Source organism: Ictalurus punctatus, chromosome 19, assembly GCF_001660625.3.
Source record: "Ictalurus punctatus breed USDA103 chromosome 19, Coco_2.0, whole genome shotgun sequence".
In the NCBI taxonomy this organism is placed as follows: domain Eukaryota; kingdom Metazoa; phylum Chordata; class Actinopteri; order Siluriformes; family Ictaluridae; genus Ictalurus; species Ictalurus punctatus.
The window spans coordinates 2164747-2235925 of NC_030434.2; the positions used below are offsets into that span (position 1 = coordinate 2164747).

Genomic DNA, 71179 nt, shown 5'->3' on the forward strand with positions numbered 1-71179 from the left:
ATACAGGAAGTCAGTCCAGGCCTCCGGAACTCCATCGGAGGCCTAGAAATCCGGTCTAGGGTAGGTTGGCTTGCGCCGGCCCCTTACACCTGCACAGCCTTGATGGCTACAGATGTAGGATTGGTCTAGAGTTGGATGTGGGCTGGTATATAGGTTCGAAATCGGTCCCCTCCCTTTTCCCATTAAGTATATCTGAAACCCTTGCGATTGAACCCTGTTCCGTTATTAGTTGAAAAAAACGTGAAAGAAAACCCAGTTTTCTGCAATAAACCCAAATACTGTTATTTAAGAATGGCAATACTGTCACCTGAAATATACACTTTCGAACCCCTCTTATAGTGAAAGCTACCTTTTCCCATGAGGAAGAAATCCCTTTCTTTTGTCATATGCAAATGCTTGCCTAACCTTTCCCTACTCATCCCCATGTCCCTTCCCCTCCATTCCCTTCAAAACCCCTGCCTAGACTGCATTTGGCGTGAGGGTCCCTCCTTCTCTGCACCAAAGCCTGAAACCAGGGTGGCCAACAGGGACCATAAGCCCGACGTACCCCATCCCCGTCCTGGGAACCCCCGACTAGCTCCTCCACACCTCCCTGTACAGTCGCCAAGCTTCCTGTCTCTCCCCTATCCATCTTATTCTGCCTAGGAAGCTGCAGAAAATGGAGCCCAGCACCAGCCTTGGCTTCTGTGCTCACAAACACTTTCCCCTCTGAGACAACTAACCACGCAATCTTGCATTGCCCTGGGTCCAAGGCTTCCAATCCCTCCCCAAACCTTACCAGGTTATCATTCAAGGGGACGTTGGGGAAGTTTCTCCACCACTCCTTCACTAGTCCTCAAAATACTTGTATGCAGGGACATTTCCAAAATTCATGCTCCACCGTCTCTTCGTGTCCTAACACTCCCAAAGCAATACAGGCATTCACTTACAGGGAGGTGGCCCAAGGTACATAACAGCTCTCTGCACCAGCTCTGTCCTCCCTCCCCAGATAAAATGAAAGACTGATCTTTCTAACCTGCCCCCCCAACAAGTGGGCATGGAAAAACATTGGCTATATGGATCAGCCTGTACAAGATGTCCATTTTTATTACAAGAGTTCAGCCGTTGATTGACAGCCTTCTGGTTTCCCATAGGGCAAGGCGCTGCTGTACCTTCAGCACACTGGCCTGATTCCTGGTGCCGCTGGCTGAATGGAAGAAATTAATGCCTAAGATCTTTATTCCATCCGGGCATACTGGGTAGCCACAACAAGCACTTGATGTACCCTGACAGGATCTGCATGACATAACCCTGGACTTCTCAGAGTTCACCAAAGCGCTTGAGGCCTGGCCCTGTGGAACTCCTCATTTGTTATAAAGAGAGTCAGGTCATCCGCGTAAACCGAGACTAAGGCTCTGCATCCCCCCCCCAGGGACATGGAACCCTGCCGGTCTTTGGTCTGCTTGCAGGCTAGCCACTAGCGGCTCAATTGCCAACATGTATAGCAGCGGGGAGAGCGGACACCCTTGTCTCACCCCACCCGCCTGCCTCACCGGCCTCAACAGAAAGATGTTGATGCAAACCCACCTCCTCATACAACAGCTTCACCACCCTTATAAACCTTGGCCCAAAACTCAACCTCTTGATCACAGCAAAAAGGAAAGCATGGCTAACCCGGTCAAATGCCTTTTCCTGGTCTAGGCTCAGCAAGGCCAAGGGCCGGCTTTGCTCCTTTGCCTTAGTTAAGACATCTCGTATTAGGCATAAATTTAGGGCACACGTCCGACCCTGCACACCGCATGTCTGGTCCGGGTGGATAATGAGACTCATCACTTTTCCCACCCTCAAAGTGATGGCCTTTGCCAGAATATTTTCTTTGCCAGACGATCAACCGACCTTGCATGCCAAAGCCAAACTTCTTCCCTCTCTTACATTAAACTGTAAAACAAATACAGCTTTGCCACAGCGAAGCCCACAAAAATACCAACTGAATTCGTCAACGTTCCTCTCCACGGAAACCTTTAGTAAAAGGCGAAAAATTTATGCGTGAACGAAAAGAAACCAGAGCTATAAGTGAAGTCAGCCCAGGCCTCCGAAACTCCATTGGAGGCCTACAAAGCCGGTCTAGGGTAGGTTGGCTTGCGCCGGCCCCTTACACCTGCATAGCCTTGATAGCTACAGATGTAGGAGTGGTCTAGAGCTAGATGTGGGCTATAGTTTGTATTAAAAGTTCCCTCCCTTTTTCATTAAGTACATCTGAAACCTTTCCGACTGACACCTGTTCCATTTTGTATAATTATTATTATTATTATTTTAAGTACCATGACTTTGTTTTTTTCCCCTACTTTTTTTCTCCTTCTTCTAACCCTATTTTGTATTTTAAAAAAAACTATTAGGCCCCCTCCCTTTTTCCATTAAGTACATCTGAAACCTTTTACGATTGACCCCTGTTCCATTTTGTACAATTGCTCAACTTGAACATTTATTTATTTATTTATTTATTTATTTATTTATTTCCTGTGGACCCTAGTGAGCTCAGAGCTAGACCCACTACAGTTCCCTTACCAATCAGGCATTGGGGTTGATGATGCCATTATTTATATGATGCACAGATCACTTCTACATCCAGAGAATACCAGGAGCATTGTGAGGATCAGGGTTTTTTCTCCAGTGCTTTCAATACAATTCAGCCATCACTACTTAGGGGGAAGCTTTTGAGAGCTGGAGTTAACTGCCATCTGGCTGCATGGATCATCAACTATCTCACAGTATTTATGGCTCCAGGACTGTATGTCTGATGTGGTGGTTAGCAGCACGGGAGCACCTCAGGGTACAGTGCTCGCTCCCTTTCTCGTCACCCTATACAGAGCGGACTTCAGGCATAACACTAGCAGTTGCCACATGCAGATGTTCTATGATGATAGTCAATGTTGGACAAGTATCAGAGGAAAACGATCAGGAATCCTGGTAGGTCATCGCTGACTTTGTCAACTGGTGTGAATTAAAGCACCTCTGCCTCAATGCCAGCAAGACAAAGGAGATGGTAGTTGACCTCCGCAGGAGGCCACCCCAGTCTATGCCAGTGAGAATCCAGGGTGTAGATGTATACATTTCTGGCAATTTCCCCAATGTAGGATCAATAAAGTTTATTGTATCTTATCTTATGAACATTAAAATTAGCCAATGTGAGAGAGACCTTTAGTTGGGTTCTTTTGTGACCTTGCAGACTACTACAATTCTTTCTCTTGGAGTGATCTTTGTTGGCCCCCACTCCTAGAGAGGAACAATGGCCTTGACTTTCCTCTATTTGTACATAATCTGTTTGTCTGTGGATTGGTGTAGTCCGAAATCTTTAGAGATGGTTTTGCAACTTTTCCAGCCTGATGAGCAGCAACAACCTTTTTCTGAGATCCTCAGAAATATCCTTTGTTCATGCACTTCCACAAACATCGCTCCCACACGTTAGATTCCTATAGATCCCTTTTCTTTACATAAAACAGGGTGCTCACTCACACCTGATTGTCATTCCATTGATTGAAAACATGTGACTCTAATTTCACCTTCAAATTAACTGCTAACCCAAGAGGTTCACATAGTTTTGCCAGTCACATATGTAATATTGGATCATTTTCCTCAATAAATAAATGATCAAGTATAATATTTTTGTCTCATTTGTTCTCTTTGTCTACTTTTAGGACTTGTGTGAAAATCTGATGTTTTAGTTCATATTTATGCAGATATATAGAAAATTCTTTCAAGCACCACTGTAGTTATGGATGTGTATGCACACATATGTACATAAATATTCATACGCATATACACTGATAGATGTGTAACAAATAAATATACATTCAGCACAAGTTAATTGTCTTTTAACTCCATTTCTGACTCATTTTGCTCTATTGTTCCCAATGTTGCTTTCCTAAATTCCTCATCCCACCCTACCAACAGGTATGGAGAGATGAGTCTTTTACCCCTGAATGTTCCCCAGACCATCAGCATTTACAGTCATGTGAAAAAATAAGTACACCCCATGGAAATTGCTGGCAATATTTTGACATATTTGGACAAGCAAACATTTGATTATCTTTGAAACAGTGCCTATTAATGAAGTTGATATACTTGAACAAAACCACAATGAAAAATAGCCTTTTCAATCATTTATTCAACAGAAATATAAATAGTTATGATATTCTTCTGTGGAAAAAGTAAGTACACCCTTGGCCTCAGAAATTAGTATTGTCCCCTTTAGCAGAAATAACTTCTTGCAGGAATTTTGTATAATTGGCCACCAGTCTCTCACACATCAGCTTGATGGAATATTTTACCACTATTCCATGCAATATTCTTTCAGTTGAAGAATGTTTGAAGGTTTTCTTGCATGCAGCATAGCAACCCCAAACCATCATCCATCAAACCATGTCATCGCTCTCACACTCCCTCATACTGGTCACTGGAAGTTCAACATGGCACCTCATGGCAAAGAACTCTCTGAGGATTTGAAAAAAAGTATTGTTGCTCTACATAAAGATGGCCTAAGCTATACGAAGATTGCCAAGACCCTGACAATGAGCTGCAGCATGGTGGCCAAGACAATACAGTGGTTTAACATGACAGGTTCCACTCAGAACAGGCCTCGCCATGGTCGACCAAAGAAGTTGAGTGCACGTGCTCAGCGTCATATCCAGAGCTTGTCTTTGGGAAATAGATGTATGAGTGCTGCCAGCATTGCTGCAGAGGTTGAAGGGGTGGGGGCTCAGCCTGTCAGTGCTCAGACCATACGCCGCACACTGCATCAAATTGGTCTGCATGGCTGTCGTACCAGAAGGAAACCTCTTCTAAAGATGATGCACAAGGAAGCCCGAAACAGTTTGCTGAAGACAAGAAGACTAAGGACATGCATTACTGGAACCATGTCCTATGGTCTTCTGAGACCAAGATAAACTTATTTAGTTCAGATGGTGTCAAGCGTGTGTGGTGGCAACCAGGTGAGGAGTACAAAGACAAGTGTGTCTTGCCTACAGTCAAGCATGGTGGTGGGAGTGTTATGGTCTGAGGCTGCATGAGTGCTGCCGGCACTGGGGAGCTACAGTTCATTGAGGGAACCATGAATGCCAATATGTACTGTGACATACTGATGCAGAACATGACCAGTATGCAGTATTCCAGCATGATAAAGACCCCAAACACACCTCCAAGACGACCACTTTGTGAAGCTCTGGTGAACTCCATGCCCCAGAGGGTGAAGGCAGTGTTGGAAAATAATGGTGGCCACACAAAATATTGACACTTTGGGCCCAATTTGGGCATTTTCACTGTCCATTCTCTGGGGAGGATAGTGATCAGTGAATGTCCACTGGGCATTTTTGAGCTACTGCTGCTTACGCTGCAGTTTCCACCTCTCCTGGAAAAGGACTGTCTGACCTGTCTACAGGAGATTGCATATCTGCTGTCATTAACAGTGAAACAGTCTCTATTCCCACTGACATACCCCCTGACTCCCAAATAGGATTGTGGAAGGTAATTCAGGTTGAAGGAATTTATTTTCCTCTGCCAAGACCATCTGCCTGACATGCTTAGCATTTGCTGCACTGTCAGGCTCTTGAACTGCAGGCATGCAGATTTCTGAGGCTATCACTCTGAGGTTATTATGGGACTGTGTAAGCATGGCAGTCTGGTTACATCCTTGTCCTTTGAAGCAGCCTCATTTAAGTTCTCATGCTTGGCACAATCTTCCAAGTGGAGGCCCACCTTGGAGATCCTGAACTGTGAAGCAGGCTTACCTGTAGGCCCTTCTTCTGTTCCTGATATTGTTGCTGTGTGAATAGAAGGTTTATCTGCTGCCTCTGGTGTGTCTGAGATACCTGGCACCTGTACTTCATCAGTGGGAGGTCTGTTTTCCTTTGCTGATATAACTGAAGGGTGGTGTTTTGATGTAGGAGCCCCCCAATGTCTTTTCCATCCTTGAATTAATTGGCAAATGACTTCTGTCTCTAAAGAGGTGCCCTCTGCTTCCTCACAAACTGGAGGCCATGGGGACAGAGCACACTCCTGTCTGGTGGTTTGATGAACCACAGAGTCGGCACTGAGGGGCTTTGCAGTCTCCCTTAATGTGCCAATTTGCACCACACCTTCTTCAATATGCCCAGGAAATTTCAAAAGGACTCGGGTGGGTCCTTTTGGCAAAACTCCTTGGTGGGTAGATCAAGTCATCAGTGGGGCATTTCTTAATTTATTAACAAATCTTCTTTTACCATTCCACATACCAAAAGAATTAAGACATTTCTTGCACAGATTTTTAATTTCCAAACAGTAACTTGCCAAAACAGTACAATGTCTCTTTCTTCAACTCCTGACGGAATCATCATTTTGCAAAACAAGATGATGGACCTCACTGGACTGGCCGGCCCTGAAAGGAATATAGTCTCCATCACTTGAACAATAGTCTTAATCAAAATGATAAGAAGCAATAACCTGGCGTGTTAACACATGTTTGAGGACCTTGTGCAGGGAGTTGTAAAAGGATTAGCTACAGAGAGTTGAGCAACCAGACTCTACTCCAAAAAACTCCTCCTGAAGCCTGACATGCAAAAACAAAGACATGTTTGGTGGTGTGTTCAAAGTAAAACCCATTCCACTGTTATTGTTAAAGCATAACACATACAGCTTTGCAACAGCAAAGCCAACAAAAAAGTTGAACTTAGCAATATAACTCACCACAGAAAAGGTAACCTTAGTAAAAGGTTTATTATTATTTTTTTTTTATTTTATTTTTATTTATTTATTTATTTTTTTAAAAGTGCATAAATTAAGAGAAATCTGTGCTATATATGAAGTTGGACCAGGCCTCCAAAACTATAATAGCTTTGATAGCTAGTGCAAACAGGAGTGTTTGGCCAATTACCAATTGAGGAGATGGGAGGCTGGCCTGGGAAAACTCAAAAAGGGGCTTTTTACTTTTTAAGGTCTGATGGTTTTTGTCTTAATTCTCATAGTGTAATTTCACACTGAGGGTGGGAAAAGTTCTCGAGTATTTCTATCAAACTATACTGTGTCGTCCAGTTCGATTTGACATTTCAATTATTTGATGCCTCTCCCCCACAGTTACATAGGCTGAGAAAGAGTACAGAGTAGTTACATTTAGCAGTATGTCATCGTAACAAGCTGCATGCTTTATTACTGATTTTAATCTGTCTATGAATGACAACAAACTCATTTCTGAACACAGCTCTGTTCTTGTAACCTAATGCACAGATCCAATATCCAATACAAACCACCGACCCCCCCCCCCCCCCCCACTGTTTACATTCACTTAAGACATAACTGACAGTGTTTGCATGAAAACTCAGCCAGACCTGCATGATGTGTGTGTATTTATTTGACCGTCCAAGCATAAGAAACCGCTAAAGAGAACTCAATTCGGTACTCGCAGGATGAGGCGGCTTTCTGTGCACGAGTTTCAAGTGCGTGCAAACAGAAAGCCCCCGGGTCAGGCAGAGAGACGTTCCTTAATTTCTTGCCTTCTTAATTTTATGCTGTAATTTTTTTTTATCTTTATTTTCATGTTGCACATGACATGGACTCGACTGTACTCAGAAAAATTTCACAGTCCAAAATGTCCGAGTCGGTGTCCAGCTCAAGTACAAATTACCCCGAATGCATGACTTGAGTCTGAGTCCTGGATTGAGTACCCCAACTCTGGTATTTACTATGTTTACTGACTAAGCTTTAGTGTAGTATCTGCTGTTATCTGTTTAATACATTATACTTTGATCATATGATAATCTCAATGAAGTACTTCTTCTTTCATTCTATTGATTAGTCATTCAATAATGTTAGTTGTTCACTATGCTTATTTGTTTTTGACCAAGATTTAGTTCTTTATCTGCTCTTAATTGTTTACTACATTGTACTTTTTTCATATGATGATGACGTCTGTAAGAGCAGCAGCAGGCAGCTGTCAAGGAGAACTCAGTTGCCCAGAATTCTCCAGGCTGATTAACCTAAATTGCTTGCACCTGCCAGGCAAAATACTTAAGGCCAGATTTTGGTACAGCCCTTAGTCGCACTTTTGAAAAGGAGTGGCCAGTATGATATGTGAGGGTGATTGCGAAGGTGATTATTTGAATTAACTATTTCCTGGTAGCTTGAACCAATCTGGTAATTTTCTTCAGATTTCCATCATCAACTCTGTGCTTTTTGTCAAGCCAATTAGAGCTCCCCAGAAGATGAGCAGTTTCTAAAATATACAGACCTGCCCATCTGGCACAAACGACCAAGCCACAATACCTAGTGACTGATCAGAGAAGCTCTTGACTTGTATCTGCAGGATTTTATAGATTGTGCAACTGCTACATAATTGGCTGATCTAGATCATTGTATAAATTAACCCCCCCCCCCCCCCCCCCCATTTTTCAAAATGCACAAACGGACCCAAACGCTTCCTTAAACACGTGTCTTACATTTATGAAAACATTGCTTGCACATTTATTTATAATCAAGCTTTTTATTCTGCAACCGAGTCCATACAGAGCAGTCCTGAAAAAAATAGTACATAGATAAGGGTAGATACTACACATGTATCTTAAATACCTATGGAATATAAACACCTTTAGAAGCCTGTTTCTGACAAGGAGGCAAAAAATAAAGAGGTAATTGTGACTTGCTATGTTTATTTTCAGAGAATTGCGAGTTAAAGGTTAGCATTTACATGCTTTGTTTGTAGCAATGCTAACGCTCTTGGAGTGTGGGAGCACGGAGAGTAAATGGTAGTTAATAAAAATAATAGGTCTCATTCAGTCCATTAGACACTCTGATGTAAACACTTAGCTACACGGTGTCTTTGCAATTTGTGTACAAATGTGCATTTATAAGTTAACTAGTACAGAAACTGTGCTAAGCGCTAGCTAGCTACAACAGCTAAGCTAGCTGACTCCACTGAATGTTGGATAGCACAAATTAGCCCTTCGCTAATCGGGATCCCGTTATTGGTGCCTATACCTAAAGACACATGTAGTAGTATAAAATAGTTTTAGTTGTATTTCATTTATTGTGGCTTGTTGTTACTACAGGGCCAGTTGTATTATCATAGCTAGTTGTATACATTCAGAATGGTAGGGTATATGATGTATTTAATAGTTTTATTTTTCTTGCAGAACAACATTCACAAACAAATATATACAGAGGATTTAGAAAATGTACCCATTGTTACAATCGTTATACTGCAAAAATAAATAAACTGAAATAAAAGAAAAATACAAAAATGAAACTAATACATTGTATTTAATAGAGTGCTGCTGGCAGGACACATTTTTGAAGGCGAACCCGAAAGTTAGCATCACCCTGGTTCCGGGGGGGTGTTTTGCATTGGCTTTTGGTTTAATAAAGAAAATATGCTCTGTGACCAGCAAAAGTTTACTTATTTATTGTTCAAGATAATCTTCACAAATTAACACAATTTACTTGATGTTTGAAGCCTAAATACAATCAGCAATAGTAAAAGGCTAAATGTAGGCTATAAACAAACTACATCATGGTCGCATGACTTCAGAGCCACCACCACTAAGCCTCTGACAACTCATTCCATCTTTATTTAAATACCACTAAATTGGAAAATAGTATAAATTGATCACTGATGCCTTGTGGTGTTTGTTTTTGACACGAGACTATACTGTGTGTGTGTGTATCAGTGGTGACCTCTATAACCGGTGTTGTGAATAAAATCAACCTTTTTAGCCTAAGTCAAAAACTTCAGAGACAGAGAGTTTAGTAGATGTCAAAAAGTAAATAAACTTGATTGAAAACAAACAAAGTGTGACTGTCTGCAGAGAGTCCGAATTGTACATACACAAGCATGTCTTTTACATACCTCCCTGATGCAATAAAATTACTCCTAGGTGTGACATCCAACTTTTCTTTCTAGAATAGACCAATCACCATTGCCTTAACTAATTATTCACATCCATATGATACCTTATCTTTGTGGCACATGTCCTTTTAAAAGTTTTACCAGACCTGGGTTTTTTACTATGTCACGTACTTCACCCTATAGCCTCATCTTGGTACTTTTCCCTTGAACTCTTCTCTTCTTTTGTCACTGATTTGCAAGCTTAGGGGGCTTAGTTCAGAAACCCAGTTCTGGAATGTGTCTAATTTATTGCCACAGAGTGAAGCTGCGTTTAGACAAACACAAGTTCTTAATTTACTACCATAGAGTGAATTTGCTTTAGACAAACACAAAGCACAAAGTTAGTTATACATTTTGATTACACTTCATAGATATTTTCTATACCGGGTATGCTGTGACGCAACCCACCCCATTTTTCACATGACATAACTAAACACAGTAGATAAATGGTATGGCACCAGTTTAGGACACACTCAAAATCAGAAACGCCAAATAAGAAACACCATGGCAGGCGTCAATTTAAAAGTATTTTCCTACGTTATTTGTACATAATTCATTCTCCAATCCTTCTTTGTGAACTCATCTATAACCTTTTCAAAGAAGCTGTCCGATTTCTTCAGTTGGTGCAGCATCCGCTTTTCAATGGACATCAGAGCAAGGCAACTCAAGCGCTGTCGTCCAGTAGCATTGCGTTGGAAAGTCTTGATCCTTTTCAAAGCAGAACATGTTCTCTCTATTGATGCAGTAGTGGATGGCACTGTTCAAAACAGCTCACATAGTTTGTACAGTTTGGCCGTGCCACTACACAGGCCAGTGGAGCGCATGAACAATGTCAACTTGGAGACGTTTATCTTTGCAAGTTCAGGAGATGAATATAATACTTTCAGCTTGCGGCGCAAAAGGACATCATAGAAAAAACATGCATATGTTTCTTTCAAAGAGATGAATGCAGTGTCTGGAAAGGTCTTATCATACTCCACAAATTTAGAAAAGTCCAATTTTTCAAGGGAGGAAATCCTCTTCATATGTAAATCAATGGTGTCTAAAATTAAAAAGATGTTGATATTGTTCCTTTTTGTCAGCACCTTTGTTCCTCTTTGTAGAGTCAAGATGCTCCTTGTTGGTTTTGCAAGTGCTCAGCTGTTTTCTTCATTTCCCCCTGTATGAGGGGGGAAAAAACATCAGAAAAGCTCCAAAAGAATAATAAATTTGGGATCTTGAAAATCCCCAGCTGACCGAATGTATTTTTCATCCCAGTCCAATGTGTCGTTGTTGCACTATGTTGTCAAAGAGCTCTATCAAGGATTCGTGTTTCTCTTTGGCAGTGTTGAAAAAACGAGATGTATAGTTCTATCGTGTAGGTGCAGCTTTGGGAAATCGCCTCTTCATGATGTTATCCAAGGCCTGAGTGCACTTTGGAGGCTAGGTCGTTCAAATTGGGGGGGGGCACCTTGCACCTTTCAGAGTGCTGCAAGCTTGTGAAAGCACAAAATTGAGAACATGACCACAGCAATGCACAAAACTTGCACAGGGGCGTTGTTCCTGAACTTTTGCCTGCAAGCCATTTAGTTCACCGGATGTGACTTCTGCGCCATCATATGTTTGGCAGACAAGCTCGGAACTTCATCCCATCCCTGCTATGGCAGCAAAAATATGTTCTGCTAAGGCAACGGCTGATTGGTCAGTGCTCACATCAGAAACCCCACAAATCTTTCTTGTGTAAAGTATTGCCACAAAGGTGGTATCTTTGACTTCAGTTTTTATTTTGTTTACCAAAACATTTCCCACTGCTTCTAATTTTTTTCTACTTTTTCTGTTGAAAATTTCATGTGAAGAGCCTCACTGGAAATATATTTACTGAAAAAGTGATGCATCCATTACTTTTTTTTTCCCCCACTGTATATTCTAAGTGATCTATTAAATTTTTTTCAGTGTAATAATTTAATTCTTTCTATATTAAAAAGCATTGTTTTTCTTTGTCTCTTCCCTGGAAATATGCAAATGATAATCCACTGATTGATAGTCTATTGCCTTTATTTTGCACCTGGCATATATATATATGCATATAAGTATTCTTAACCTCTTATTGAAATAGCTAAGTGCCCCATTATTGCATCGTTGTTTTAACATATTGACCAACATATTGACGTGCTTTAGCCAGTTCGCAAAATGTGTGAACGGCTTTTGCAAAGACGTAAATACTGGCTCTCTTCTTCTCAGTGATAAGCAGGTGTCAGAAAAGGAAAGTTGTGCAGTGCCATATTGTGTACCTGGCTTCAGATGTTCCTTTGTGCCGACAGCCATCAGCCTGTACGACACTTAGCTACCCCCTCCCTTGACCTTACTTTTGACTACACTACAAATACACTGCTACACTGTTTTCATATGGGTACATTTGTAGTGCTACCATACAAGATCCATTAATTGAGTTCCAGAAGAAGCAAAGTGCGCAGAGTAGAGGTGTAAGTGCAGTTTTTTTTTTTTTTAATGAGTTGGTTGTGTGTTCACGGAAGAGGTGGGTCTTTAGCTGTTTTTTGAAGATTTTGACAGATTCTGTGGTCCGGATTGAGGTTGGAAGTTCATTCCACCACTGAGGAACAGTTAGTTTGAAGGTTCTTGAAAGGGACCTTGAGCCATGCTGAGTAGGAGCTACTTCTGAACGTCGGTTGCTAATCGATTGCAGATTGCGTGAGGAAACGTAAGCTGTCAGGAGAGAGTTGAGGTAGGAGGGTGCTGTTCCAGACAAGGTCTTGTAGGTGAGAATCAAGACCTTGAATTTGATGTGGCTGGCTACAGGAAGCCAGTGGAGGGAGATGAAGACGGGTGTGACTTGGGTTCTCTTGGGTTGGTTGAAGATGAGGCATGCTGTAGCATTCTGAATCATCTGAAGGGGTTTGGTGGAGCTGGCTGGGAGGCCCGAGAGTAGTGAGTTGCAGTAGTCCAGTTTTGAGATAACAAGAGCCTGGACTAGTCTGTGTAGCCTGTTCGGTGAGGTAGGATCTGATTTTCTTGATGTTGTACAGGATGAACATACAGGACTGTGCAGTTGTTGAGATGCAGTCTGTAAAGGTCAAGCCGTCATCAAGAATCACCCCAAGGTTCCTGGCCTTCCTGGTTGGCTTGAGTGTGGTTGAGGTGAGCTGTACAATGAGGTTGTGGTTGATTGAGGGACAGGCTGGGATGATGGGAAGCTCAGATTTTGCCAGGTTAAGCTTAAGGTGGTGTTCCCTCATCCAGACCGAGATGTCCGGCAGGCAAGCAGAGATGCGTGCAGAGACTGGATTGTCAGGCTGGAAGGACAAATAGATCTGGGTGTCATCAGAATAGCAATGATATGAGAAGCCATGAGACTCGATCACCTGCCCTAGAGAGGTAGTGTAGATGGAAAAGAGGAGAGGACCCAGAACCGACCCCTGTGGAACACCAGTTGTGAGTTGCTGAGTTGCTGAGTTTCAGAAATACCTCCCCTCCATGATACCTTGAAGGATCTGTCAGAGAGATAAGATTCCACCCAGCGCAGAACCGTTCCAGTGATGCCCAGGCTAGAGAGAGTTGACAGGAGGATCTGGTGGTTCACAGTGTCGAAAGCAGCAGAGAGGTCAAGTAGGATGAGGACAGATGATCTAGAGGTTGCTCTTGCTAGTCGTAAGGCTTCGTGGACCGAAAGAAGAGCAGTCTCCATGGAGTGATTGCTCTTGAAGTCAGACTGCTTGGCATCCAGGAGGTTGTTCTGTTTGAGAAAATTGGAGAGTTTATTAAAAACGGCTCTTTCAAGAGTTTTGGAAAGAAAAGGGAGGAGAGAAACAGGTCTGTAGTTGTCAACTACAGCAGGATTAAGTGATGGTTTTTTAAGCAGTGGGGAAATCCGGGCCTGCTTAAATGAGGTAGGGTATGTGCCAGTAGAGAGGGATGTGTTCAAGATGTGTGGGAGAGATGGACTGAAGAAGGTGAGAAGGGATAGGGTCAAGAATACAGGTTGTGGGACGGCTAGAGAGGAGGAGTTTAGAGACCTCAGTCTCTGAGAGGGGAGAGAAGGAAGTCAGTTGGGAGTTACATGAAGGAGGCGCCAGTCTATGCATGTCTGGGGTTGAGAACTGGTTCCTGATTGATGTAACCTTGTTGGAAAAGAAAATGTCAAAGTCATCTGCAGTGAGAGAGGTAGGGGGACAGAGAAAAGAGCAAAAGGTTTTGAAGAGAGTGCGGGTGTTGGGAGAACTGTCTATCTTCTCTTGGTAGTATGTGGCTTTAGCAATGGAGATGCTATTGGAAAAAGAGGAGAGAAGTGTTTGGTAATTGGTTAGGTCAGTTGGGTTGCTAGATTTACGCCATTTCCTTTCAGATGCTCTTAGTTTGGCCCGGGTGTTACGCAGAGCTTCTGAGAGCCAAGGGCTAGAGAGTGATGTGCGTGCAGGTCTGGAGGTTAGGGGACAAATGCTGTCAAGAGAAGATGTTAGGGTGGAACATAGCATGTCAGTTGCAGTGTTTAAGTCAAGTGAGGAGAGGTGGCTATCAGAGGGAAGTAAGGTTGTGACAACGGAGGAGAAATGTGAGGGGGAAAGGGAGCTAAGATTGTGACGAAAAGAGATGGAGAGTGGAGACAGTGAAGGGGGTGAGGGGAGAGAAATGGAGAACTGGATAAAGAAATGGTCAGAGGTGTGGAGAGGAGTAATGAGAAGACTGTGTGTGGTGCAATTACATGTGAGGATGAGGTTGAGCTGTTTGCCGGATTTATGGTGTGGTGAACTGCTTGAGGTCAAATGTGGGAAGGAGAGCAAGAAAGTCAGCTGCATGTGGCTTGTCTAGATGAATGTTGAAATCACCAAGGCCCAGAAGAGGCGTTCCATCTTCTGGGATGGTGGACAGTAGCGTGTCAAATTCATCGATGAACTTCCCCAGTTGACCTGGAGGATGGTAAACAAAGTGCATTTTGGCAGGGTCAGTGACTGTAACAGGAATTCAAAGGAAGTGCATGAGCAAGAGGGAGAAAGACAGGTAAATATCCATGTTTTGGAGAGAAGCAAACCTATACCACCCCCTCGTCTGTTGGGACGTGAGGTATGGGATAAGTTGGAGGCTAGGGCAGCGGGTGTGGCAGTGTTCTCAGTATGGATCCAGGTCTCAGTCAGAGCCAGCACACTGAGGTTGAAGTGGGTTACAAAGGCAGGAATGAAATCTGCCTTGATGACAGCAGATTGGCAGTTAGAGAAAGTCCTATAGAGAATGAGAGGGAATCTACAGAGGCCACATTCAGAGAGCGTAGGTTGTCCAAGTTGCGTACTTTTGTGGGAGTATGCCGCAGTCTGCGCCTGTGGCAAACACGAGCTCGGTCTTCACTTGACAAGTTCTGACGCTTCTGCCTCAGCGTTTCTTAATTATTAAATACTGCGGTGTTTCACAGCTGAGCACGCCTCTTTAATTAGCAAAACAAAGAGTAGTCACATGAACGAGCGACTCCCGACCGAAACCGAATATGAATATCATGTTTTGTTTACTCTCACAATCCCCCAAACACACACCCACCCAAAGTCTCCATAAAACAAAGGAGACAGCAGTGTTTCCCACAATAACCAAAAGTTGTCCACAATGTGAAAACAACTCAGAGTAAGCTGAACTAACCAACAAAATTACCAAGACAAAAAGTTCCAGTAAGAGAAAAAGCCCCTACTGACTTCAAGTCTGATAAACAGTCTGCGCACAAACAAATATAATATCCTCAACTTTTAAAGACTTGTAACAAATAATATAACAGTGTAGGACATAAAGCAGAGGAAAAAACACTATTAAAATTAAATAAAATACTTTTCAGTTCTTTTTATATCCAGTGTGTAGATCTCTTAGGTCTTGTGCTGCCTAACCAGAAGACATTTCAGTCTGTCTTCCTCTATGTTGCTGTCTTGCGTGGTTCTGTTTCCCCAGACTGTCAAGGTTGGGGTTCTTGACATAGTTTAATTATAAGACAGTTTTAATCATTTTCACATAACATCACATAACATAATACGTCAGCTTGTAATTTACAATAAGCTGGAAATAACGGTAGGACTGAGGCTACATATATCTGAGATCTAAATCTTCTATAACAGCACACTCTTGCAATAAAAACACATCTGACTTAAAAGATTTTAAAAGGGATAATACACTCTGTGCTCTCAGGGTGGACCTCACACTTCTTACATTGATAGTTGAGATTGTGAGGGTCATGAGCAGTATGGTTAAAAAGGTATAGAAGACCGTTAAATAAACATGCAGAGACAAAGTTAAAATCATATTAAAGGCATATTATTTCTTGTGACACTTGCTCTTCCTTTATCCCAGTTGCTCAGCCCTCAGTTCCTCAGTTTTTTCTCCTCTGTTGGTAATCGCAACGTGTTACCAACACGCAGGTCTTTTCTGCACCTGAGCATTTGGGAGTGGACTGTTTGGCCCACTCTCCCCAGATACTAAACTTGCCTCTGAAACTGTCGGCATGGAGGAAGCCGTCCTTTAATCCCCTTCCTCCGTTTCCTGTCCTTTCTTTTCCGGGGAGGGGGGGCTTCCTCCCTCTGGCTGTCTGACTCCGCCCCTAAGGCCGCCCCACTTACTCGTTTCTGCTCAAGCCCTGAGGCTGACGGGAGAGTTGACTTTCCCACCAAAACCACAGGGCCCGCCTCCTTCTCCATTGTTTGCTCCGTTTGTGGGGTGGCCATCTTGTTACCCTTGTTTGTTGGCAAAGCTTTTAGGGCAGTCTCTGTAGAGGTGGTTTGTCTCCCCACACAGATTGCACCATCTGCCAATGGTGCACTCATCAAAAACGTGACCAATTTCTCTACACTTCCCACATATTAATTCCTGGCATGCCTCGGCTAGATGTCCCATTCTCCCACATTTGCGGCAGAGTTTGAGCATTCCTTGATGGTGAATGTAGCCTCTGTTCTCTCCCAACACAATCATGGAAGGCAGATGTCTCAGGCTCTGGTAGCCCCCAGCATCTTCTCATTGTTTAATGGGAATCCACCACGAGCAATTCCAGTTACCGTCCTCATCCAACACTTTGACTGGTTGTCCGCGAACAGTGCAAAATCTACCCAGCCATACGCAAATGTCATCCCCAGTCACCGTTTCATTAAACATCCTAACAATCACCATTTTAAGTGAATTATCAAAGTTTCTCCACGGTGAACATGGAGATATGGGCCTTACAACCATCAAACCGTTGCCAGAAATCATTAAGCAGAGATGCAATCCGAAAGCTAACGTCGAAACCTTTATTCAGGGGCAGAGTCACCAGACAGTTCAGTTCGTCAGGTTTAAAACTAAGAGATTTTTGGATTAGCTTCCTGGAGAAATCGAGGCGTGACATCCCCAGGAGCTTTCCATCCACCTCTTTTAAATAAAAAGCGCACGCTGTGGTGCATCCTCATGACGGCACGAGCAGCTAACATTTTGGAGGCACCACTAGCCTATGAATAAATAAATAAATAAATAAATAAATAAACAAACTGTAATAAGTAAAACAAACACAAACCTAAACGAAATAAATATTTGAAAATGAAAAAAAGGAGAAAAGTTAAATAAATTAATGAATTCGTACTTACCTATTCGCAGATTCACTGGCTCGATGTTCCCTTCGCCTAGAGAAGCTGAAAAAAAACAGGGTCCGCACAAATTTTCTCTTTGGATAGTTGTGTCCAAAACCATGAAAAGGTTGAGGGCAATGACCACCAAAAGAGTCGATCGCTGTCTCTTCCAATTGAACTTAGCCAAAAGGCCGAGAAGCGATAACCCGTTATGGCCTCTGGCCTAACGAGCACCAGCTGGCAGAGCCTCCACTCCTGGACGACATGCCTGACCACGCGCTTGAAGACCTTGCGCAGAGAGGATTGAGCAACTAGGCACCACGCCCAACCGACCTTGCATCCCAAAGCCAAACTTCTTCCCTCTCTCATGTTAAACTGTAAAACAAATACAGCTTTGCCTCAGCAAAGCTCACAAAAGTTGAACTCATCAACGTTCCTCTCCACGGAAATCTTTAGTAAAATCCGTTTAATATAAAGTCCTCGAATGGAGGACGTATCAGGTATTACACTGATAAGAACAGATTTTTCTTTCGAAAAAATTCACTTTTTTCTTTTTTCATATTCACAGTGTACACATTTTTTCCCTTCTCAGTTTAGACATTTTTTGATTAATAAATAAATAAACTTAGATAAAACATAAATTTTTCATTTTAAAACTGTTTAAAGAAAAAAATTGTGTATTTAAAAAAAAAAAAAAAAAAAAAAAAAAAACCAATAAAAGTGTCCATAAAATCATTTCGGTTTTAAATATAGTTAAATAGTTCAATTGATTAATACAAAAGCAAATACATTTCTGTATATAAAACAGACGAATTAAAAACCACTAAAGTGTCCTCTCTTTTTCAGGATCGGGTGTGAGTCCTTACCAAAGGAGCCCATCACACTGCTCTCCAGCCACGGCCAAGGCCCATCACTTCCAGTGCCCAGCGGAGATCCTCTACCCTCTGGTTCGCTGCTCCCGTAGCCTTTGCAGGTGAGGGCGCATCTACGAACGGCCAGGGTCGGTGGCGGCCGGGGCCCTTCTCTTGCAACCCCAGCCCCCCCCCTCCGAATGTTGCCGAGCGGTACCCCTGCAGCGTGGACTTCGCCATCTGCTCGCTCGCGTGGAGGGGCACCGTCATGCATTTCCCCACCAGCAGGTTTCTGGTGGTCCAGATGGCATCCTTCACGGCATTGAGGGTGAGCCAGAGCGTGGTGAAACTCTGCGCCGTTAGGCCCTTCGAGCCTGGGCCCACCCCGAGGATGGCGAGCTTGTAGTCTATCTGGACCCCACCTGCTGACAGGCACGGGAAATACAGGGGGCCGGTCGTGGTCCACTGGTCCCGCGCAGCGCCGCACTCCCATAAGGTGTCGCACAGTCTCCGGCGTGTTGCATCCGGGTCGTGGGCCGATGGGGTTGGAGCCCATGCCCCGGGAGTGCATGACCCCCCTGACCGGGAGAATCTCATGGGCCACCATCCATGACAAGTCCTTGTGCCTGTTCTGAAGAGCAGGGTGGGCGGCGTTCCTCCAAACTTGTTTGGCCTCACTTAGAGTGAGGCCTGGGACTGGACTCACAGGTTCCCGATCCTGAACAAGAGACATAAGAGACTTGTGGTTAGTTAAAATGGAGACATTCTCTCGTTCTAAAAGATTTTTCTTTAAAAATTTCTTAATAAAATCGTGTTCTTTGCTGAGGCTAAAAGACACCAGTGTTTTAAGGTCTACTGGTAAAATCTTTAGGCTTCGTAGGTACGACCCCATCCAGAAACGGGTCATGGCCGCTGTCTTGCTCTCTCTGGACGGGGCCACGGCGTACGCGATGTGGAGGGCGGTGAAACGGCTGCCTAAAAACAGGTGGGGGTCCGGGAGGCCTTTCCCGCCGTTTTCCGGTCTCTTCTTCACGACCTCCCTCTTCACTCTCTCCCACTTGGACCCCCAGACGAAGTAAAACACCGCCCTCTCCAGATCTAAGAGAAAGTTTCTTGGGGGACTAAAAACAGAACACACAAGTAACATCAAAGGTAAAATGACTGCTTTAAAAATTAAAACTTTACCTTTGATGGTCAGCTGTCTCAGTCCCCAAAAGCCCAGTTTTTGCCTAACTTTCCCTAACACGTCGGCCCAGTTTCCACGTCCTCCACCCTCTTTGTCAAATTTTACTCCTAAAATCCGTAAGTTGGTTTTAAAAACCAATTCCAGTCCGCCTGTGTCCACGCTACCCCACGGCCCGAAGAGCTGGGCCTCGGACTTGCTCCTGTTGAGCTTGGCGCCCGAGGCCCGACCGTACCAGTCAGTCAGGTCCATTGCTCTTCGCATGGATAAAACGTCTGTGGCTAAAAGGGTTACGTCGTCCATATATAAAACGCACGTCGCGGTCAGTCCACCCGTCCCAGGCACTTCAAGTCCTTTGATCCATTTATCCCTTCTCAAGATCTGTGCCAGTGTCTCGATGCAAGCCACATACAGGAGGGGAGATAAAGGACACCCCTGACGGACGCCACTGCGGATATTCACCGCCTTGGACACGTGCCCGTTAACCAACATTCTACTGATTATGCCCTTATACAGTAATCCCACCCAGGCTATGAACCTATCAGGGAACCCCATTTTGTCCAATACCTGAATCAGGAACTGGTGCGAGACTCGGTCGAATGCTTTTTCAAAGTCTAGGTTCAGGACCGCTAGCCGGATGTTTCTGTCTCTCGCGTAACAGATGACGTCTCTGATCAGTACCAGGCTGTCGGTGATCTTCCTCCCTGGTACAGCACACGCTTGATCCGGGTGGATCACGTCCTCTAAGACGGTCGACATACGTACTGATAAAATCTTGCTAAAAAGTTTACAATCAAAGTTTAAAAGCGTGATGGGTCTCCAGTTCCTGAGGTCTGTCTTGTCACCTTTTTTGTATAGTAGTGACACTATCCCTGTTCTAAAGCTGTCTGGAAGTCTGTCCAAGGTCTCAAATTCTTTAAAAACAGTGAGTAAGTCGTGTGCTAAAACGTCCAAAAAAGTCAGATAAAATTCTAGGGGGAGTCCATCCATTCCTGGGGACTTCCCCCTTTTAAAACCTTTTAAAGAATTTTGTATTTCTAAAACCGTAAAATCCTGGGATAAAAGCACTGCTTCACTGTTGACCTTGTTGTCTAAAAAGGCTAAAACTTCCTCCAAGGTATCTTTATGTATATATTTTTCACTGTACAGATTGCCATAAAAATTTTCCACCCCACCTAAAATCTCATCTGTTGTTTTTAGTTCCCTCCCTCCATTTTTTATTGTGGAAATTACATTACCCCTTGAAACAATCTTTTTAAAAAAATACCTTGTACATTTTTTCTCCTTCTTCAACCTCTCTCTCTCTGCTTCTTAAAATGACCCCCTTATTTTGTATATCTGATAAAACACGCATTTCGTCTTTTACTTCTTTGATCTCATCTGTAAAATCAATCCCACAGTTACAAAGGTTAAAATATCTCTGCAGTCTTTTTTGCAGTCCCATCATGCATCTTTTTCCCCTGTTTTTCTTTTCTTTCCCTACCCTCTTAAAAAATTTCCCTGTCCGTTCTTTTACCATCTCCCACCACTGTGCTCGTGACTCATAAAAGTCCTGGAGGGTCTGCCATTGGCTGAACTGCTCCCTATACTCTCTGACTACTTCTTTATCTTCTAACACCGAGCAGTTCAGCCTCCAGAGCCCTCCTCCTACCGTCACACCAGTGGACAGTGAAAGGGTGCAGGACAGCATCATGTGATCTGAAAAGAAGAGAGGGGTCAGTGTAGCATCGGTCGGCGGGCAGTCCTTGTAAAAACATAGTCGATCCGAGAGGCTCTGGTGCCATCACCACTGAACCAGGTGAAGCCCTCCTCTTTGATGCAAAGCTTTGAAACAGTCGACTAGCTTAAAATCTTTTATTAATCCCTGGAGTAACACCGATGTTTTATCTACCGTGCACTCCCCGGCTACCCTTTTCCTATCTTTAACTGTTAGAATACAATTAAAATCCCCTGCTACAATTAAAGGAACCCTCCCTAGCATGTGGGACTGCAGGTCTTCTAAAAGTTCATACCGTTCATTTTTTTCCGTAAAACCATACACATTAAGAATAGTAAAATCCCTATCTAAAAAGGTCAGATTGACTAAAATTGCCCGGCCATCCCTCACCACTGTGCTGCCCTTCACCACAATATTGGGATTTTTTATTAAGATTGCGACCCCATCGCATTTATTAAAATTGGAACCACTCCACACGGAGGGTCCCGGGGTCCACAGGTCTTCCCATTTCCTGTAACTAGATAAAAAGGGCAAAGCACATTCTTGCAATAAAAACACATCTGACTTAAAAGATTTTAAAAGGGACAATACACTCTGTGCTCTCAGGGTGGACCTCACACTTCTCACATTGATGGTTGAGATAGTGAGGGGCATGAGCAGTATGGTTAAGAAGGTATAAAACAGTATTAAAAACATGCAGAGACGAGGTTAAAAACAAATTAAAGGCATATTGTCTCTTGTGACACTTGCTCTTCCTTTATCCCAGTGGGACTGGGTTCAGGAGGGCGAGTGTCTGCTGCCTTACGGGCCGCAGAGGCTTCCTCTCGCGGCTCCTTTGGCGACGATGGAGGAGATCCCGCAGGTCTTTTCTGCACCTGAGCATTTGGGAGGGGACTGTCTGGCCCGCTCTCCCCAGATACCACACTTAACTCTGAAACTGTCTCCATTGAGGAAGCCGTCCCTTCCTCCCCTTCCTCCATTTCCTGTCCTTTATTTTCCGGGGAGGGGGGGGCTTCCTCCCTCTGGTTGTCTGACTCCGCCCCTGAGGCCGCCCCACTTACCCGTATCTGCTCAGGCCCTGAGGCTAACGGGAGAGCTGGCTCTCCCGCCAAAACCACAGGGCCCGCCTCCTTCTCTGTTGTTTGCTCTGTTTGTTCGGTTTGTGGGGTGGCCATCTTGTTACTTTTCAACTTGTTGGCAAAGCTCTTAGGGCAATCTCTGTAGAGGTGGTTTGTCTCCCCACACAGATTGCACCGTCTGCCAATGGTGCACTCATCAAAAACGTGACCAATTTCTCTACATTTTCCGCATATTATTTCCTGGCACGCGTCGGCGAGATGTCCCATTCTCCCACACTTACAGCAGAGTTTGGGCATCCCTTGGTAATGTATGTAGCCTCTGTTCTCTCCCAACACAATCATGGAAGGCAGGTGTCTCAGGCCCTGGTAGCCCCCAGCGTCTTCCCATTGTTTAATGGGAATTCGCCAGGAACAATTCCAGATGCCGTCCTCATCCAACACTTTGACTGGTTGCCCGCGAACAGTGCAAAATCTACCCAGCCATACGCAAATGTCATCCCCAGTCACCGTTTCATTAAACATCCTAACAATCACCGTTTTAAGTGAATTGTCAGAGAGTTTCTCCACGGTGAACATGGAGAAATGGGCCTTACAACCATCAAACCGTTGCCAGAAATCATTAAGCAGAGATGCAGTCCGGAAACTTACGTCAAAACCTTTGTTCAGGGGCAGAGTCACGAGACAGTTCAGTTCTTCGGGTTTAAAGCTAAGTGATTTTTGAATTAGCTTCCTGGAGAAGTCAAGGCGTGACATCCCCAGGAGCTTCCCATCTACTTCTTTAAATAAAAAGCGCACGCTGTGGTGCCTCCTCATGCCGGCACGAGCAGCCGACATTTTGGAGGCACCACTAGCCTATAAATAAATAAATAAACTATAATAAATAAGTAAAACAAATACAGAACTAAACAAAATAAATATTTTGAAAACGAAAAAAGGGAAATAAATAAATAAATTTATGAATTTGTACTTACCTACACGCAGATTCACGGGCACGATGTTCCATTTGCCAACAGAAGCTGAAAGTCACAGGGTCCGCACAAATTTTCTCTCTGAACGGTTTTGCCCAAAACCACGAAAAGGTTGAGAGCAATGGCCGCCAAAGAGTCGATCGCTGTCTCCTCCAATTGATCTTAGCCAAAAGGCCGAGAAGCGATAACCCGTTATGGCCTCTGGCCTAACGAGCACCAGCTGGCAGAGCCTCCACTCCTGGACGACATGCCTGACCACGCGCTTGAAGACCTTGCGCAGAGAGGATTGAGCAACTAGGCACCACGCCCAACCGACCTTGCATCCCAAAGCCAAACTTCTTCCCTCTCTTACGTTAAACTGTGAAACAAATACAGCTTTGCCTCAGCAAAGCTCACAAAAATAAGTTGAACTCATCAACGTTCCTCTCCACGGAAATCTTTAGTAAAAGGCGAAAGATTTATGCGTGAATGAAGAGAAACCCGAGCTATACAGGAAGTCAGTCCAGGCCTCCGAAACTCCATCGGAGGCCTACAAATCCGGTCTAGGGTAGGTTGGCTTGCGCCGGCCCCTTACACCTGCACAGCCTTGATAGCTACAGATGTAGGATTGGTCTAGAGCTGGATGTGGGCTGTGGTTTGTATTAAAACCTAACAGGTCCCCTCCCTTTTCCAATTAAGTACATCTGAAACCTTTATGACTGACACCTGCAGCATGGACTTCGCCATCTGCTCGCTCGCGTGGAGGGGCACCGTCACGCGTTTCCCCACCAGCAGGTTTCTGGTGGTCCAGATGGCATCCTTCACGGCGTTGAGGGTGAGCCAGAGCGTGGTGAACCTCTGCGCCGTTAGGCCCTTCGAGCCTGGGCCCACCCCGAGGATGGCGAGCTTGTAGTCCATCTGGACCCCACCTGCCGCCAGGCACGGGAAATACAGGGGGCCGGTCGTGGTCCACTGGTCCCGCGCGGCGCCGCACTCCCATAAGAGGTGTCGCACGGTCTCTGGCGCGTTGCATCCGGGTCGTGGGCAGATGGGGTTGGAGCCCATGCCCCGGGAGTGCATGACCGCCCTGACCGGGAGAATCTCATGGGCCACCATCCATGACAGGTCCTTGTGCCTGTTCTGAAGAGCAGGGTGGGCGGCGTTCCTCCAAACTTGTTTGGCCTCACTTAGAGCGAGGCCGGGGACTGGACTCACAGGTTCCCGATCCTGAACGAGAGAGAGAAGAGACCTGTGGTTAGTTAAAACGGAGACGACCTCTCCTTCGAAAACATTTTTCTTTAAAAACTTCTTGATAAAATCATGTTCTTTTGTCAGATTAAAAGACACAGGCATTTTGAGGTCTACAGGTAAAATCTTTATGCTTCGTAGGTACGACCCCATCCAGAAACGGGTCATGGCCGCTGTCTTGCTCTCTCTGGACGGGGCCACGGCGTACGCGATGTGGAGGGCGGTGAAACGGCTGCCTAAAAACAGGTGGGGGTCCGGGAGGCCTTTCCCGCCGTTTTCCGGTCTCTTCTTCACGACCTCCCTCTTCACTCTCTCCCACTTGGACCCCCAGATGAAGTAAAACACCGCCCTCTCCAGCTCTAAAAGAAAGTGTCGTGGGGGACTAAAAACAGAACACACCAGTAACATCAAAGGTAAAATTACTGCTTTAAAAATTAAAACTTTACCTTCCAACGTCATCTGTCTTAGTCCCCAAAAGCCCAGTTTCTGCCTGACTTTCCCTAACAAGTCGGCCCAGTTTCCCCGTCCTCCACCCTCTTTGTCAAATTTGACTCCTAAAATCCGTAAGTCGTTTTTAAAAACCAATTCCAGTCCGCCTGTGTCCACGTCACCCCACGGCCCGAAGAGCTGGGCCTCGGACTTGCTCCTGTTCAGCTTGGCGCCCGAGGCCCGACCGTACCAGTCAGTCAGGTCCATTGCTCTTCGCATGGATAAAACGTCTGTGGCTAAAAGGGTTACGTCGTCCATATATAAAACGCACGTCGCGGTCAGTCCACCCGTCCCAGGCACTTCAAGTCCTTTGATCCATTTATCCCTTCTCAAGATCTGTGCCAGTGGCTCGATGCAAGCCACATACAGGAGGGGAGATAAAGGATACCCCTGACGGACGCCACTGCGGATATTCACCGCTTTGGACACGTGCCCGTTAACCACCATTCTACTGACTATGCCCTTATATAGTAATCCCACCCAGGCTATGAACCTATCAGGGAACCCCATTTTGTCCAATACCTGTAGCAGGAACTGGTGCGAGACTCGGTCGAATGCTTTTTCGAAGTCTAGGTTCAGGACTGCTAGCCGGATGTTTCTGTCTCTCGCGTAACAGATGACGTCTCTGATCAGTACCAGGCTGTCGGTGATCTTCCTCCCTGGCACAGCGCATGCTTGATCTGGGTGGATCACGTCCTCTAAAACGGTTGACATACGTGCTGATAAAATCTTGCTAAAAAGTTTACAATCAAAGTTTAAAAGCGTGATCGGTCTCCAGTTCCTTAGGTCCGTCTTGTCGCCTTTCTTGTGAAGAAGCGACACTATCCCTGTTCTAAAGCTGTCTGGGAGTCTGTCCAAGGTCTCAAATTCGTTAAAAACAGTGAATAAGTCATGTGCTAAAATGTCCCAGAATGTCAGATAAAATTCCAGGGGGAGTCCATCCATTCCTGGGGACTTCCCCTTTTTAAAACCTTTTAAAGAATTTTGCATTTCTAAAAGCGTGAAATCCTGGGATAAAAGCACTGTTTCACTGTTTACCTTGTTGTCTAAAAAGGCTAAAACTTCCTCCAGGGTATCTTTGTGTACAGATTTTTCCTTATACAGGTCGGTATAAAATTCTTCCACCCCACCTAAAATCTCCTCTGTTGACTTTAACTCCCTCCCTCCATCTTTTATTGCGGTGATTATACCTCCCCTTGAAACAATCTTTTTAAAAAAATATCTTGTACACTTTTCCCCTTCTTCAATCTCCCTCTCTCTGCTTCTTAAAATGACCCCCCTGCTTTGTATATCCGATAAAACACGCATTTCTTCTTTTACTGCTTTGATCTCGTCTGTAAAATCCATACCACAGTTAAAAAGGTTAAAATATCTCTGCAGTCGTTTTTGCAGTCCCATCATGCATCTTTTTTCCCTGTTTTTCTTTTCTTTCCCTACCTTCTTAAAAAATCTTTTTGTCCGTTCCTTTATCATCTCCCACCACTGTGCTCGTGACTCATAAAAGTCCTGGAGGGTCTGCCATTGGCTGAACTGCTCCCTATACTCTCTGACTACTTCTTTATCTTCTAACACCGAGCAGTTCAGCCTCCAGAGCCCTCCTCCTACCGTCACACCAGTGGACAGTGAAAGGGTGCAGGACAGCATCATGTGGTCAGAAAAGAAGAGAGGGGTCAGTGTAGCATCGGTCGGCGGGCAGTCCCGTGTAAAAACATAGTCGATCCGAGAGGCTCTGGTGCCATCACCACTGAACCAGGTGAAGCCCTCCTCTCTTTGATGCAATGCTTTAAAACAGTCGACTAGTTTAAAATCTTTGACTAATCCCTGGAGTAAAACCGATGTTTTATCGACTGCGCACTCCCCTGTTACCCTTTTCCTATCTTTAGCTGTTAAAATACAATTAAAATCCCCTGCTACGATTAAAGGAGCCCTCCCTAGCATGTGGGACTGCAGGTCTTCTAAAAGTTCATACCGTTCATTTTTTTCCGTAAAACCATACACATGGTTTTAGTAAAATCCCTATCTAAAAAGGTCAGATTGGCTAAAATTGCCCGGCCATCCCTCACCACTGTACTGCCCTTCACCAAAATATTGGGATTTTTTATTAAAATAGCGACACCATCACATTTATTAAAATTGGAACCACTCCACACGGAGGGTCCCAGGGTCCACATGTTTTCCCATTTCCTATAATTACATAAAAAGGGCAAAGCACACTCTTGTAATAAAATCACATCTGACTTAAAAGTTTTTAAACGGGATAATACACTCTGTGCTCTCAGGGTGGACCTCACACTTCTCACATTGATGGTAGAGATTGTGAGGGCCATGAGCAGTATGGTAAAAAGGTATAAAACAGTGTTAAAAACATGCAGAGACAACGTTAAAACAAATTAAAGGCATATGATTTCTTGTGACACTTGCTCTTCCTTTATCCCAGTGGGACTGGGTCCAGGAGGGCAAGTGTCTGCTGCCTCACGGGCCGCGGAGGCCACCTCTCGCGGCTCCTTTGGCGACGATGTTCTCAGCTGGAGGTGCAAGAAAGAAACCTCATTTGGGGGGCTCTGAGGGCCATAAGCGGTTCAGGTCTTCCGAGGAAGAACTGTCCCGCCTATGCTCTGCCCTCAGTTTCTTCTCCTGTGTTACCAACAGAGGAGATCCCGCAGGTCTTTTCTGCACCTGAGCATTCGGGAGAGGACTGTCTGGCCCACTCTCCCCAGATACCACACTTAACTCTGAAACTGTCTCCATGGAGGAAGCTGTCCCTTCCTCCCCTTCCGCCATTTCCTGTACTTTATTTTTCGGGGAGGGGGGGGCTTCCTCCCTCTGGTTTGCTGACTCCGCCCCTAAGGCCGCCCCACTTACCCGTATCTGCTCAGGCCCTGAGGCTGACGGGAGAGCTGGCTCTCCCGCCAAAACCACAGGGCCCGCCTCCTTCTCCGTTGTTTGCTCGGTTTGTTGCGTTTGTGGGGCGGCCATCTTGTTGCTTTTCAATTTGTTGGCAAAGCTCTTTGGGCAATCTCTGTAGAGGTGGTTTGTCTCTCCACACAGATTGCACCGTCTGCCAATGGTGCACTCATCAAAAACGTGACCAATTTCTCTACATTTTCCACAAATGATTTCCTGGCACGCGTCGGCGAGATGTCCCATTCTCCCACACTTACGGCAGAGTTTGGGCATCCCTTGGTAATGGATGTAGCCTCTGTTCTCTCCCAACACAATCATGGAAGGCAGGTGTCTCAGGCCCTGGTAGCCCCCAGCGTCTTCCCATTGTTTAATGGGAATCCGCCAGGAACAATTCCAGACGCCGTCCTCATCCAACACTTTGACTGGTTGCCCGCGAACAGTGCAAAATCTACCCAGCCATACACAAATGTCATCTCCAGTCACCGTTTCATTGAACATCCTAACAATCACTGTTTTAAGTGAATTATCAGAAAGTTTCTCCACGGTGAACATGGAGAAATGGGCCTTACAACCGTCAAACCGTTGCCAGAAATCATTTAACAAAGATGCAGTCCGAAAGCTAACATCAAAGCCTTTATTTAGGGGCAGAGTCACGAGACAGTTCAGTTCATCAGGCTTAAAGCTAAGCGATTTTTGGATTAGCTTCCTGGAGAAGTCAAGGCGTGACCTCCCCAGGAGCTTCCCATCCACTTCTTTAAATAAAAAGCGCACGCTGTGGTGCCTCCTCATGCTGGCACGAGCAGCCGACATTTTGGAGGCACCACTAGCCAATAAATAAATAAATAAATAAATAAATAAGCTCTAATAAATAAGTAAAACAAACACAAAACTAAACGAAATAAATATTTTCAAAACGAAAAAAAAGGAAGAAGAAATAAATAAATAAATTTGTACTTACCTCCACGCAGATTCCCGGGCACGATGTTCCATTCGCCAACAGAAGCTGAAAAGTCGCAGGGTCCGCACAAATTTCCTCTCTGAACGGTTTTGCCCAAAACCACAAAAAGGTTGAGCGCAATGGCCGCCAAAGAGTCGATCGCAGTCTCGTCCACTTGATCTTAGCCAAAAGGCCGAGAAGCGATAACCCGTTATGGCCTCTGGCCTAACGAGCACCAGCTGGCAGAGCCTCCACTCCTGGACGACATGCCTGACCACGCGCTTGAAGACCTTGCGCAGAGAGGATTGAGCAACTAGGCACCACGCCCAACCGACCTTGCATCCCAAAGCCAAACTTCTTCCCTCTCTTACGTTAAACTGTGAAACAAATACAGCTTTGCCTCAGCAAAGCTCACAAAAATAAGTTGAACTCGTCAACGTTCCTCTCCACGGAAATCTTTAGTAAAAGGCGAAAGATTTATGCGTGAATGAAGAGAAACCCGAGCTATACAGGAAGTCAGTCCAGGCCTCCGAAACTCCATCGGAGGCCTAGAAATCCGGTCTAGGGTAGGTTGGCTTGCGCCGGCCCCTTACACCTGCACAGCCTTGATAGCTACAGATGTAGGATTGGTCTAGAGCTGGATGTGGGCTGTGGTTTGTATTAAAACCTAATAGGTCCCCTCCCTTTTCCAATTAAGTACATCTGAAACCTTTACGACTGACACCTGTTCCATTTTGTACAATTAAATACAAGAAATTATTATTTTATTTTTTTATTTATTTATTTTTTTTTAAGTACCATATGTCACTTTGTTTTTTTTCCTACTTTTTTTTTTCCCCCCAATCGTTTAACATGAATACGTATTCATTCATTCGTTCATTCATTCATTCATTCATTTATTTATTTATTTATTTCCTTCCTCCCTTCCTTCCTTCCTTCCTTCTTCTTTCATTTGACCCCTTTGAAAAGGTGCACCGTTCCTGGAGGTACTGCAATACCAGGTCGATGCGTGGAGCGGACGGAGCAAGCCCCTCTTCCAGCTCCTCGCTCTAAAAATCCGTTTAATATAAAGTCCTCGAATGGAGGACGTATCAGGTATTAAACTGATAAGAACAGATTTTTCTTTCGAAAAAATTTTATTGTCACTTTTTCCTTTTTTCCATATTCACAGTGTACAGTTTTTTCTTTTCTTTTCCTTCTCAGTTTACAAGACAATTTGTTTTAAATAAATAAATAATTAAACTTAGATAAAACAATTTCTTATTTTAAAAACTGTTTAAAGGAAAAAAATATAAATACATAAATTGTGTGTGTAAAAAACCATGAATAAAAGTGTCCATAAAATCGTTTCGTGTTTAAATATAGTTAAATAAAACAATTGATTTAAAAAAAAGCACATACATATCTTTATATAAAACACACAAAATAAAAAACCACTCAAGCCTCCTCTCTTTTCCAAGATCGGGTGTGAGTCCTTACCAAGGGAGCCCATCTCACTGCTCTCCAGCACACGGCCAAGGCCCGTCACTTCCGGTGCCCAGAGGAGATCCTCTACCCTCCGGCTCGCTGCTCCCGTAGCCTTTGCAGGTGAGGGCGCATCTACGAGCGGCCAGGGTCGGTGGCGGCCGGGACCTTTCTCGTGCAACCCCGGCCCCCTCCTCCGAATGTCGCCGCGCGGTACCCCTGCAGCGTGGACTTCGCCATCTGCTCGCTCGCATGGAGGGGCACCGTCACGCGTTTCCCCACCAGCAGGTTTCTGGTGGTCCAGATGGCATCCTTCACGGCGTTGAGGGTGAGCCAGAGCGTGGTGAACCTCTGCGCCGTTAGGCCCTTCGAGCCTGGGCCCACCCCGAGGATGGCGAGCTTGTAGTCCATCTGGACCCCACCTGCCGACAGGCACGGGAAATACAGGGGGCCGGTCGTGGTCCACTGGTCCCGCGCGGCGCCGCACTCCCATAAGAGGTGTCGCACGGTCTCCGGCGCGTTGCATCCGGGTCGTGGGCAGATGGGGTTGGAGCCCATGCCCCGGGAGTGCATGACCGCCCTGACCGGGAGAATCTCATGGGCCACCATCCATGACAGGTCCTTGTGCCTGTTCTGAAGAGCAGGGTGGGCGGCGTTCCTCCAAACTTGTTTGGCCTCACTTAGAGCGAGGCCGGGGACTGGACTCACAGGTTCCCGATCCTGAACGAGAGAGAGAAGAGACCTGTGGTTAGTTAAAACTGAAACATCTTCTCCTTCTAAAACATTTTTCTTTAAAAATTTCTTGATAAAATCATGCTCTTTTGTCAGATTAAAAGACACAGGCGTTTTGAGATCTATTGGTAAAATCTTAAGGCTTCGTAGGTACGACCCCATCCAGAAACGGGTCATGGCCGCTGTCTTGCTCTCTCTGGACGGGGCCACGGCGTATGCGATGTGGAGGGCGGTGAAACGGCTGCCTAAAAACAGGTGGGGGTCCGGGAGGCCTTTCCCGCCTTTTTCCGGTCTCTTCTTCACGACCTCCCTCTTCACTCTCTCCCACTTGGACCCCCAGACGAAGTAAAACACCGCCCTCTCCAGATCTAAGAGAAAATTACGTGGGGGACTAAAAACAGAACACACGAGCAACATTAAAGGTAAAATCACTGCTTTAAAAATTAAAACTTTACCTTCAAAAGTCATCTGTCTTAGTCCCCAAAAGCCCAGTTTTTGCCTGACTTTCCCTAACAAGTCGGCCCAGTTTGCCCGTCCTCCACCCTCTTTGTCAAATTTGACTCCTAAAATCCGTAAGTCGTTTTTAAAAACCAATTCCAGTCCGCCTATGTCCACGTCACCCCACGGCCCGAAGAGCTGGGCCTCGGACTTGCTCCTGTTGAGCTTGGCACCCGAGGCCCGACCGTACCAGTCAGTCAGGTCCATTGCTCTTCGCATGGATAAAAAGTCTGTGGCTAAAAGGGTTACGTCGTCCATATATAAAACGCATGTTGCGGTCAGTCCACCCGTCCCAGGCACTTCGAGTCCTTTGACCCATTTATCCCTTCTCAAGATCTGTGCCAGTGGCTCTATGCAAGCCACATACAGGAGGGGAGATAAAGGACACCCCTGACGGACGCCACTGCGGATATTCACCGCCTTGGACACGTGCCCGTTAACCAACATTCTACTTACTATGCCCTTGTACAGTAATCCCACCCAGGCTATGAACCTATCAGGGAACCCCATTTTGTCCAGTACCTGAAACAGGAACTGATGCGAGACTCGGTCAAATGCTTTTTCAAAATCTAGGTTCAGGACCGCTAGACGGATGTTTCTGTCTCTCGCGTAACAGATGACGTCTCTGATCAGTACCAGGCTGTCGGTGATCTTCCTCCCTGGCACAGCACACGCTTGATCCGGGTGGATCACGTCCTCTAAGACGGTCGACATACGTGCTGATAAAATCTTGCTAAAAAGTTTACAATCAAAGTTTAAAAGCGTGATCGGTCTCCAGTTCCTTAGGTCCGTCTTGTCGCCTTTCTTGTGAAGAAGCGACACTATCCCTGTTCTAAAGCTGTCTGGGAGTCTGTCCAAGGTCTCAAATTCGTTAAAAACAGTGAATAAGTCATGTGCTAAAATGTCCCAGAAAGTCAGATAAAATTCCAGGGGGAGTCCATCCATTCCTGGGGACTTCCCCTTTTTAAAACCTTTTAAAGAATTTTGCATTTCTAAAAGCGTGAAATCCTGGGATAAAAGCACTGTTTCACTGTTTACCTTGTTGTCTAAAAAGGCTAAAACTTCCTCCAGGGTATCTTTGTGTACAGATTTTTCCTTATACAGGTCGGTATAAAATTCTTCCACCCCACCTAAAATCTCCTCTGTTGACTTTAACTCCCTCCCTCCATCTTTTATTGCGGTGATTATACCTCCCCTTGAAACAATCTTTTTAAAAAAAATATCTTGTACACTTTTCCCCTTCTTCAATCTCCCTCTCTCTGCTTCTTAAAATGACCCCCCTGCTTTGTATATCCGATAAAACACGCATTTCTTCTTTTACTGCTTTGATCTCGTCTGTAAAATCCATACCACAGTTAAAAAGGTTAAAATATCTCTGCAGTCGTTTTTGCAGTCCCATCATGCATCTTTTTTCCCTGTTTTTCTTTTCTTTTCCTACCTTCTTAAAAAATCTTTTTGTCCTTTCCTTTATCATCTCCCACCACTGTGCTCGTGACTCATAAAAGTCCTGGAGGGTCTGCCATTGGCTGAACTGCTCCCTGTACTCTCTGACTACTTCCTCGTCTTCTAACACTGAGCAGTTCAGCCTCCACAGCCCTCCTCCTACCGTCACACCAGTGGACAGTGAAAGGGTGCAGGACAGCATCATGTGGTCTGAAAAGAAGAGAGGGGTCAGTGTAGCATCGGTCGGCGGGCAGTCCCGTGTAAAAACCATAGTCGATCCGAGAGGCTCTGGTGCCATCACCACTGAACCAGGTGAAGCCCTCCTCTCTTTGATGCAACGCTTTAAAACAGTCGACTAGTTTAAAATCTTTGACTAATCCTTGGAGTAAAACCGATGTTTTGTCTACTACGCACTCCCCTGCTACCCTTTTCCTATCTTTAGCTGTTAAAATACAATTAAAATCCCCTGCTACGATTAAAGGAACCCTCCCTAGCATGTGGGACTGCAGGTCTTCTAAAAGTTCATACCTTTCATTTTTTTCTGTAAAACCATATACATTAAGAATAGTAAAATCCCTATCTAAAAAGGTCAGATTAGCTAAGAGTGCCCGTCCATCTCTCACCACTGTGCTGCCCTTCACCACGATGTTGGGATTATTTATTAAGATTGCGACCCCATCGCATTTATTAAAATTGGAACCACTCCACACGGAGGGTCCCGGTGTCCACATGTCTTCCCATTTCCTGTAACTAGATAAAAAGGGCAAAGCACATTCTTGCAATAAAAACACATCTGACTTAAAAGATTTTAAAAGGGATAATACACTCTGTGCTCTCAGGGTGGACCTCACACTTCTCACATTGATGGTTGAGATAGTGAGGGTCATGAGCAGTATGGTAAAAAAAGGTATGAAACAGTGTTAAAACCATGCAGAGACAACGTTAAAAACAAATTAAAGACATATGATTTCTTGTGACACTTGCTCTTCCTTTATCCCAGTGGGACTGGGTATAGGAGGGCAAGTGTCTGCTGCCTCACGGGCCGCGGAGGCAACCTCTCGCGGCTCCTTTGGCGAAGATGTTCTTAGCTGGGGGTGCAAGAAAGCAACCTCATTGGGGGGCTCTGAGGGCCACAAGCGGTTCAGGTCTTCCGAGGAAGAACTGTCCCGCCTATGCTCTGCCCTCAGTTTCTTCTCCTCTGTTACTAACAGAGGAGATCCCGCAGGTCTTTTCTGCACCTGAGCATTTGGGAGGGGACTGTCTGGCCCACTCTCCCCAGATACCACACTTAACTCTGAAACTGTCTCCATTGAGGAAGCCGTCCCTTCCTCCCCTTCCTCCATTTCCTGTCTTTTATTTTCCGGGGAGGGGGGGGCTTCCTCCCTCTGCTTGTCTGACTCCGCCCCTGAGGCTGCCCCACTTACCCGTATCTGTTCAGGCCCTGAGGCTGACGGGAGAGCTGGCTCTCCCGCCAAAACCACAGGGCCCGCCTCCTTCTCCGTTGTTTGCTCGGTTTGTCGCGTTTGTGGGGCGGCCATCTTGTTGCTTTTCAATTTGTTGGCAAAGCTCTTTGGGCAATCTCTGTAGAGGTGGTTTGTCTCCCCACACAGATTGCACCGTCTGCCAATGGTGCACTCATCAAAAACGTGACCAATTTCTCTACATTTTCCACAAATGATTTCCTGGCACGCCTCGGCTAGATGTCCCATCCTCCCACACTTACGGCAGAGTTTGGGCATCCCCTGGTAATGGATGTAGCCTCTGTTCTCTCCCAACACAATCATGGAAGGCAGATGTCTCAGGCCCTGGTAGCCCCCAGCGTCTTCCCATTGTTTAATGGGAATTCGCCAGGAACAATTCCAGATGCCGTCCTCATCCAACACTTTGACTGGTTGTCCGCGAACAGTGCAAAATCTACCCAGCCATACACATATGTCATCCCCAGTCACCGTTTCATTAAACATCCTAACAATCACCGTTTTTAGTGAATTATCAGAGAGTTTCTCCACGGTGAACATGGAGAAATGGGCCTTACAACCATCAAACCGTTGCCAGAAATCATTAAGCACAGATGCAGTCCTAAAACTAACATCAAAACCTTTGTTCAGGGGCAGAGTCACGAGACAGTTCAGTTCGTCAGGTTTGAAACCAAGAGATTTCTGGATTAGCTTCCTGGAGAAATCAAGGCGTGACATCCCCAGGAGCTTTCCATCCACCTCTTTAAACAAAAAGCGCACGCTGTGGTGCCTCCTCATGCCGGCACGAGCAGCCGACATTTTGGAGGCACCACTAGCCTATAAATAAATAAATAAATAAATAAATAAATAGATTAAGTAAAACAGACACAAGACTAAACGAAATAAATATTTTGAAAATGAAAAAAAGAGAAAAAAGTAAATAAATTTATGGATTTGTACTTACCCAAACGCAGATTCACAGGCACGATGTTCCATTCGCCAACGAAAGCTGAAAGTCGCAAGGTCCGCACAAATTTCCTCTCTGAACGGTTTTGCCCAAAACCACGAAAAGGTTGAGCGCAATGGCCACCAAAGAGCCGATCGCTGTCTCACCCGATTGATCTTAGCCAAAAGGCCGAGAAGCGATAACCCGTTATGGCCTCTGGCCTAACGAGCACCAGCTGGCAGAGCCTCCACTCCTGGACGACATGCCTGACCACGCGCTTGAAGACCTTGCGCAGAGAGGATTGAGCAACTAGGCACCACGCCCAACCGACCTTGCATCCCAAAGCCAAACTTCTTCCCTCTCTTACGTTAAACTGTGAAACAAATACAGCTTTGCCTCAGCAAAGCTCACAAAAATAAGTTGAACTCGTCAACGTTCCTCTCCACGGAAATCTTTAGTAAAAGGCGAAAGATTTATGCGTGAATGAAGAGAAACCCGAGCTATACAGGAAGTCAGTCCAGGCCTCCGAAACTCCATCGGAGGCCTAGAAATCCGGTCTAGGGTAGGTTGGCTTGCGCCGGCCCCTTACACCTGCACAGCCTTGATAGCTACAGATGTAGGATTGGTCTAGAGCTGGATGTGGGCTGTGGTTTGTATTAAAACCTAATAGGTCCCCTCCCTTTTCCAATTAAGTACATCTGAAACCTTTACGACTGACACCTGTTCCATTTTGTACAATTAAATACAAGAAATTTTTTTTTTTTTAAGTACCATATGTCACTGTTTTTTTTCCTACTTTTTTTTTTCCCCCCAATCGTTTAACATGAATACGTATTCATTCATTCATTTATTTATTTATTTCCTTCCTCCCTTCCTTCCTTCCTTCTTCTTTCATTTGACCCCTTTGAAAAGGTGCACCGTTCCTGGAGGTACTGCAATACCAGGTCGATGCGTGGAGCGGACGGAGCAAGCCCCTCTTCCAGCTCCTCGCTCTAAAAATCCGTTTAATATAAAGTCCTCGAATGGAGGACGTATCAGGTATTAAACTGATAAGAACAGATTTTTCTTTCGAAAAAAATTTTATTGTCACTTTTTTCTTTTTTTCATATTCACAGTGTACACAGTTTTTTTCTTTTCCTTCTCTGTTTACAGATAATTGGTTTTAAATAAATAAATAATTAAACTTAGATAAAACAATTTCTTATTTTAAAAACTGTTTAAAGGAAAAATAAATAAATACATCAATTGTGTGTAAAAAACCATGAATAAAAGTGTCCATAAAATCGTTTCGTTTTTAAATATGGTTAAATAAATCAATTGATTTATAAAAAACACATACATATCTTTATATAAAACACACAAAATAAAAAAACCACTCAAGCCTCCTCTCTTTTCCAAGATCGGGTGTGAGTCCTTACCAAGGGAGCCCATCTCACTGCTCTCCAGCCACGGCCAAGGCCCGTCACTTCCGGTGCCCGGAGGAGATCCTCTACCCTCCGGCTCGCTGCTCCCGTAGCCTTTGCAGGTGAGGGCGCATCTACGAGCGGCCAGGGTCGGTGGCGGCCGGGACCTTTCTCGTGCAACCCCGGCCCCCTCCTCCGAATGTCACCGCGCGGTACCCCTGCAGCGTGGACTTCGCCATCTGCTCGCTCGCGTGGAGGGGCACCGTCACGCGTTTCCCCACCAGCAGGTTTCTGGTGGTCCAGATGGCATCCTTCACGGCGTTGAGGGTGAGCCAGAGCGTGGTGAACCTCTGCGCCGTTAGGCCCTTCGAGCCTGGGCCCACCCCGAGGATGGCGAGCTTGTAGTCCATCTGGACCCCACCTGCCGACAGGCACGGGAAATACAGGGGGCCGGTCGTGGTCCACTGGTCCCGCGCGGCGCCGCACTCCCATAAGAGGTGTCGCACGGTCTCCGGCGCGTTGCATCCGGGTCGTGGGCAGATGGGGTTGGAGCCCATGCCCCGGGAGTGCATGACCGCCCTGACCGGGAGAATCTCATGGGCCACCATCCATGACAGGTCCTTGTGCCTGTTCTGAAGAGCAGGGTGGGCGGCGTTCCTCCAAACTTGTTTGGCCTCACTTAGAGCGAGGCCGGGGACTGGACTCACAGGTTCCCGATCCTGAATGAGAGAGAGAAGAGACCTGTGGTTAGTTAAAACAGAGACATCTTCTCCTTCTGAAACATTTTTCTTTAAAAACTTCTTGATAAAATCATGCTCTTTTGTCAAATTAAAAGACACAGGCGTTTTGAGATCTACAGGTAAAATCTTTAGGCTTCGTAGGTACGACCCCATCCAGAAACGGGTCATGGCCGCTGTCTTGCTCTCTCTGGACGGGGCCACGGCGTACGCGATGTGGAGGGCGGTGAAACGGCTGCCTAAAAACAGGTGGGGGTCCGGGAGGCCTTTCCCGCCGTTTTCCGGTCTCTTCTTCACGACCTCCCTCTTCACTCTCTCCCACTTGGACCCCCAGATGAAGTAAAACACCGCCCTCTCCAGCTCTAAAAGAAAGTGTCGTGGGGGACTAAAAACAGAACACACCAGTAACATCAAAGGTAAAATTACTGCTTTAAAAATTAAAACTTTACCTTCCAACGTCATCTGTCTCAGTCCCCAAAAGCCCAGTTTCTGCCTGACTTTCCCTAACAAGTCGGCCCAGTTTCCCCGTCCTCCACCCTCTTTGTCAAATTTGACTCCTAAAATCCGTAAGTCGGTTTTAAAAACCAATTCCAGTCCGCCTGTGTCCACGTCACCCCACGGCCCGAAGAGCTGGGCCTCGGACTTGCTCCTGTTCAGCTTGGCGCCCGAGGCCCGACCGTACCAGTCAGTCAGGTCCATTGCTCTTCGCATGGATAAAACGTCTGTGGCTAAAAGGGTTACGTCGTCCATATATAAAACGCACGTCGCGGTCAGTCCACCCGTCCCAGGCACTTCGAGTCCTTTGATCCATTTATCCCTTCTCAAGATCTGTGCCAGTGGCTCGATGCAAGCCACATACAGGAGGGGAGATAAAGGACACCCCTGACGGACGCCACTGCGGATATTCACCGCTTTGGACACGTGCCCGTTAACCACCATTCTACTGACTATGCCCTTATATAGTAATCCCACCCAGGCTATGAACCTATCAGGGAACCCCATTTTGTCCAATACCTGTAGCAGGAACTGGTGCGAGACTCGGTCGAATGCTTTTTCGAAGTCTAGGTTCAGGACCGCTAGCCGGATGTTTCTGTCTCTCGCGTAACAGATGACGTCTCTGATCAGTACCAGGCTGTCGGTGATCTTCCTCCCTGGCACAGCGCATGCTTGATCTGGGTGGATCACGTCCTCTAAAACGGTCGACATACGTGCTGATAAAATCTTGCTAAAAAGTTTACAATCAAAGTTTAAAAGCGTGATCGGTCTCCAGTTCCTTAGGTCCGTCTTGTCGCCTTTCTTGTGAAGAAGCGACACTATCCCTGTTCTAAAGCTGTCTGGGAGTCTGTCCAAGGTCTCAAGTTCGTTAAAAACAGTGAATAAGTCATGTGCTAAAATGTCCCAGAAAGTCAGATAAAATTCCAGGGGGAGTCCATCCATTCCTGGGGACTTCCCCTTTTTAAAACCTTTTAAAGAATTTTGCATTTCTAAAAGCGTGAAATCCTGGGATAAAAGCACTGTTTCACTGTTTACCTTGTTGTCTAAAAAGGCTAAAACTTCCTCCAGGGTCTCTTTGTGTACAGATTTTTTCTTATACAGGTCGGTATAAAATTCTTCCACCCCACCTAAAATCTCCTCTGTTGATTTTAACTCCCTCCCTCCATCTTTTATTGCAGTGATTATACCTCCCCTTGAAACAATCTTTTTAAAAAAATATCTTGTACACTTTTCCCCTTCTTCAATCTCCCTCTCTCTGCTTCTTAAAATGACCCCCTTGCTTTGTATATCCGATAAAACACGCATTTCTTCTTTTACTGCTTTGATCTCTTCAGTAAAATCAATCCCACAGTTAAAAAGGTTAAAATATCTCTGCAGTCTTTTTTGCAGTCCCATCATGCACCTTTTTTCCCTGTTTTTCTTTTCCTTTCCTACATTCTTAAAAAATCTCTTTGTCCTTTCTTTTACCATCTCCCACCACTGTGCTCGTGATTCATAAAAGTCCTGGAGGGTCTGCCATTGGCTGAACTGCTCCCTATACTCTCTGACTACTTCTTTATCTTCTAACACCGAGCAGTTCAGCCTCCACAGCCCTCCTCCTACCGTCACACCAGTGGACAGTGACAGGGTGCAGGACAGCATCATGTGGTCTGAAAAGAAGAGAGGGGTCAGTGTAGCATCGGTCGGCGGGCAGTCCCGTGTAAAAACATAGTCGATCCGAGAGGCTCTGGTGCCATCACCACTGAACCAGGTGAAGCCCTCCTCTCTTTGATGCAAAGCTTTGAAACAGTCGACTAGTTTAAAATCTTTTACTAAGCCCTGAAGTAAAACCGATGTCTTATCTACCGTGCACTCCCCCACTACCCTTTTCCTGTCTTTAGCTGTTAAAATACAATTAAAATCCCCTGCTACAATTAAGGGGACCCTCCCTAGCATGTGGGACTGCAGATCTTCTAAAAGTTCATACCGTTAATTTTTTTCCGTAAAACCATACACATTAAGAATGGTAAAATCCCTATCTAAAAAAGTCAGATTGGCTAAAATTGCCCGGCCATCCCTCACCACTGTGCTGCCCTTCACCACAATATTGGGATTTTTTATTAAAATGGCGACACCATCACATTTATTAAAATTGGAACCACTCCACACGGAGGGTCCCGGTGTCCACATGTCTTCCCATTTCCTGTAACTGGATAAAAAGGGCAAAGCACACTCTTGTAATAAGATCACATCTGACTTAAAAGATTTTAAAAGGGATAATACACTCTGTGCTCTCAGGGTGGACCTCACACTTCTCACATTAATGGTAGAGATTGTGAGGGCCATGAGCAGTATGGTAAAAATAGGTATAAAACAGTATTAAAAACATGCAGAGACAACGTTAAAAACAAATTAGAGGCATATTATCTCTTGTGACACTTGCTCTTCCTTTATCCCAGTGGGACTGGGTTCAGGAGGGCAAGTGTCTGCTGCCTCACGGGCCGCGGAGGCAACCTCTCGCGGCTCCTTTGGCGAAGATGTTCTTAGCTGGGGGTGCAAGAAAGCAACCTCATTGGGGGGCTCTGAGGGCCACAAGCGGTTCAGGTCTTCCGAGGAAGAACTGTCCCGCCTATGCTCTGCCCTCAGTTTCTTCTCCTCTGTTACCAACAGAGGAGATCCCGCAGGTCTTTTCTGCACCTGAGCATTCGGGAGGGGACTGTCTGGCCCACTCTCCCCAGATACCACACTTAACTCTGAAACTGTCTCCATTGAGGAAGCCGTCCCTTCCTCCCCTTCCGCCATTTCCTGTACTTTATTTTGCGGGGAGGGGGGGGCTTCCTCCCTCTGGTTTGCTGACTCCACCCCTAAGGCCGCCCCACTTACCCGTATCTGCTCAGGCCCTGAAGCTGACGGGAGAGCTGGCTCTCCCGCCAAAACCACAGGGCCCGCCTCCTTCTCCGTTGTTTGCTCCGTTTGTTGCGTTTGTGGGGCGGCCATCTTGTTACCTTTCAACTTGTTGGCAAAGCTCTTAGGGCAATCTCTGTAGAGGTGGTTTGTCTCCCCACACAGATTGCACCGTCTGCCAATGGTGCACTCATCAAAAACGTGACCAATTTCTCTACATTTTCCACAAATGATTTCCTGGCACGCCTCGGCTAGATGTCCCATCCTCCCACACTTACGGCAGAGTTTGGGCATCCCTTGATAATGAATGTAGCCTCTGTTCTCTCCCAACATAATCATGGAAGGCAGATGTCTCAGGCCCTGGTAGCCCCCAGCATCTTCCCATTGTTTAATGGGAATCCGCCAGGAACAATTCCAGATGCCGTCCTCATCCAACACTTTGACTGGTTGTCCGCGAACAGTGCAAAATCTACCCAGCCATACGCAAATGTCATCCCCAGTCACCGTTTCATTAAACATCCTAACAATCACCGTTTTAAGTGAATTATCAGAAAGTTTCTCCACGGTGAACATGGAGAAATGGGTCTTACAACCATCAAACCGTTGCCAGAAATCATTAAGCAGAGATGCAATCCTAAAGCTAACGTCAAATCCTTTATTCAGGGGCAGAGTCACAAGACAGTTCAGTTCGTCCGGTTTAAAGCTAAGAGATTTCTGGATTAGCTTCCTGGAGAAATCAAGGCGTGACATCCCCAGGAGCTTTCCATCCACCTCTTTAAATAAAGAACGCACGCTGTGGTGCCTCCTCATGCTGGCACGAGCAGCCGACATTTTGGAGGCACCACTAACCTCTAAATAAATAAATAAATAAATAAATAAATAAATAAACTACAATAAATAAGTAAAACAAATAAAACTAAACGAAATAAATATTTTTGAAAACGAAAAAAAGTAAAGAAATATAAATAAATTAATGAATTTGTACTTACCTTGTCCCAGGTCCACTGGCTCGATGTTACATTCGCCAACCGAATCTGAAAATCACAGGTTCCGCACAAATTTTCTCTTTGAATGGTTCTGTCCAAAGCCGCGAAAAGACTGAGAACAACGGCCACCAAAGAGTCGATCGCAGTCTCTACCAATTGATCTTAGCCAAAAGGCCGAGAAGCGATAACCCGTTATGGCCTCTGGCCTAACGAGCACCAGCTGGCAGAGCCTCCACTCCTGGACGACATGCCTGACCACGCGCTTGAAGACCTTGCGCAGAGAGGATTGAGCAACTAGGCACCACGCCTAGACTGCATTTGGCGTGAGGGTCCCTCCTTCTCTGCACCAAAGCCTGAAACCAGGGTGGCCAAGAGGGACCATAAGCACGACCTACCCCATCCCCGTCCTGGGAACCCCCGACTGGCTCCTCCACATCTCCCCGTACAGTCGCCAAGCTTCCTGTCTCTCTCCTAACCATCTTATTCTGCCTAGGAAGCTGTGGAAAATGGAGCCCAGCTCCAGTCTTGGCTTCTGTGCTCGCAAACACTTTCCCCTCCACCTGCAAACTGCCCTTTTCCCCTCTGACACAACAAACCACGCAATCCACAATTTAAACAGATTTTTTTTTCTTCAGTCCATAGACAACATTTGTGATTTATAAATAAACTTGGATAAAACAAAGTTTTTTTGAAAATTGTTAAAAGAAAAAAGTGTGTATGTTGTCATAAAACCCATGAATGTAAGTGTCCATAAAATCATTTCCGTTGTTAAAAATGAATAAATAACCATATAAATATATAAAACAGACAAATCAAAAACCACTAAATTACTAAGTGTCCTCTCTTTTTCAAGACCGGGCGTAAGTCCCTGCCAAAGGTGCCCATCACATTGCTCTCCAGCCATGGCCCGTCACTTGCTGTGCCCAGCGGAGATCCTCTACCCTCCGGCTCGCTGCTGCCGTAGCCTTTGTAGTTGAGGGTGCATCTATGAACGGCCAGGGTCAGTGGGCAGATAGGATTAGGGCCCATGCCTTGGGAGTGCATAACTGCCCTGACCGGGAGAATCTCATGGGCCACCATCCATGACAAGTCCTTGTGCCTGTTCTGAAGAGCAGGGTGGGCGGCATTCCTCCAAACTTGTTTGGCCTCACTTAGAGTGAGGCCGGGGACTGGACTCACTGGTTGCCAATCCTGATCAAGAGAAAGAAGAGCCTTGTGGTTAGTTACAACAGAGACATCTGCTCCTTCTAAAAGGTTTTTCTTTAAAAACTTCTTTATAAAATCATGTTCTTTGCTCAGATTAAAAGACACTAGTGTTTTTAGGTCTGGTAAAATCTTTAGGCTTCGTTGGTAGGACCCCATGCAGAAGGGGTATTTAGGGGTCCTACCTCCTAAACTCCAATTAGGGGAACCCTCCCTAGCATGTGGGACTGCAGGTCTTCTAAAAGTTCATACCTTTTTCATTTTTTTCCGTAAAACCATACACATTAACAATAGTAAAATCCCTATCTAAAAAAGGTCAGATTGGCTAAAAGTGCCCGCCCATCCCTCACCACTGTGCTGCCCTTAGCCAAGATATTGGGATTTTTTTTATTAAAATAGCGACACCTTCACATTTATTAAAATTGGTACCACTCCACAATGAGGGTCCTGGGGTCCACAGGTCTTCCCATTTCCTGTAACTAGAAAAGAAGGGCAAAGCACACTCTTGCAATAAAATCACATCTGACTTAAAAGATTTAAAAAACAATAACACACTGTGCTCTCAGGGTGGACCTCACACTTCTCACATTGATTGTTGAGATTGTGAGGGTCATGAGCAGTATGGATAAAAAGGTATAAAACAGTGTTAAAAAACTTCCAGAGACAAACTTAAAATCATATTAAAGGCACATTATTTCTTGTGACACTTGCTCTTCCTTTATCCCAGTGGGCCTGGGTTCAGGAGGGCAAGTGTCTGCTACCTCACGGGCCGCAGAAACATCCTCTTGCGGCTCCTTTGGCAATGATGTTCTTAGCTAAAGAAGGAAACCTCATTTGGGGGCTCTGAGGGCCACAAACGGTTCAGATCTTCCGAGGAAGAACTGTCTCGCCGTTTTTCTGCCCTCAGTTTTTTCTCCTCTGTTACGAACAGAGGAGATCCCGCAGGTCTTTTCTGCACCTGAGCATTTGGGAGTGGATTGTCTGGCCCACTCTCCCCAGATACTAAACTTTATTTCTGAAACTGTCTGCATGGAGGAAGCAGTCCCTTCTTCCCCTTCCTCCATTTCCTGTCCTTTCTTTTCTGGGGATGGGGGGCTTCCTCCCTGTGGTTGTCTTACTCCGCCCCTAAGGCCGCCCCACTTCCTCATTTCTGCTGAAGTCCTGAGGCTGATGGCAGAATTGACTTTCCCGCCAAAACCACAGGGCCTGCCTCCTTCTCCATTGTTTGCACTGTTTGCTCTGTTTGTGGGGTGGCCATCTTGTTGCCCTTCAGTTTGTTGGCAAAACTTTTAGGGCAATCTCTGTAGAGGTGGTTTGTCTCCCCACACAGATTGCACCGTCTGCCAGTGGTGCACTCATCAAAAATGTGACCAATTTCTCTACATTTTCCACAAATTATTTCCTGGCAGGCCTCGGCTAGATGTCCCATTCTACCACACTTGCGGCAGAGTTTGGGCATCCCCTGGTAATGGATGTAGCCTCTGTTCCAACACTTTGACTGGTTGTCCGCGAACAGTGCAAAATCTACCCAGCCATACGCAAATTTCATCCCCAGTCACCGTTTCATTAAACATCCTAACAATCACCGTTTTAAGTGAATTATCAGAAAGTTTCTCCACGGTGAACATGGAGAAATGGGCCTTACAACAGTCAAACCGATGCCAGAAATCATTAAGCAGAGATGCAGTCCGAAAGCTAACGTCAAAACCTTTATTCAGGGGCAGAGTCACCAGACAGTTCAATTCTTCTGGTTTGAAATTCAGAGATTTTTGGATTAGCTTCCTGGAGAAATCAAGGCGTGACATCCCCAGGAGCCTTCCATCCACCTCTTTAAATAAAAAGCACACGCTATGGTGCCTCCTCATGCCGGCACGAGCAGCTGACATTTTGGAGGCACCACTAGCCTATAAATAAATAAATAAATAAAACAAACCTAAACAAAATAAATATTTTGAAAACGAAAAAAGAAGAAAAATAAATTGATGAATTTGTACTTACCCTTCTACAGGTCCACTGGCTTGCTGTTCCTTTCACCAACCGGCACTGAAGAAATAACAGGATCCGCACAAATTTTCTCTTTGAATGGTTTTGTTCAAAGCCACGAAAAAGCTGAGAAGAACAGCCACCAAAGAATCAATCGCAGTCTCTACCGTTTGATGCTAGCCAAAAGGCCGAGAAGCGATAACCCTTTATGGCCTCTGGCCTAACGAGCACCAGCTGGCAGAGCCTCCACTCCTGGACGACATGCCTGACCACGCGCTTGAAGACCTTGCGCAGAGAGGATTGAGCAACTAGGCACCACGCCCAACCGACCTTGCATCCCAAACTTCTTCCCTCTCTTACATTAAACTGTAAAACAAATACAGCCTTGCCACAACAAAGCCCACAAAAATAAGCTGAACTTGTCAACGTTCCTCTCCACGGAAATCTTTAGTAAAAGGCGAAAGACTTATGCGTGAATGAAGTGAAACCCGAGCTATACAGGAAGTCAGTCCAGGCCTCCGGAACTCCATCGGAGGCCTAGAAATCCGGTCTAGGGTAGGTTGGCTTGCGCCGGCCCCTTACACCTGCACAGCCTTGATGGCTACAGATGTAGGATTGGTCTAGAGTTGGATGTGGGCTGGTATATAGGTTCGAAATCGGTCCCCTCCCTTTTCCCATTAAGTATATCTGAAACCCTTGCGATTGAACCCTGTTCCGTTATTAGTTGAAAAAAACGTGAAAGAAAACCCAGTTTTCTGCAATAAACCCAAATACTGTTATTTAAGAATGGCAATACTGTCACCTGAAATATACACTTTCGAACCCCTCTTATAGTGAAAGCTACCTTTTCCCATGAGGAAGAAATCCCTTTCTTTTGTCATATGCAAATGCTTGCCTAACCTTTCCCTACTCATCCCCATGTCCCTTCCCCTCCATTCCCTTCAAAACCCCTGCCTAGACTGCATTTGGCGTGAGGGTCCCTCCTTCTCTGCACCAAAGCCTGAAACCAGGGTGGCCAACAGGGACCATAAGCCCGACGTACCCCATCCCCGTCCTGGGAACCCCCGACTAGCTCCTCCACACCTCCCTGTACAGTCGCCAAGCTTCCTGTCTCTCCCCTATCCATCTTATTCTGCCTAGGAAGCTGCAGAAAATGGAGCCCAGCACCAGCCTTGGCTTCTGTGCTCACAAACACTTTCCCCTCTGAGACAACTAACCACGCAATCTTGCATTGCCCTGGGTCCAAGGCTTCCAATCCCTCCCCAAACCTTACCAGGTTATCATTCAAGGGGACGTTGGGGAAGTTTCTCCACCACTCCTTCACTAGTCCTCAAAATACTTGTATGCAGGGACATTTCCAAAATTCATGCTCCACCGTCTCTTCGTGTCCTAACACTCCCAAAGCAATACAGGCATTCACTTACAGGGAGGTGGCCCAAGGTACATAACAGCTCTCTGCACCAGCTCTGTCCTCCCTCCCCAGATAAAATGAAAGACTGATCTTTCTAACCTGCCCCCCCAACAAGTGGGCATGGAAAAACATTGGCTATATGGATCAGCCTGTACAAGATGTCCATTTTTATTACAAGAGTTCAGCCGTTGATTGACAGCCTTCTGGTTTCCCATAGGGCAAGGCGCTGCTGTACCTTCAGCACACTGGCCTGATTCCTGGTGCCGCTGGCTGAATGGAAGAAATTAATGCCTAAGATCTTTATTCCATCCGGGCATACTGGGTAGCCACAACAAGCACTTGATGTACCCTGACAGGATCTGCATGACATAACCCTGGACTTCTCAGAGTTCACCAAAGCGCTTGAGGCCTGGCCCTGTGGAACTCCTCATTTGTTATAAAGAGAGTCAGGTCATCCGCGTAAACCGAGACTAAGGCTCTGCATCCCCCCCCCAGGGACATGGAACCCTGCCGGTCTTTGGTCTGCTTGCAGGCTAGCCACTAGCGGCTCAATTGCCAACATGTATAGCAGCGGGGAGAGCGGACACCCTTGTCTCACCCCACCCGCCTGCCTCACCGGCCTCAACAGAAAGATGTTGATGCAAACCCACCTCCTCATACAACAGCTTCACCACCCTTATAAACCTTGGCCCAAAACTCAACCTCTTGATCACAGCAAAAAGGAAAGCATGGCTAACCCGGTCAAATGCCTTTTCCTGGTCTATGCTCAGCAAGGCCAAGGGCCGGCTTTGCTCCTTTGCCTTAGTTAAGACATCTCGTATTAGGCATAAATTTAGGGCACACGTCCGACCCTGCACACCGCATGTCTGGTCCGGGTGGATAATGAGACTCATCACTTTTCCCACCCTCAAAGTGATGGCCTTTGCCAGAATATTTTCTTTGCCAGACGATCAACCGACCTTGCATGCCAAAGCCAAACTTCTTCCCTCTCTTACATTAAACTGTAAAACAAATACAGCTTTGCCACAGCGAAGCCCACAAAAATACCAACTGAATTCGTCAACGTTCCTCTCCACGGAAACCTTTAGTAAAAGGCGAAAAATTTATGCGTGAACGAAAAGAAACCAGAGCTATAAGTGAAGTCAGCCCAGGCCTCCGAAACTCCATTGGAGGCCTACAAAGCCGGTCTAGGGTAGGTTGGCTTGCGCCGGCCCCTTACACCTGCATAGCCTTGATAGCTACAGATGTAGGAGTGGTCTAGAGCTAGATGTGGGCTATAGTTTGTATTAAAAGTTCCCTCCCTTTTTCATTAAGTACATCTGAAACCTTTCCGACTGACACCTGTTCCATTTTGTATAATTATTATTATTATTATTTTAAGTACCATGACTTTGTTTTTTTCCCCTACTTTTTTTCTCCTTCTTCTAACCCTATTTTGTATTTTAAAAAAAACTATTAGGCCCCCTCCCTTTTTCCATTAAGTACATCTGAAACCTTTTACGATTGACCCCTGTTCCATTTTGTACAATTGCTCAACTTGAACATTTATTTATTTATTTATTTATTTATTTATTTATTTCCTGTGGACCCTAGTGAGCTCAGAGCTAGACCCACTACAGTTCCCTTACCAATCAGGCATTGGGGTTGATGATGCCATTATTTATATGATGCACAGATCACTTCTACATCCAGAGAATACCAGGAGCATTGTGAGGATCAGGGTTTTTTCTCCAGTGCTTTCAATACAATTCAGCCATCACTACTTAGGGGGAAGCTTTTGAGAGCTGGAGTTAACTGCCATCTGGCTGCATGGATCATCAACTATCTCACAGTATTTATGGCTCCAGGACTGTATGTCTGATGTGGTGGTTAGCAGCACGGGAGCACCTCAGGGTACAGTGCTCGCTCCCTTTCTCGTCACCCTATACAGAGCGGACTTCAGGCATAACACTAGCAGTTGCCACATGCAGATGTTCTATGATGATAGTCAATGTTGGACAAGTATCAGAGGAAAACGATCAGGAATCCTGGTAGGTCATCGCTGACTTTGTCAACTGGTGTGAATTAAAGCACCTCTGCCTCAATGCCAGCAAGACAAAGGAGATGGTAGTTGACCTCCGCAGGAGGCCACCCCAGTCTATGCCAGTGAGAATCCAGGGTGTAGATGTATACATTTCTGGCAATTTCCCCAATGTAGGATCAATAAAGTTTATTGTATCTTATCTTATGAACATTAAAATTAGCCAATGTGAGAGAGACCTTTAGTTGGGTTCTTTTGTGACCTTGCAGACTACTACAATTCTTTCTCTTGGAGTGATCTTTGTTGGCCCCCACTCCTAGAGAGGAACAATGGCCTTGACTTTCCTCTATTTGTACATAATCTGTTTGTCTGTGGATTGGTGTAGTCCGAAATCTTTAGAGATGGTTTTGCAACTTTTCCAGCCTGATGAGCAGCAACAACCTTTTTCTGAGATCCTCAGAAATATCCTTTGTTCATGCACTTCCACAAACATCGCTCCCACACGTTAGATTCCTATAGATCCCTTTTCTTTACATAAAACAGGGTGCTCACTCACACCTGATTGTCATTCCATTGATTGAAAACATGTGACTCTAATTTCACCTTCAAATTAACTGCTAACCCAAGAGGTTCACATAGTTTTGCCAGTCACATATGTAATATTGGATCATTTTCCTCAATAAATAAATGATCAAGTATAATATTTTTGTCTCATTTGTTCTCTTTGTCTACTTTTAGGACTTGTGTGAAAATCTGATGTTTTAGTTCATATTTATGCAGATATATAGAAAATTCTTTCAAGCACCACTGTAGTTATGGATGTGTATGCACACATATGTACATAAATATTCATACGCATATACACTGATAGATGTGTAACAAATAAATATACATTCAGCACAAGTTAATTGTCTTTTAACTCCATTTCTGACTCATTTTGCTCTATTGTTCCCAATGTTGCTTTCCTAAATTCCTCATCCCACCCTACCAACAGGTATGGAGAGATGAGTCTTTTACCCCTGAATGTTCCCCAGACCATCAGCATTTACAGTCATGTGAAAAAATAAGTACACCCCATGGAAATTGCTGGCAATATTTTGACATATTTGGACAAGCAAACATTTGATTATCTTTGAAACAGTGCCTATTAATGAAGTTGATATACTTGAACAAAACCACAATGAAAAATAGCCTTTTCAATCATTTATTCAACAGAAATATAAATAGTTATGATATTCTTCTGTGGAAAAAGTAAGTACACCCTTGGCCTCAGAAATTAGTATTGTCCCCTTTAGCAGAAATAACTTCTTGCAGGAATTTTGTATAATTGGCCACCAGTCTCTCACACATCAGCTTGATGGAATATTTTACCACTATTCCATGCAATATTCTTTCAGTTGAAGAATGTTTGAAGGTTTTCTTGCATGCAGCATAGCAACCCCAAACCATCATCCATCAAACCATGTCATCGCTCTCACACTCCCTCATACTGGTCACTGGAAGTTCAACATGGCACCTCATGGCAAAGAACTCTCTGAGGATTTGAAAAAAAGTATTGTTGCTCTACATAAAGATGGCCTAAGCTATACGAAGATTGCCAAGACCCTGACAATGAGCTGCAGCATGGTGGCCAAGACAATACAGTGGTTTAACATGACAGGTTCCACTCAGAACAGGCCTCGCCATGGTCGACCAAAGAAGTTGAGTGCACGTGCTCAGCGTCATATCCAGAGCTTGTCTTTGGGAAATAGATGTATGAGTGCTGCCAGCATTGCTGCAGAGGTTGAAGGGGTGGGGGCTCAGCCTGTCAGTGCTCAGACCATACGCCGCACACTGCATCAAATTGGTCTGCATGGCTGTCGTACCAGAAGGAAACCTCTTCTAAAGATGATGCACAAGGAAGCCCGAAACAGTTTGCTGAAGACAAGAAGACTAAGGACATGCATTACTGGAACCATGTCCTATGGTCTTCTGAGACCAAGATAAACTTATTTAGTTCAGATGGTGTCAAGCGTGTGTGGTGGCAACCAGGTGAGGAGTACAAAGACAAGTGTGTCTTGCCTACAGTCAAGCATGGTGGTGGGAGTGTTATGGTCTGAGGCTGCATGAGTGCTGCCGGCACTGGGGAGCTACAGTTCATTGAGGGAACCATGAATGCCAATATGTACTGTGACATACTGATGCAGAACATGACCAGTATGCAGTATTCCAGCATGATAAAGACCCCAAACACACCTCCAAGACGACCACTTTGTGAAGCTCTGGTGAACTCCATGCCCCAGAGGGTGAAGGCAGTGTTGGAAAATAATGGTGGCCACACAAAATATTGACACTTTGGGCCCAATTTGGGCATTTTCACTGTCCATTCTCTGGGGAGGATAGTGATCAGTGAATGTCCACTGGGCATTTTTGAGCTACTGCTGCTTACGCTGCAGTTTCCACCTCTCCTGGAAAAGGACTGTCTGACCTGTCTACAGGAGATTGCATATCTGCTGTCATTAACAGTGAAACAGTCTCTATTCCCACTGACATACCCCCTGACTCCCAAATAGGATTGTGGAAGGTAATTCAGGTTGAAGGAATTTATTTTCCTCTGCCAAGACCATCTGCCTGACATGCTTAGCATTTGCTGCACTGTCAGGCTCTTGAACTGCAGGCATGCAGATTTCTGAGGCTATCACTCTGAGGTTATTATGGGACTGTGTAAGCATGGCAGTCTGGTTACATCCTTGTCCTTTGAAGCAGCCTCATTTAAGTTCTCATGCTTGGCACAATCTTCCAAGTGGAGGCCCACCTTGGAGATCCTGAACTGTGAAGCAGGCTTACCTGTAGGCCCTTCTTCTGTTCCTGATATTGTTGCTGTGTGAATAGAAGGTTTATCTGCTGCCTCTGGTGTGTCTGAGATACCTGGCACCTGTACTTCATCAGTGGGAGGTCTGTTTTCCTTTGCTGATATAACTGAAGGGTGGTGTTTTGATGTAGGAGCCCCCCAATGTCTTTTCCATCCTTGAATTAATTGGCAAATGACTTCTGTCTCTAAAGAGGTGCCCTCTGCTTCCTCACAAACTGGAGGCCATGGGGACAGAGCACACTCCTGTCTGGTGGTTTGATGAACCACAGAGTCGGCACTGAGGGGCTTTGCAGTCTCCCTTAATGTGCCAATTTGCACCACACCTTCTTCAATATGCCCAGGAAATTTCAAAAGGACTCGGGTGGGTCCTTTTGGCAAAACTCCTTGGTGGGTAGATCAAGTCATCAGTGGGGCATTTCTTAATTTATTAACAAATCTTCTTTTACCATTCCACATACCAAAAGAATTAAGACATTTCTTGCACAGATTTTTAATTTCCAAACAGTAACTTGCCAAAACAGTACAATGTCTCTTTCTTCAACTCCTGACGGAATCATCATTTTGCAAAACAAGATGATGGACCTCACTGGACTGGCCGGCCCTGAAAGGAATATAGTCTCCATCACTTGAACAATAGTCTTAATCAAAATGATAAGAAGCAATAACCTGGCGTGTTAACACATGTTTGAGGACCTTGTGCAGGGAGTTGTAAAAGGATTAGCTACAGAGAGTTGAGCAACCAGACTCTACTCCAAAAAACTCCTCCTGAAGCCTGACATGCAAAAACAAAGACATGTTTGGTGGTGTGTTCAAAGTAAAACCCATTCCACTGTTATTGTTAAAGCATAACACATACAGCTTTGCAACAGCAAAGCCAACAAAAAAGTTGAACTTAGCAATATAACTCACCACAGAAAAGGTAACCTTAGTAAAAGGTTTATTATTATTTTTTTTTTTATTTTATTTTTATTTATTTATTTATTTTTTTAAAAGTGCATAAATTAAGAGAAATCTGTGCTATATATGAAGTTGGACCAGGCCTCCAAAACTATAATAGCTTTGATAGCTAGTGCAAACAGGAGTGTTTGGCCAATTACCAATTGAGGAGATGGGAGGCTGGCCTGGGAAAACTCAAAAAGGGGCTTTTTACTTTTTAAGGTCTGATGGTTTTTGTCTTAATTCTCATAGTGTAATTTCACACTGAGGGTGGGAAAAGTTCTCGAGTATTTCTATCAAACTATACTGTGTCGTCCAGTTCGATTTGACATTTCAATTATTTGATGCCTCTCCCCCACAGTTACATAGGCTGAGAAAGAGTACAGAGTAGTTACATTTAGCAGTATGTCATCGTAACAAGCTGCATGCTTTATTACTGATTTTAATCTGTCTATGAATGACAACAAACTCATTTCTGAACACAGCTCTGTTCTTGTAACCTAATGCACAGATCCAATATCCAATACAAACCACCGACCCCCCCCCCCCCCCCCACTGTTTACATTCACTTAAGACATAACTGACAGTGTTTGCATGAAAACTCAGCCAGACCTGCATGATGTGTGTGTATTTATTTGACCGTCCAAGCATAAGAAACCGCTAAAGAGAACTCAATTCGGTACTCGCAGGATGAGGCGGCTTTCTGTGCACGAGTTTCAAGTGCGTGCAAACAGAAAGCCCCCGGGTCAGGCAGAGAGACGTTCCTTAATTTCTTGCCTTCTTAATTTTATGCTGTAATTTTTTTTTATCTTTATTTTCATGTTGCACATGACATGGACTCGACTGTACTCAGAAAAATTTCACAGTCCAAAATGTCCGAGTCGGTGTCCAGCTCAAGTACAAATTACCCCGAATGCATGACTTGAGTCTGAGTCCTGGATTGAGTACCCCAACTCTGGTATTTACTATGTTTACTGACTAAGCTTTAGTGTAGTATCTGCTGTTATCTGTTTAATACATTATACTTTGATCATATGATAATCTCAATGAAGTACTTCTTCTTTCATTCTATTGATTAGTCATTCAATAATGTTAGTTGTTCACTATGCTTATTTGTTTTTGACCAAGATTTAGTTCTTTATCTGCTCTTAATTGTTTACTACATTGTACTTTTTTCATATGATGATGACGTCTGTAAGAGCAGCAGCAGGCAGCTGTCAAGGAGAACTCAGTTGCCCAGAATTCTCCAGGCTGATTAACCTAAATTGCTTGCACCTGCCAGGCAAAATACTTAAGGCCAGATTTTGGTACAGCCCTTAGTCGCACTTTTGAAAAGGAGTGGCCAGTATGATATGTGAGGGTGATTGCGAAGGTGATTATTTGAATTAACTATTTCCTGGTAGCTTGAACCAATCTGGTAATTTTCTTCAGATTTCCATCATCAACTCTGTGCTTTTTGTCAAGCCAATTAGAGCTCCCCAGAAGATGAGCAGTTTCTAAAATATACAGACCTGCCCATCTGGCACAAACGACCAAGCCACAATACCTAGTGACTGATCAGAGAAGCTCTTGACTTGTATCTGCAGGATTTTATAGATTGTGCAACTGCTACATAATTGGCTGATCTAGATCATTGTATAAATTAACCCCCCCCCCCCCCCCCCCCCCCATTTTTCAAAATGCACAAACGGACCCAAACGCTTCCTTAAACACGTGTCTTACATTTATGAAAACATTGCTTGCACATTTATTTATAATCAAGCTTTTTATTCTGCAACCGAGTCCATACAGAGCAGTCCTGAAAAAAATAGTACATAGATAAGGGTAGATACTACACATGTATCTTAAATACCTATGGAATATAAACACCTTTAGAAGCCTGTTTCTGACAAGGAGGCAAAAAATAAAGAGGTAATTGTGACTTGCTATGTTTATTTTCAGAGAATTGCGAGTTAAAGGTTAGCATTTACATGCTTTGTTTGTAGCAATGCTAACGCTCTTGGAGTGTGGGAGCACGGAGAGTAAATGGTAGTTAATAAAAATAATAGGTCTCATTCAGTCCATTAGACACTCTGATGTAAACACTTAGCTACACGGTGTCTTTGCAATTTGTGTACAAATGTGCATTTATAAGTTAACTAGTACAGAAACTGTGCTAAGCGCTAGCTAGCTACAACAGCTAAGCTAGCTGACTCCACTGAATGTTGGATAGCACAAATTAGCCCTTCGCTAATCGGGATCCCGTTATTGGTGCCTATACCTAAAGACACATGTAGTAGTATAAAATAGTTTTAGTTGTATTTCATTTATTGTGGCTTGTTGTTACTACAGGGCCAGTTGTATTATCATAGCTAGTTGTATACATTCAGAATGGTAGGGTATATGATGTATTTAATAGTTTTATTTTTCTTGCAGAACAACATTCACAAACAAATATATACAGAGGATTTAGAAAATGTACCCATTGTTACAATCGTTATACTGCAAAAATAAATAAACTGAAATAAAAGAAAAATACAAAAATGAAACTAATACATTGTATTTAATAGAGTGCTGCTGGCAGGACACATTTTTGAAGGCGAACCCGAAAGTTAGCATCACCCTGGTTCCGGGGGGGTGTTTTGCATTGGCTTTTGGTTTAATAAAGAAAATATGCTCTGTGACCAGCAAAAGTTTACTTATTTATTGTTCAAGATAATCTTCACAAATTAACACAATTTACTTGATGTTTGAAGCCTAAATACAATCAGCAATAGTAAAAGGCTAAATGTAGGCTATAAACAAACTACATCATGGTCGCATGACTTCAGAGCCACCACCACTAAGCCTCTGACAACTCATTCCATCTTTATTTAAATACCACTAAATTGGAAAATAGTATAAATTGATCACTGATGCCTTGTGGTGTTTGTTTTTGACACGAGACTATACTGTGTGTGTGTGTATCAGTGGTGACCTCTATAACCGGTGTTGTGAATAAAATCAACCTTTTTAGCCTAAGTCAAAAACTTCAGAGACAGAGAGTTTAGTAGATGTCAAAAAGTAAATAAACTTGATTGAAAACAAACAAAGTGTGACTGTCTGCAGAGAGTCCGAATTGTACATACACAAGCATGTCTTTTACATACCTCCCTGATGCAATAAAATTACTCCTAGGTGTGACATCCAACTTTTCTTTCTAGAATAGACCAATCACCATTGCCTTAACTAATTATTCACATCCATATGATACCTTATCTTTGTGGCACATGTCCTTTTAAAAGTTTTACCAGACCTGGGTTTTTTACTATGTCACGTACTTCACCCTATAGCCTCATCTTGGTACTTTTCCCTTGAACTCTTCTCTTCTTTTGTCACTGATTTGCAAGCTTAGGGGGCTTAGTTCAGAAACCCAGTTCTGGAATGTGTCTAATTTATTGCCACAGAGTGAAGCTGCGTTTAGACAAACACAAGTTCTTAATTTACTACCATAGAGTGAATTTGCTTTAGACAAACACAAAGCACAAAGTTAGTTATACATTTTGATTACACTTCATAGATATTTTCTATACCGGGTATGCTGTGACGCAACCCACCCCATTTTTCACATGACATAACTAAACACAGTAGATAAATGGTATGGCACCAGTTTAGGACACACTCAAAATCAGAAACGCCAAATAAGAAACACCATGGCAGGCGTCAATTTAAAAGTATTTTCCTACGTTATTTGTACATAATTCATTCTCCAATCCTTCTTTGTGAACTCATCTATAACCTTTTCAAAGAAGCTGTCCGATTTCTTCAGTTGGTGCAGCATCCGCTTTTCAATGGACATCAGAGCAAGGCAACTCAAGCGCTGTCGTCCAGTAGCATTGCGTTGGAAAGTCTTGATCCTTTTCAAAGCAGAACATGTTCTCTCTATTGATGCAGTAGTGGATGGCACTGTTCAAAACAGCTCACATAGTTTGTACAGTTTGGCCGTGCCACTACACAGGCCAGTGGAGCGCATGAACAATGTCAACTTGGAGACGTTTATCTTTGCAAGTTCAGGAGATGAATATAATACTTTCAGCTTGCGGCGCAAAAGGACATCATAGAAAAAACATGCATATGTTTCTTTCAAAGAGATGAATGCAGTGTCTGGAAAGGTCTTATCATACTCCACAAATTTAGAAAAGTCCAATTTTTCAAGGGAGGAAATCCTCTTCATATGTAAATCAATGGTGTCTAAAATTAAAAAGATGTTGATATTGTTCCTTTTTGTCAGCACCTTTGTTCCTCTTTGTAGAGTCAAGATGCTCCTTGTTGGTTTTGCAAGTGCTCAGCTGTTTTCTTCATTTCCCCCTGTATGAGGGGGGAAAAAACATCAGAAAAGCTCCAAAAGAATAATAAATTTGGGATCTTGAAAATCCCCAGCTGACCGAATGTATTTTTCATCCCAGTCCAATGTGTCGTTGTTGCACTATGTTGTCAAAGAGCTCTATCAAGGATTCGTGTTTCTCTTTGGCAGTGTTGAAAAAACGAGATGTATAGTTCTATCGTGTAGGTGCAGCTTTGGGAAATCGCCTCTTCATGATGTTATCCAAGGCCTGAGTGCACTTTGGAGGCTAGGTCGTTCAAATTGGGGGGGGGCACCTTGCACCTTTCAGAGTGCTGCAAGCTTGTGAAAGCACAAAATTGAGAACATGACCACAGCAATGCACAAAACTTGCACAGGGGCGTTGTTCCTGAACTTTTGCCTGCAAGCCATTTAGTTCACCGGATGTGACTTCTGCGCCATCATATGTTTGGCAGACAAGCTCGGAACTTCATCCCATCCCTGCTATGGCAGCAAAAATATGTTCTGCTAAGGCAACGGCTGATTGGTCAGTGCTCACATCAGAAACCCCACAAATCTTTCTTGTGTAAAGTATTGCCACAAAGGTGGTATCTTTGACTTCAGTTTTTATTTTGTTTACCAAAACATTTCCCACTGCTTCTAATTTTTTTCTACTTTTTCTGTTGAAAATTTCATGTGAAGAGCCTCACTGGAAATATATTTACTGAAAAAGTGATGCATCCATTACTTTTTTTTTCCCCCACTGTATATTCTAAGTGATCTATTAAATTTTTTTCAGTGTAATAATTTAATTCTTTCTATATTAAAAAGCATTGTTTTTCTTTGTCTCTTCCCTGGAAATATGCAAATGATAATCCACTGATTGATAGTCTATTGCCTTTATTTTGCACCTGGCATATATATATATGCATATAAGTATTCTTAACCTCTTATTGAAATAGCTAAGTGCCCCATTATTGCATCGTTGTTTTAACATATTGACCAACATATTGACGTGCTTTAGCCAGTTCGCAAAATGTGTGAACGGCTTTTGCAAAGACGTAAATACTGGCTCTCTTCTTCTCAGTGATAAGCAGGTGTCAGAAAAGGAAAGTTGTGCAGTGCCATATTGTGTACCTGGCTTCAGATGTTCCTTTGTGCCGACAGCCATCAGCCTGTACGACACTTAGCTACCCCCTCCCTTGACCTTACTTTTGACTACACTACAAATACACTGCTACACTGTTTTCATATGGGTACATTTGTAGTGCTACCATACAAGATCCATTAATTGAGTTCCAGAAGAAGCAAAGTGCGCAGAGTAGAGGTGTAAGTGCAGTTTTTTTTTTTTTTTAATGAGTTGGTTGTGTGTTCACGGAAGAGGTGGGTCTTTAGCTGTTTTTTGAAGATTTTGACAGATTCTGTGGTCCGGATTGAGGTTGGAAGTTCATTCCACCACTGAGGAACAGTTAGTTTGAAGGTTCTTGAAAGGGACCTTGAGCCATGCTGAGTAGGAGCTACTTCTGAACGTCGGTTGCTAATCGATTGCAGATTGCGTGAGGAAACGTAAGCTGTCAGGAGAGAGTTGAGGTAGGAGGGTGCTGTTCCAGACAAGGTCTTGTAGGTGAGAATCAAGACCTTGAATTTGATGTGGCTGGCTACAGGAAGCCAGTGGAGGGAGATGAAGACGGGTGTGACTTGGGTTCTCTTGGGTTGGTTGAAGATGAGGCATGCTGTAGCATTCTGAATCATCTGAAGGGGTTTGGTGGAGCTGGCTGGGAGGCCCGAGAGTAGTGAGTTGCAGTAGTCCAGTTTTGAGATAACAAGAGCCTGGACTAGTCTGTGTAGCCTGTTCGGTGAGGTAGGATCTGATTTTCTTGATGTTGTACAGGATGAACATACAGGACTGTGCAGTTGTTGAGATGCAGTCTGTAAAGGTCAAGCCGTCATCAAGAATCACCCCAAGGTTCCTGGCCTTCCTGGTTGGCTTGAGTGTGGTTGAGGTGAGCTGTACAATGAGGTTGTGGTTGATTGAGGGACAGGCTGGGATGATGGGAAGCTCAGATTTTGCCAGGTTAAGCTTAAGGTGGTGTTCCCTCATCCAGACCGAGATGTCCGGCAGGCAAGCAGAGATGCGTGCAGAGACTGGATTGTCAGGCTGGAAGGACAAATAGATCTGGGTGTCATCAGAATAGCAATGATATGAGAAGCCATGAGACTCGATCACCTGCCCTAGAGAGGTAGTGTAGATGGAAAAGAGGAGAGGACCCAGAACCGACCCCTGTGGAACACCAGTTGTGAGTTGCTGAGTTGCTGAGTTTCAGAAATACCTCCCCTCCATGATACCTTGAAGGATCTGTCAGAGAGATAAGATTCCACCCAGCGCAGAACCGTTCCAGTGATGCCCAGGCTAGAGAGAGTTGACAGGAGGATCTGGTGGTTCACAGTGTCGAAAGCAGCAGAGAGGTCAAGTAGGATGAGGACAGATGATCTAGAGGTTGCTCTTGCTAGTCGTAAGGCTTCGTGGACCGAAAGAAGAGCAGTCTCCATGGAGTGATTGCTCTTGAAGTCAGACTGCTTGGCATCCAGGAGGTTGTTCTGTTTGAGAAAATTGGAGAGTTTATTAAAAACGGCTCTTTCAAGAGTTTTGGAAAGAAAAGGGAGGAGAGAAACAGGTCTGTAGTTGTCAACTACAGCAGGATTAAGTGATGGTTTTTTAAGCAGTGGGGAAATCCGGGCCTGCTTAAATGAGGTAGGGTATGTGCCAGTAGAGAGGGATGTGTTCAAGATGTGTGGGAGAGATGGACTGAAGAAGGTGAGAAGGGATAGGGTCAAGAATACAGGTTGTGGGACGGCTAGAGAGGAGGAGTTTAGAGACCTCAGTCTCTGAGAGGGGAGAGAAGGAAGTCAGTTGGGAGTTACATGAAGGAGGCGCCAGTCTATGCATGTCTGGGGTTGAGAACTGGTTCCTGATTGATGTAACCTTGTTGGAAAAGAAAATGTCAAAGTCATCTGCAGTGAGAGAGGTAGGGGGACAGAGAAAAGAGCAAAAGGTTTTGAAGAGAGTGCGGGTGTTGGGAGAACTGTCTATCTTCTCTTGGTAGTATGTGGCTTTAGCAATGGAGATGCTATTGGAAAAAGAGGAGAGAAGTGTTTGGTAATTGGTTAGGTCAGTTGGGTTGCTAGATTTACGCCATTTCCTTTCAGATGCTCTTAGTTTGGCCCGGGTGTTACGCAGAGCTTCTGAGAGCCAAGGGCTAGAGAGTGATGTGCGTGCAGGTCTGGAGGTTAGGGGACAAATGCTGTCAAGAGAAGATGTTAGGGTGGAACATAGCATGTCAGTTGCAGTGTTTAAGTCAAGTGAGGAGAGGTGGCTATCAGAGGGAAGTAAGGTTGTGACAACGGAGGAGAAATGTGAGGGGGAAAGGGAGCTAAGATTGTGACGAAAAGAGATGGAGAGTGGAGACAGTGAAGGGGGTGAGGGGAGAGAAATGGAGAACTGGATAAAGAAATGGTCAGAGGTGTGGAGAGGAGTAATGAGAAGACTGTGTGTGGTGCAATTACATGTGAGGATGAGGTTGAGCTGTTTGCCGGATTTATGGTGTGGTGAACTGCTTGAGGTCAAATGTGGGAAGGAGAGCAAGAAAGTCAGCTGCATGTGGCTTGTCTAGATGAATGTTGAAATCACCAAGGCCCAGAAGAGGCGTTCCATCTTCTGGGATGGTGGACAGTAGCGTGTCAAATTCATCGATGAACTTCCCCAGTTGACCTGGAGGATGGTAAACAAAGTGCATTTTGGCAGGGTCAGTGACTGTAACAGGAATTCAAAGGAAGTGCATGAGCAAGAGGGAGAAAGACAGGTAAATATCCATGTTTTGGAGAGAAGCAAACCTATACCACCCCCTCGTCTGTTGGGACGTGAGGTATGGGATAAGTTGGAGGCTAGGGCAGCGGGTGTGGCAGTGTTCTCAGTATGGATCCAGGTCTCAGTCAGAGCCAGCACACTGAGGTTGAAGTGGGTTACAAAGGCAGGAATGAAATCTGCCTTGATGACAGCAGATTGGCAGTTAGAGAAAGTCCTATAGAGAATGAGAGGGAATCTACAGAGGCCACATTCAGAGAGCGTAGGTTGTCCAAGTTGCGTACTTTTGTGGGAGTATGCCGCAGTCTGCGCCTGTGGCAAACACGAGCTCGGTCTTCACTTGACAAGTTCTGACGCTTCTGCCTCAGCGTTTCTTAATTATTAAATACTGCGGTGTTTCACAGCTGAGCACGCCTCTTTAATTAGCAAAACAAAGAGTAGTCACATGAACGAGCGACTCCCGACCGAAACCGAATATGAATATCATGTTTTGTTTACTCTCACAATCCCCCAAACACACACCCACCCAAAGTCTCCATAAAACAAAGGAGACAGCAGTGTTTCCCACAATAACCAAAAGTTGTCCACAATGTGAAAACAACTCAGAGTAAGCTGAACTAACCAACAAAATTACCAAGACAAAAAGTTCCAGTAAGAGAAAAAGCCCCTACTGACTTCAAGTCTGATAAACAGTCTGCGCACAAACAAATATAATATCCTCAACTTTTAAAGACTTGTAACAAATAATATAACAGTGTAGGACATAAAGCAGAGGAAAAAACACTATTAAAATTAAATAAAATACTTTTCAGTTCTTTTTATATCCAGTGTGTAGATCTCTTAGGTCTTGTGCTGCCTAACCAGAAGACATTTCAGTCTGTCTTCCTCTATGTTGCTGTCTTGCGTGGTTCTGTTTCCCCAGACTGTCAAGGTTGGGGTTCTTGACATAGTTTAATTATAAGACAGTTTTAATCATTTTCACATAACATCACATAACATAATACGTCAGCTTGTAATTTACAATAAGCTGGAAATAACGGTAGGACTGAGGCTACATATATCTGAGATCTAAATCTTCTATAACAGCACACTCTTGCAATAAAAACACATCTGACTTAAAAGATTTTAAAAGGGATAATACACTCTGTGCTCTCAGGGTGGACCTCACACTTCTTACATTGATAGTTGAGATTGTGAGGGTCATGAGCAGTATGGTTAAAAAGGTATAGAAGACCGTTAAATAAACATGCAGAGACAAAGTTAAAATCATATTAAAGGCATATTATTTCTTGTGACACTTGCTCTTCCTTTATCCCAGTTGCTCAGCCCTCAGTTCCTCAGTTTTTTCTCCTCTGTTGGTAATCGCAACGTGTTACCAACACGCAGGTCTTTTCTGCACCTGAGCATTTGGGAGTGGACTGTTTGGCCCACTCTCCCCAGATACTAAACTTGCCTCTGAAACTGTCGGCATGGAGGAAGCCGTCCTTTAATCCCCTTCCTCCGTTTCCTGTCCTTTCTTTTCCGGGGAGGGGGGGCTTCCTCCCTCTGGCTGTCTGACTCCGCCCCTAAGGCCGCCCCACTTACTCGTTTCTGCTCAAGCCCTGAGGCTGACGGGAGAGTTGACTTTCCCACCAAAACCACAGGGCCCGCCTCCTTCTCCATTGTTTGCTCCGTTTGTGGGGTGGCCATCTTGTTACCCTTGTTTGTTGGCAAAGCTTTTAGGGCAGTCTCTGTAGAGGTGGTTTGTCTCCCCACACAGATTGCACCATCTGCCAATGGTGCACTCATCAAAAACGTGACCAATTTCTCTACACTTCCCACATATTAATTCCTGGCATGCCTCGGCTAGATGTCCCATTCTCCCACATTTGCGGCAGAGTTTGAGCATTCCTTGATGGTGAATGTAGCCTCTGTTCTCTCCCAACACAATCATGGAAGGCAGATGTCTCAGGCTCTGGTAGCCCCCAGCATCTTCTCATTGTTTAATGGGAATCCACCACGAGCAATTCCAGTTACCGTCCTCATCCAACACTTTGACTGGTTGTCCGCGAACAGTGCAAAATCTACCCAGCCATACGCAAATGTCATCCCCAGTCACCGTTTCATTAAACATCCTAACAATCACCATTTTAAGTGAATTATCAAAGTTTCTCCACGGTGAACATGGAGATATGGGCCTTACAACCATCAAACCGTTGCCAGAAATCATTAAGCAGAGATGCAATCCGAAAGCTAACGTCGAAACCTTTATTCAGGGGCAGAGTCACCAGACAGTTCAGTTCGTCAGGTTTAAAACTAAGAGATTTTTGGATTAGCTTCCTGGAGAAATCGAGGCGTGACATCCCCAGGAGCTTTCCATCCACCTCTTTTAAATAAAAAGCGCACGCTGTGGTGCATCCTCATGACGGCACGAGCAGCTAACATTTTGGAGGCACCACTAGCCTATGAATAAATAAATAAATAAATAAATAAATAAACAAACTGTAATAAGTAAAACAAACACAAACCTAAACGAAATAAATATTTGAAAATGAAAAAAAGGAGAAAAGTTAAATAAATTAATGAATTCGTACTTACCTATTCGCAGATTCACTGGCTCGATGTTCCCTTCGCCTAGAGAAGCTGAAAAAAAACAGGGTCCGCACAAATTTTCTCTTTGGATAGTTGTGTCCAAAACCATGAAAAGGTTGAGGGCAATGACCACCAAAAGAGTCGATCGCTGTCTCTTCCAATTGAACTTAGCCAAAAGGCCGAGAAGCGATAACCCGTTATGGCCTCTGGCCTAACGAGCACCAGCTGGCAGAGCCTCCACTCCTGGACGACATGCCTGACCACGCGCTTGAAGACCTTGCGCAGAGAGGATTGAGCAACTAGGCACCACGCCCAACCGACCTTGCATCCCAAAGCCAAACTTCTTCCCTCTCTCATGTTAAACTGTAAAACAAATACAGCTTTGCCACAGCAAAGCTCACAAAAGTTGAACTCATCAACGTTCCTCTCCACGGAAATCTTTAGTAAAATCCGTTTAATATAAAGTCCTCGAATGGAGGACGTATCAGGTATTACACTGATAAGAACAGATTTTTCTTTCGAAAAAATTCACTTTTTTCTTTTTTCATATTCACAGTGTACACATATTTTCCCTTCTCAGTTTAGACATTTTTTGATTAATAAATAAATAAACTTAGATAAAACATAAATTTTTCATTTTAAAACTGTTTAAAGAAAAAAATTGTGTATTTAAAAAAAAAAAAAAAAAAAAAAAAAAAAACCAATAAAAGTGTCCATAAAATCATTTCGGTTTTAAATATAGTTAAATAGTTCAATTGATTAATACAAAAGCAAATACATTTCTGTATATAAAACAGACGAATTAAAAACCACTAAAGTGTCCTCTCTTTTTCAGGATCGGGTGTGAGTCCTTACCAAAGGAGCCCATCACACTGCTCTCCAGCCACGGCCAAGGCCCATCACTTCCAGTGCCCAGCGGAGATCCTCTACCCTCTGGTTCGCTGCTCCCGTAGCCTTTGCAGGTGAGGGCGCATCTACGAACGGCCAGGGTCGGTGGCGGCCGGGGCCCTTCTCTTGCAACCCCAGCCCCCCCCTCCGAATGTTGCCGAGCGGTACCCCTGCAGCGTGGACTTCGCCATCTGCTCGCTCGCGTGGAGGGGCACCGTCATGCATTTCCCCACCAGCAGGTTTCTGGTGGTCCAGATGGCATCCTTCACGGCATTGAGGGTGAGCCAGAGCGTGGTGAAACTCTGCGCCGTTAGGCCCTTCGAGCCTGGGCCCACCCCGAGGATGGCGAGCTTGTAGTCTATCTGGACCCCACCTGCTGACAGGCACGGGAAATACAGGGGGCCGGTCGTGGTCCACTGGTCCCGCGCAGCGCCGCACTCCCATAAGGTGTCGCACAGTCTCCGGCGTGTTGCATCCGGGTCGTGGGCCGATGGGGTTGGAGCCCATGCCCCGGGAGTGCATGACCCCCCTGACCGGGAGAATCTCATGGGCCACCATCCATGACAAGTCCTTGTGCCTGTTCTGAAGAGCAGGGTGGGCGGCGTTCCTCCAAACTTGTTTGGCCTCACTTAGAGTGAGGCCTGGGACTGGACTCACAGGTTCCCGATCCTGAACAAGAGACATAAGAGACTTGTGGTTAGTTAAAATGGAGACATTCTCTCGTTCTAAAAGATTTTTCTTTAAAAATTTCTTAATAAAATCGTGTTCTTTGCTGAGGCTAAAAGACACCAGTGTTTTAAGGTCTACTGGTAAAATCTTTAGGCTTCGTAGGTACGACCCCATCCAGAAACGGGTCATGGCCGCTGTCTTGCTCTCTCTGGACGGGGCCACGGCGTACGCGATGTGGAGGGCGGTGAAACGGCTGCCTAAAAACAGGTGGGGGTCCGGGAGGCCTTTCCCGCCGTTTTCCGGTCTCTTCTTCACGATCTCCCTCTTCACTCTCTCCCACTTGGACCCCCAGACGAAGTAAAACACCGCCCTCTCCAGATCTAAGAGAAAGTTTCTTGGGGGACTAAAAACAGAACACACAAGTAACATCAAAGGTAAAATGACTGCTTTAAAAATTAAAACTTTACCTTTGATGGTCAGCTGTCTCAGTCCCCAAAAGCCCAGTTTTTGCCTAACTTTCCCTAACACGTCGGCCCAGTTTCCACGTCCTCCACCCTCTTTGTCAAATTTTACTCCTAAAATCCGTAAGTTGGTTTTAAAAACCAATTCCAGTCCGCCTGTGTCCACGCTACCCCACGGCCCGAAGAGCTGGGCCTCGGACTTGCTCCTGTTGAGCTTGGCGCCCGAGGCCCGACCGTACCAGTCAGTCAGGTCCATTGCTCTTCGCATGGATAAAACGTCTGTGGCTAAAAGGGTTACGTCGTCCATATATAAAACGCACGTCGCGGTCAGTCCACCCGTCCCAGGCACTTCAAGTCCTTTGATCCATTTATCCCTTCTCAAGATCTGTGCCAGTGTCTCGATGCAAGCCACATACAGGAGGGGAGATAAAGGACACCCCTGACGGACGCCACTGCGGATATTCACCGCCTTGGACACGTGCCCGTTAACCAACATTCTACTGATTATGCCCTTATACAGTAATCCCACCCAGGCTATGAACCTATCAGGGAACCCCATTTTGTCCAATACCTGAATCAGGAACTGGTGCGAGACTCGGTCGAATGCTTTTTCAAAGTCTAGGTTCAGGACCGCTAGCCGGATGTTTCTGTCTCTCGCGTAACAGATGACGTCTCTGATCAGTACCAGGCTGTCGGTGATCTTCCTCCCTGGTACAGCACACGCTTGATCCGGGTGGATCACGTCCTCTAAGACGGTCGACATACGTACTGATAAAATCTTGCTAAAAAGTTTACAATCAAAGTTTAAAAGCGTGATGGGTCTCCAGTTCCTGAGGTCTGTCTTGTCACCTTTTTTGTATAGTAGTGACACTATCCCTGTTCTAAAGCTGTCTGGAAGTCTGTCCAAGGTCTCAAATTCTTTAAAAACAGTGAGTAAGTCGTGTGCTAAAACGTCCAAAAAAGTCAGATAAAATTCTAGGGGGAGTCCATCCATTCCTGGGGACTTCCCCCTTTTAAAACCTTTTAAAGAATTTTGTATTTCTAAAACCGTAAAATCCTGGGATAAAAGCACTGCTTCACTGTTGACCTTGTTGTCTAAAAAGGCTAAAACTTCCTCCAAGGTATCTTTATGTATATATTTTTCACTGTACAGATTGCCATAAAAATTTTCCACCCCACCTAAAATCTCATCTGTTGTTTTTAGTTCCCTCCCTCCATTTTTTATTGTGGAAATTACATTACCCCTTGAAACAATCTTTTTAAAAAAATACCTTGTACATTTTTTCTCCTTCTTCAACCTCTCTCTCTCTGCTTCTTAAAATGACCCCCTTATTTTGTATATCTGATAAAACACGCATTTCGTCTTTTACTTCTTTGATCTCATCTGTAAAATCAATCCCACAGTTACAAAGGTTAAAATATCTCTGCAGTCTTTTTTGCAGTCCCATCATGCATCTTTTTCCCCTGTTTTTCTTTTCTTTCCCTACCCTCTTAAAAAATTTCCCTGTCCGTTCTTTTACCATCTCCCACCACTGTGCTCGTGACTCATAAAAGTCCTGGAGGGTCTGCCATTGGCTGAACTGCTCCCTATACTCTCTGACTACTTCTTTATCTTCTAACACCGAGCAGTTCAGCCTCCAGAGCCCTCCTCCTACCGTCACACCAGTGGACAGTGAAAGGGTGCAGGACAGCATCATGTGATCTGAAAAGAAGAGAGGGGTCAGTGTAGCATCGGTCGGCGGGCAGTCCTTGTAAAAACATAGTCGATCCGAGAGGCTCTGGTGCCATCACCACTGAACCAGGTGAAGCCCTCCTCTTTGATGCAAAGCTTTGAAACAGTCGACTAGCTTAAAATCTTTTATTAATCCCTGGAGTAACACCGATGTTTTATCTACCGTGCACTCCCCGGCTACCCTTTTCCTATCTTTAACTGTTAGAATACAATTAAAATCCCCTGCTACAATTAAAGGAACCCTCCCTAGCATGTGGGACTGCAGGTCTTCTAAAAGTTCATACCGTTCATTTTTTTCCGTAAAACCATACACATTAAGAATAGTAAAATCCCTATCTAAAAAGGTCAGATTGACTAAAATTGCCCGGCCATCCCTCACCACTGTGCTGCCCTTCACCACAATATTGGGATTTTTTATTAAGATTGCGACCCCATCGCATTTATTAAAATTGGAACCACTCCACACGGAGGGTCCCGGGGTCCACAGGTCTTCCCATTTCCTGTAACTAGATAAAAAGGGCAAAGCACATTCTTGTAATAAAAACACATCTGACTTAAAAGATTTTAAAAGGGACAATACACTCTGTGCTCTCAGGGTGGACCTCACACTTCTCACATTGATGGTTGAGATAGTGAGGGGCATGAGCAGTATGGTTAAGAAGGTATAAAACAGTATTAAAAACATGCAGAGACGAGGTTAAAAACAAATTAAAGGCATATTGTCTCTTGTGACACTTGCTCTTCCTTTATCCCAGTGGGACTGGGTTCAGGAGGGCGAGTGTCTGCTGCCTTACGGGCCGCAGAGGCTTCCTCTCGCGGCTCCTTTGGCGACGATGGAGGAGATCCCGCAGGTCTTTTCTGCACCTGAGCATTTGGGAGGGGACTGTCTGGCCCGCTCTCCCCAGATACCACACTTAACTCTGAAACTGTCTCCATTGAGGAAGCCGTCCCTTCCTCCCCTTCCTCCATTTCCTGTCCTTTATTTTCCGGGGAGGGGGGGGCTTCCTCCCTCTGGTTGTCTGACTCCGCCCCTGAGGCCGCCCCACTTACCCGTATCTGCTCAGGCCCTGAGGCTAACGGGAGAGCTGGCTCTCCCGCCAAAACCACAGGGCCCGCCTCCTTCTCTGTTGTTTGCTCTGTTTGTTCGGTTTGTGGGGTGGCCATCTTGTTACTTTTCAACTTGTTGGCAAAGCTCTTAGGGCAATCTCTGTAGAGGTGGTTTGTCTCCCCACACAGATTGCACCGTCTGCCAATGGTGCACTCATCAAAAACGTGACCAATTTCTCTACATTTTCCGCATATTATTTCCTGGCACGCGTCGGCGAGATGTCCCATTCTCCCACACTTACAGCAGAGTTTGGGCATCCCTTGGTAATGTATGTAGCCTCTGTTCTCTCCCAACACAATCATGGAAGGCAGGTGTCTCAGGCCCTGGTAGCCCCCAGCGTCTTCCCATTGTTTAATGGGAATTCGCCAGGAACAATTCCAGATGCCGTCCTCATCCAACACTTTGACTGGTTGCCCGCGAACAGTGCAAAATCTACCCAGCCATACGCAAATGTCATCCCCAGTCACCGTTTCATTAAACATCCTAACAATCACCGTTTTAAGTGAATTGTCAGAGAGTTTCTCCACGGTGAACATGGAGAAATGGGCCTTACAACCATCAAACCGTTGCCAGAAATCATTAAGCAGAGATGCAGTCCGGAAACTTACGTCAAAACCTTTGTTCAGGGGCAGAGTCACGAGACAGTTCAGTTCTTCGGGTTTAAAGCTAAGTGATTTTTGAATTAGCTTCCTGGAGAAGTCAAGGCGTGACATCCCCAGGAGCTTCCCATCTACTTCTTTAAATAAAAAGCGCACGCTGTGGTGCCTCCTCATGCCGGCACGAGCAGCCGACATTTTGGAGGCACCACTAGCCTATAAATAAATAAATAAATAAATAAATAAACTATAATAAATAAGTAAAACAAATACAGAACTAAACAAAATAAATATTTTGAAAACGAAAAAAGGGAAATAAATAAATAAATTTATGAATTTGTACTTACCTACACGCAGATTCACGGGCACGATGTTCCATTTGCCAACAGAAGCTGAAAGTCACAGGGTCCGCACAAATTTTCTCTCTGAACGGTTTTGCCCAAAACCACGAAAAGGTTGAGAGCAATGGCCGCCAAAGAGTCGATCGCTGTCTCCTCCAATTGATCTTAGCCAAAAGGCCGAGAAGCGATAACCCGTTATGGCCTCTGGCCTAACGAGCACCAGCTGGCAGAGCCTCCACTCCTGGACGACATGCCTGACCACGCGCTTGAAGACCTTGCGCAGAGAGGATTGAGCAACTAGGCACCACGCCCAACCGACCTTGCATCCCAAAGCCAAACTTCTTCCCTCTCTTACGTTAAACTGTGAAACAAATACAGCTTTGCCTCAGCAAAGCTCACAAAAATAAGTTGAACTCATCAACGTTCCTCTCCACGGAAATCTTTAGTAAAAGGCGAAAGATTTATGCGTGAATGAAGAGAAACCCGAGCTATACAGGAAGTCAGTCCAGGCCTCCGAAACTCCATCGGAGGCCTAGAAATCCGGTCTAGGGTAGGTTGGCTTGCGCCGGCCCCTTACACCTGCACAGCCTTGATAGCTACAGATGTAGGATTGGTCTAGAGCTGGATGTGGGCTGTGGTTTGTATTAAAACCTAATAGGTCCCCTCCCTTTTCCAATTAAGTACATCTGAAACCTTTACGACTGACACCTGTTCCATTTTGTACAATTAAATACACTTTTTTTTTTTATTTTTTTTTTTCATTTATTTATTTACTTCTTTCCTCCCTTCCTTCTTCTTTCATTTGACCCCTTTTGAAAAGGTGCACCGTTCCTGGAGGTACTGCAATACCAGGTCGATGCGTGGAGCGGACGGAGCAAGCTCCTCTTCCAGCTCCTCGCTCTAAAAATCCGTTTAATATAAAGTCCTCGAATGGAGGACGTATCAGGTATTAAACTGATAAGAACAGATTTTTTATTTTATTTTTTTAATTTTTTTATTTTACATAGAGCATTCACATCACACTTGTTTCAAAGCATTTCCACCTGAACCTTCACCCAGTGTCTCATACCTTTACATAAAGCCATCCCCTCACCCTTATTTCTATGCATCTCCACGTGACCCTTCACCAGGTACATCCTACTTTTACCTAAAGCATTCACATCCCACTTATTCCAATGCATATCCCCCTAAACCTTCACCCCGCGTATCCTACTTTTGCTATGCGAGCTTCTCCTTCTACCTTCCCAAATCCTCGACCCTCCCCCCCGATTGGCCTGGACTTGCCACCCTTTTAGGAAGCCGTGCCCCCAAATCTAGCGTTCCCTAAAGGAAGTATCTTTCCTTTCCCATCCCCGCCATTTTTAATTACCCGCCCCTACCCCACCCCGGCTCGGTCTGCCCTTGTCCCTTTGCCTCCCAGCTGTTCCACCCTGGCCATCCCTCTCAGGAAGGCATGGAACAAGCTTTGAGGCTCCAGCCCCGGCTTCCGCTTCCTGATGCAGCCCCCCTGCCCCCCCCCCCCCCCAACACCCTCTTAGCTACTGACACGACCTTCCACAGCTCTGTGTTGTTGCGGGCACCCTTTCCATACAGCACCAACTCCCGATCAATTGCGGTCCTATCCCTCCTGGCCCACCATCCCGACACCTGCTGCCAGAGCCCGGCTGCAATGGGGCACTCCCACAGTGCATGCCCTATGTCCTCTTCACTCCCGCACCCCATCGGACAAAGGGAGTGTTGCTTTGCCCGTGACGGTAGAGTCTCTCTCGTACAGGCAACCGCCCCATGGCCCCCAACCAATGGAGGTCTCTGCTAGGCCCGTCAAGCCACTTGGGCTGCAGTGCCCCCCAATCTATGTCAGATCTTGGCCGTTGCCCAGCCACCCCTTCTATATGTCCCTTCTTCCACTGCCTATAAAACTGTCTATGGTCTAATACCACGGCATCCCTCAAGCACCATGGCATTCCCTTTATTATATCCATCGCCCGGCCATAGTGTCCTGGCCGGTCCGCAGACCACGGTAATGTCCCTTTCCACGGAATTACCGATCGCAATGGGAAACCAAACCAAAACCTAGCAAACAGGCTTGCTAGGTGCCCCTCCGTCCCTCGCACCAGACCTGCCAGGTAGGATACGTACAGTGCAGCCAGCTTGAGGGGCGCACAGACTACACCCCTACCCCTCTTCCCCACCTCTAGGTACATGGTGCCTCTCGCCACCCACTCACATTTGCCCCCCCAAACGAGTGAGAAGAGCGCCCACTCTATTCTCCGCCCTGTCCAGAAGGGGACCGGAAAAACATATGACAGATGGATCAGGCTTGCGAACAGGTCGCAGTTAACTGCCACAACCCTCGCAGTAAGAGACAAATCTCTTGCTGCCCACCTTGCTGCCTTGGCCTGCAACTGC

General features: G+C 45.1%; 8 non-coding genes and 5 pseudogenes across 8 annotated transcripts in view; all 13 read right to left on the reverse strand.

Moving 5' to 3' along the window:
- Position 1, reverse strand: part of LOC128635541 (U5 spliceosomal RNA) — a 115-nt gene extending 114 nt beyond the window's left edge. The window contains exon 1 of the small nuclear RNA XR_008398514.1: position 1. This exon is cut by the window's left edge and continues 114 nt beyond it. This is a non-coding gene — a small nuclear RNA (U5 spliceosomal RNA).
- Positions 2-1932: 1931 nt separating this feature from the next.
- On the reverse strand, positions 1933-2049 carry LOC128635544 (U5 spliceosomal RNA). The gene has a single exon (XR_008398517.1). It is a non-coding gene; the product is annotated as a U5 spliceosomal RNA (small nuclear RNA).
- A 15803-nt stretch (positions 2050-17852) lies between these two features.
- LOC128635478 (uncharacterized) lies at positions 17853-17979 on the reverse strand (annotated as a pseudogene).
- Positions 17980-23610: 5631 nt separating this feature from the next.
- On the reverse strand, positions 23611-23725 carry LOC128635482 (U5 spliceosomal RNA). The gene has a single exon (XR_008398455.1). It is a non-coding gene; the product is annotated as a U5 spliceosomal RNA (small nuclear RNA).
- A 5461-nt stretch (positions 23726-29186) lies between these two features.
- On the reverse strand, positions 29187-29301 carry LOC128635486 (U5 spliceosomal RNA). Its single transcript, XR_008398459.1, has one exon. It is a non-coding gene; the product is annotated as a U5 spliceosomal RNA (small nuclear RNA).
- A 457-nt stretch (positions 29302-29758) lies between these two features.
- On the reverse strand, positions 29759-29934 carry LOC128635464 (uncharacterized; annotated as a pseudogene).
- Positions 29935-35722: 5788 nt separating this feature from the next.
- LOC128635487 (U5 spliceosomal RNA) lies at positions 35723-35837 on the reverse strand. The gene has a single exon (XR_008398460.1). It is a non-coding gene; the product is annotated as a U5 spliceosomal RNA (small nuclear RNA).
- Positions 35838-36241: 404 nt separating this feature from the next.
- LOC128635577 (uncharacterized) lies at positions 36242-36418 on the reverse strand (annotated as a pseudogene).
- Positions 36419-45405: 8987 nt separating this feature from the next.
- On the reverse strand, positions 45406-45520 carry LOC128635543 (U5 spliceosomal RNA). The gene has a single exon (XR_008398516.1). It is a non-coding gene; the product is annotated as a U5 spliceosomal RNA (small nuclear RNA).
- A 1931-nt stretch (positions 45521-47451) lies between these two features.
- LOC128635545 (U5 spliceosomal RNA) lies at positions 47452-47568 on the reverse strand. Its single transcript, XR_008398518.1, has one exon. It is a non-coding gene; the product is annotated as a U5 spliceosomal RNA (small nuclear RNA).
- A 15808-nt stretch (positions 47569-63376) lies between these two features.
- LOC128635480 (uncharacterized) lies at positions 63377-63503 on the reverse strand (annotated as a pseudogene).
- Positions 63504-69146: 5643 nt separating this feature from the next.
- Positions 69147-69261, reverse strand: LOC128635483 (U5 spliceosomal RNA). The gene has a single exon (XR_008398456.1). It is a non-coding gene; the product is annotated as a U5 spliceosomal RNA (small nuclear RNA).
- Positions 69262-69585: 324 nt separating this feature from the next.
- Positions 69586-69764, reverse strand: LOC124628210 (uncharacterized; annotated as a pseudogene).
- Positions 69765-71179: the final 1415 nt, after the last annotated feature.